The sequence below is a fragment of the Magnolia sinica genome, chromosome 1 (assembly GCF_029962835.1).
Source record: "Magnolia sinica isolate HGM2019 chromosome 1, MsV1, whole genome shotgun sequence".
In the NCBI taxonomy this organism is placed as follows: Eukaryota; Viridiplantae; Streptophyta; class Magnoliopsida; order Magnoliales; family Magnoliaceae; genus Magnolia; species Magnolia sinica.
This window is the reverse complement of record NC_080573.1, coordinates 114,296,183-114,368,271: the sequence shown is the minus strand read 5'-3', so window position 1 is coordinate 114,368,271 and position 72,089 is coordinate 114,296,183. Positions and strand designations below refer to the sequence as shown.

The window sequence follows — 72,089 nt, the reverse complement described above, 5'->3', positions numbered from 1 at the left end:
CGCCTCTACGCAGTCTTAGGGTATGCTTGAGATCACTACAAAGGGCTTGTCACCTTATCAGTGTAGGCCGACAGCTCGAATACAGTGTCCCATACCACCATATTCAACTCACGAGTCTGGGTTGCTCACCGGTCACTACGGGGAGGCTCGTCACCCCAGTGTAGGCCGACAGCTCGATCACGGTGTCCCATACCACCATACCCGGCTCATGAGTCTTAGCGGATCGAGGTACCAAGGTTTAAAGGGTTTTCACTGGTGAGTTTGGTACCTTAGATTTAAGCAGTAGTGTCCATATATGGTGAACATACATCAGGTCAATCGGGTTACTTGACGACCTCGACTAGTACGAGCGCATGTTGAATTGACCGACATGAAGTGCGTAAGCACTCTGTGTGGCCTAACCACTGCCAACAACCAAGGTACGACTCGGGTTCATCGAACACGCCCTATGTGGCGAGACAACCTCAGCCACCTATTCAATGCCTGTTACCGATTGCCTGGACTATTCCATAGTCCCAGACACATTCAATTATAACAGATAATTATACAACAAAACAGTAATGGATCAACAATTCCAATCATACAAGCATGTGAGCATTTGATGGATTTCAACTAAAACATGAATTCACACAAATGCAGTGTCTAAGTAAAGCAGACAAAGAATACAAATTATATGGAGAAAATCATACACATCGTTAAGATAGTTGAAAATCTCTTCTCAATGCCCATATAAAGTACAATATATCACACACTTGTTCATTCAGACCTTTCTACAAACACTTAGACTACATATTCCAACATACATAACGTATGTTGGTGATACCACGTATTAGGGCAAATCCTTTCATCAAGGAGTTGTTACACATGCAACTAGCATAATCACACGACAATTAATCATGGCAAACGTAATTTCAAATTCCATACATATACGGTCTTTTCTACAAATACATGGAATACACTAAACTCCACATAATTCATACATATCTGAAACGCGAAACAAACACCACATTTGGCATGTGAAATAACACCCACATCAGTAATAAACCATTAACCAGCATTGAAAGCCTTGAAAACCATAACCTATACATTTATAGTCCGCACCTTTCACCGGTAGACTCGTAACGAACTCAGTTTTAAAGCTAAGTCTTTGTCTACGGCAGATTGGCAACCTATACCATAAATTAGGTTAGCTATTTCATAACTTACACTATCTGAAACCCTAAAACAGATTAGGGTTAAGTTTTCTTACCCAAGTACATTGTCGAAAATACTGGATTTGTGATATAGAGGGGGTGGCTAAGTACGTGGAGTAACGGGATCGAATCCCAGGAAGAACTTCCAACTCTCACTCTCACTTTCTCTATTTTCCCTTCTCTTTTCTCTTCTCTCTCTCCTAGGATTTTTCTCAAATTCGTATAGGGTGAGAGAGAGAGGGTTTAAGGTCCTTCTATAGGCCCAGGTTTGATGAAAATGGCCCCAGGGCCAAGGTATACTTAGGTTATATCCAAATACGGACTGTTCCGGTCCAACGGAGCACTTCTGGTGGCCCCTTTTCCACGTACGGTCGGACTTAAGCTCTCTAACCATAGATCTAGGTCATGCTGAGTTTTCGTTCCGATCGGGTTTGTAGATCAGCCGTAGTGGACTAGTTTCAATTTAACGGTCACGGTCACTCGATCAGGGTCACAAGTACACCGACATGTGTAGGACATTTCTCCTGATCCAAGGGTGTATTTGGGTTAGATTCTGACGCTCTGAATCCTTATATTTGGCCTGCAAGCGACACGACTCAGATTACTTAAATTCAGATTTTATTTCTAAATATTTTCACGTTTCTCACACTCTTCGCTCCAGGCTCAAGTTGTGCATTTCGAGACACAGTTAGGACTTGATTTCCAAAGGGGTTGTCAAGTCCAGTAATGTGGTCATATCCGTATAGTTTCAGGGTAATCGGACTTTCGACGTGCGATCCAGGTCCGATACGAAGTTTCAGGATGCTCTCGAGAGCAACCAGGTTTTGAGATGGATTCTAAATTTCAGGGTAACGTAGCGTCAATGATTCTGCACGTTTTGGGTCTCGCAGATCATATTTAAAGTGATTAGTGCTAATTTCACAAGTACTCTAGTTCAGCACTTGCTAACTTTAACCTAATTTCTAAAGGTTTTGGTCCTGGGTAATTTCTACCTGAGGTGGTACTCGGGTCTTTGTACGGATTTTTTCGAGACGTTACACATCTCTAAGATGCTAAAGCCGCTGCACTGCACTGAGGCAGAACAAGTTGAGCTAGCCACCTATATGTTCGAGAAGGAGGCTAGGTTATAGTGGGACAACATCATACGAACAGCTCCCGCAGGACACGTGTGGACCTGGGATGCATTTGAGACATGCTTCCATGGGAAGTACTTCCCCCTCACTTACCGTGATGAAGAGGGTGAGTTCTTTCTCCTCCAACAGGGAGGGATGACCGTCTCAGAATATGAGAACAAATTCACGGAGCTAGCCAGATACGCTCCTTTGACACTAACGAATGAGCCGATGAAAATGCGGAGTTTTTCAGATGGGTTGCGGCCCGATATCCACACTAAGATGTGTTGCGCTAGCATTCCCAATTACGCCGAGCTAGTCAATGTGTCTCTACGGGCCGAACAAGATGGAGACAAAGTTTCTCAGACACGTATACCAATGGGCCCGAGGCCTCAGCCCAAATCACAGCACCGGCCAGTCCTAGGTAAGAGGCCATATGTAGACTTACCTCCCAGGCTCGTGGCTCCGCAGACCCAGCAAAGGCGAGTGAAATGTTGGTGTTCATATTGCGACAAAGGCGGACACACTGACTCCTTTTGTTTCACCAAGATGAAAGATAACGGTGTCACGCCACCTTAAAAGATCGACCATCAGCCATCATGTGGTATAACGACTCCACCCCTACGATCTGCACAACTAGCATAGCCCTATTACTGACCGCCTGTACCTCAGAATAAGCCACCTCAACGACCTATGACAGTGCAACCAAATCATCCTTAACAAGCCCCTGTGCATGCACTTGCAGCTGAAACACCTGAGTCAGCAACTGCAGCGCCTTTGGCCTTTGAAGTCACTGCCCAAATTCAAGGTACACCTGTATTCCTATTGGTAGACATTGGGTCTATTAAACCAATTCATATGAAAGAATAGGCCTAACAATGGATTACTATAAAAAATTATTAAAAAAAAAAACTACAACTTTGAGGTCATACCTTTTCATATTAAAGTTTAGTATTTGGTTTCTATTTAGGAATTATTTGTAATTATACTAGGAATCATCCTGTGATTAAATTTTAAATTATACATATATATATTTTTTAATTATCTTTGTGCAATTAAATTAGGACCCTTGAGTAGGATTGAGTTTCATAGTTTAATACTCTGTAAGCTCATGTTAGTGGCAGACTATAGTAAAATATTATAAGTTTCTTATTCCCTTGAGAACTCAAGGTTCACACCGCGTCGAGAGGATGTCCCCCTTCTTTCCTTTCTGCGGCCTTATGTCGCTAACATTCCAAACTTCTAAAATATTTTAGAACTCTCGACTCTTCCTTCCCTTCCGAAGTTAATGAAACCGAAGTGCAATTTACCCATAACCCCTTAACCGTATGATCGAAATGGTGACCTACACATATAGTTTTAGGAGATTGAAAACCCTTCTAGTATAGTCTTTTGACTATGAGCCCCATGGAAGAACTTATTATCCACCAAGTTAGGCATAGGTTAAACAAGAGCTCTTGTTGAACAAGACCCGACTGACAACCGTATAAACATGAGGCTTGAACTTCCTAATGAATTATAATACTCCTCAACTAATTAGGATTATTAGGTTTCGAAATTTCAGAACCATATCCCTACGAGGCATTCACGGCTTAACTCAATTCTCAATCCTGGGTGATTACCAAAGGACTCACTATTTTGACCGAGTAGAAGACCAGGATCCATCAGGATTAGGAAGGGATACAACGGGTTGTCCACCCTGATCAGGCGGGTAATCGACGTATCAAGTTTGAGCCTACCACAACTGTCTTTCCATATTATATGAATTATAAAGAGTAGATTATACCACCCTTAGGTAAACTTTATCATCAAACACTTAGCACAATAATAATGATTTGGACATTTATTTCCAAACCTTAAAGGTAGAAACTTTTAAGGGGGGTAGATCAATATGAGCTAGGTTGATGTAGTTATTATATACCCTAACACGTGTACAAACCTGAAACCAACAAGACTAAGCAAAGAGAAATAATAAAACCTTTACGTATTACCCTTAAGCAATTTCGGGGATGAAATTGTTCTTTAAGGGGGGTAGATTGTAACATCCCAGAAAAATCCGTACAAAGACCCAAGTACCACCTCAGGCAGAAATCACTAAGGACCAAATCTTTTAGAAATTAGACGAAGATTAATTAAGTGCTTAACTAAATCACCTATCGAATTAGCTTGGACAACTTTCAATATGAACTGCAAGACCCAAAATCAGTAGGATCGCTGGCGTTACGTTACCCTGAAACCTAGGATCAATCTCTAAATCTGGTTGCTCTCAGGAGCACGCCGAAACTCTGTATCGGACCTGGACTGCACGTCGAAAGTCTGATTAACGCAAAACCATACGCTTATGACCGCCTTGTTGGACTTGACAACCACCTCAGAAATCAAGTCCTAATTGTATCCAGAAAAATGCACAACTTGAGCCCGGAGCGAAGTGTGTGAGAAACGCGAATCTCTTTAGGAAATGAACTACGACTTAAGTGAATTGAGTTGTTTCACTTGTAGGACAAATCTAAGGATTTAAACCATCAGAATCTGACCCAATTACACCTTCGGATCAGGAAAAATTTCCAACACATGTCAGTGTACTTGTGGCCCTGATTAGATACCGGTGACCGTTGAACTGAAACTGGTCCTCCGCGGTCGATCTGTTAATCCGATCGGACCGAAAACTTAACTCAACCTAGATCCAATGTCTGGGAGCTTAAGTCCGACCACACGTAGAAAAGGGGCCTCCAGAAGTGCTCCGTTGGACTGAAAGTCTGTCTTTGGTTATAACCCAAGTATACAATGGCCTTGGGGCCATTCCCATCACTTATGGACCTATATAAGGGCCTTAAACCCTCTCTCTCTCTCTCATTCCATACGAATTTGGAAAACCCTAAGAGAGAGAAGAGAGAAAAGAGAAGGAAAGAGAGAGAAAGTGAGAGATAGAGAGTCTGCGTTACTTCCTGGGATTCAATCCCATCACTCCACGTGCTTAACCACCACACCTGTATCACTTTTCTGGCGATTCCAACTCCGCACTTGGGTAAGAAAAGCTAACCCTAATCTGTTTGAGGGTTTTCAATAGTGTAAGTGATGAAATAGCTAACCGATTTCATGTTATAGGTTGTCGTTGTGCCGTAAACAAAGGCTTAGTGTTTAAACTGAGTTCGTTACGAGTCTACCAGCGAAAGGTGTGGACTATAAATGTTTAGGTTATGGTTTTTAAGGCTTTAAATGTCAGTTAATGATTTATGATTGAATTGATTGCTTAGGTACGATGTCTTTCGTATATTACATACATATGTAAAACTATGTTGTTTTCAATGCATTCCAAGTATTTGTTGAAATGTTTGAATGAATGTGGAATTATGATGTGTGCATGCCATGACTATCGATTGCAAATACATAATTGTCGTATACGTGGCATCTCCTTTGTGAAAGGATTTGCTATAATATTGGTTTTAACTAAGTTATTACCTGTATATAATATGTGCAGTCTAAGTGTTTGATAAAATGCCTCAATGAGGAAATACTTGTTGAAATGCATGTAATAAGGGTGTTGAGATAGGATTCTCAATTCCTTTAACTATGGCTATAGTTTCCTTTATGTAACCTATATTGCTACAACGTGCTGTATTGTTGAAATGCCTATGTATGTTAACATGTACCTTATGTGTTTGTTGAAATGCTCATATGAGATTTGTATTTGATTTCAGTTGCCACATGCTGTTTTGGCTTACTATATGTGAATGTTATTGTTTGGAATGTGAGTGGGATTACGACATAGTCCAGGCAATCGATAATAATTTCTGTTGGAGTAGCTGAGCTAGTCTCACTACAAGTGATACCTTCGGCAAATCCGAGTCGTACGATGATTGTCAACAGTGGTTAGCGTTTCGTGTCGATTAATTCAGCGTACGCTTATACCAATCGAACTTGCCAAGTAACCCGATTTGCCTAATGTATGTTCACCATGTATAGACGCTACTGCTTGAATCTAAGGTACCAAACTCACCAGTGAAAACCCCTTTAATCTTGGTACCTCGATCCGCTAAGACTCATGAGCCGGGTATGATGGTATGGGACACTGTGGTCTAGCTGTTGGCCTACGCTGTGGTGACAAGCCTCCCCGTAGTGACCAGTGAGCAACCCAAACTCGTGAGCTGAATACGGTGGTATGGGACACTGTATTCGAGCTGTCGGCCTACCCTTGCGCAGCCTGGCTGTGGTCCCCAGTCGAGTTGGTGACGAGCCTTCGAAAATAAACTGTCAGTTGGTAGGGTGTGGGTGGTAGTGACTTCGAGTGTACTCTCAGACTGCGTTGAGGTGACGAGTCTTTCCGTAGTAACCAGAGTACAAACTAGGCCTACACTGATCGGGTGACGAGCCCTTTGTAGTGACCTAGAACTGCAACATCGTATGAGATTTGCTAGGACTGACAACCCTAAAATGGATCATTGTTTGGGAATTGATATAAGGGAGGTACCTTAGCTTCTCAATCCTGCTGTATGAAAAGGACTAATAAGAACTTGGTAATCACGCTCATGCACCGCATTACGTGTGCGTTTGGCGTAGCAGGTCAAGCACTGAGGAAGTGTTTCATGCGTGATCGTGAGATGAAGTCGCTGCAGGAGCGCAGGCGAGGGCATGCATCATTATTTCATATCATTCTTGCATTAACAAGAGTACTTAGGACCTGATTGTTGTATTACGTTATCATTACTGCTTTACTGAATTGACAACATGTTAACCTTTACTTTATTGTTCCATTGAGTTGATCACTCACTCCCACGTTACGGGACGGTGTTTTAAACACCCACCAGACCCTGTTTTAGTTTCAGATGATGGCGATGCGTATGAGGCGGAGCCGGACTTTTATGATGATGAGGAGGGTTTCTCCTATATGCAACTATCAGGCGGGTCTATGTAGACCATGTTCTGATCGACGAGGTTACAGGGATGCTGATTAGATGCCATTACACTTGTTATTTTGCACCTTTGGAATACCCATGTATCTTCATTTTCTTTATTTTTGGAGTATATATGTATACATTTAACCTAAAACCATGTTCATACTCTAGAGACTTACAACAGTTTATATATTTTATATATTTATCACAGTCTTCCGCTTGTGAAAGTTAACTGTCTCTGGAGTATGATATACTGTTTTGGTATAATCTTACTCATATTTAATGGACCAATATGAACAACATTCAATCATCATTATCTATGTTGCATAAGTGATACGTTGGAACTCAGGAGCTGAGCTTCTGCTCGACCCCTGATTTTCAGGGCGTTACAGCCTACTACACATCAAGTGGGCTGCATCAAGGGTCGCACCAATGGGCCAACATACCACATCAAATGGGCCACATCAATGGGTCAATACATCAAGTGGGCCGCATCAATGGGCCTCTTATCATCACATCGGGTCTCGCCATCTACGCCTTAAATAACACACATCACGTGGGGGCCACATGGATGGACGGTGTGAATATACAACATATATATCACGGTGGGTCCCACTATGATGTGGGTCTCCCGGGAAGGTGGAGGGTTTGCAGATCACGATGAGAGCTAGGATTACATCAAAAATCATTTCAATAGTTGCAGGTGCAACATGTGTATCACCGTACACAATCACTCTAGGGGGTACCTGGCTCACTAATGGTAATAAGCATTGTCCAAATATTGTCCAGCACCATCCAAATGTTGTCCAACTAAATCAGCACCGTCCAGATATTGTCCAGCACATCAGCACCGTCCAAATATTGTCCAGCACCGTCCAGCATAATCTGGACGGTGTGGATGAAATAAATAAGCCATGGTGGGGTGCCATCAGATGGATGGTTGGATAAAACACATGCTCCAAGGTGGGTCCCACATAAGGCCCACCATACAATATTATATATATTATTATATTAATATATTATTATATATATTTATTTAAACTGGTATTCCACAGTCCAGTGTCCTGGATGGACAGCCTGGATGAAATACATGTCATGGTGGTCCCGTGATCTAAACGGTGTGAATTTCGCACATGCCATCACGGTAGATCTAAACGCTGGACAGTGCAGATACAATAGATATATCAGGGTGGCCCCACAGAATTGTTGGCGTCAATAGTAGCACCCTGCTGCATGGGATACTCCAGCCAATTTGCTTGCATAACAGATGGACGGTGTGGATGAAATCCACACGACATGTGGGTCCCGTCCACATGGACGGCAGGATGAAACGCAAACCTCAAGATCCGACCCAGAGAAATGGACGGACGGTCTGGATGTATCACATACATCATGTGGATCTACAGAACTGCTGACCTTGTCAGCAACTGATACAAGGTGGGGTCCACATAGATGGACGGTCTGGATCATCAGACCCCACCTGCTCTCGCCAACACCTCAGCTATACGCTGGTGTGAGGGTAGCTGGCCCACCGTCCGGATGATGGACGGTCTGGATCATATCCCATGGGATGGTGGGCCACGTGGATGGAATCCACAGATGGGTGAACATATATAGCAAAGGTGGGTCCCACGTGGGGTCACCATATTATAATATTATAATATATCTTATACTATATTATAATATTATAATATATATTATATTATCTTATAATATAAGATACATGGATGAATGCATCCAGCGTCCATCATCCAGATATGGACGGACGGCTTGGATGAAAATACATATGTGCAAGGTGGGTCCATCCCGCACGTGCCGCACGTGTGGGTGGGCCCCACATGCACCAAAAGGATGGATGGTTTGAATATGATATATGCATCAAAGTGGAGTTCACAGCACCGTCCATCACCTTGGACAGTGCAGATAAAACATTTGGATAGTGCAGATAAAACATATACATCAAGGTGGGTCCCACCACCTGCATTTGTCACACGTGCAGGGTGGACCCAGATAAGGACGGTTGGATATAACGCGTACCTCAGGTCAAACCCATGGAAGTAGCTGACGCAGCACAGCATCTGCTTGCTGCAGGCCCACGTCCAGAGGACAGCTGGAATTTTATAGATACCCCACGGTGGTCCCACGTGCTGTACTCAGCACCTTATCAAGGTGGGCCCCACCTCCCCTGTATGGATGGGGTGGATCATCAAGGTGCGTCCCATATGAATGGGGTCCACCGTTAGATGGATGGTGTGGATATCACACACATCATGATTAAGTACCCACCGTCCAGCAGCTACTGGACGGCTGGGATTTTAAAATACATTAAGGTGGGGTCCAATGCGTGGACGGCGTGGATCAAATGCATATTAAGGTGGGCCATCAAACATGGGGAAGAGTGAGGGAGAGAAAGAGAGAGAGAGAGACGATCGTGAGAGGGGAGGGACGCCGCCACTATGGGCCCTCCCTATACATGCATACATTAAGATGGGTCCCACATATGTGGGCCCTCAAATCACAAAATCAACAAATAAAAGCACCCACCAATGATCCCCTCCTCCTTCTTCCGCCTATGTGGTCTAGAGCTCCAAGGGAACAATTTCGACGGTTGAGATGATGATCCAAGGGTTGGATTGAGTGGTAGGGAGTGGGCCATGCCAAGCTTCTCTCATGGAGCTTGGACGATGGACCCTCATGGGGTTGCTTGGGAGAATGAGAGAGAGGTGTAAGAGAGAGAGAGAGAGAGAGAGAGAGAGAGATGGGTGTGATGGGTGAAAAGGTGAGTGATGGGTGTACTGTGTATAAGAGAGTGTTGACTTTGGGGTTGCTTGAGGATGGGGTTGTACTTGACATGTTAGGTAATGTGTACTTGATTGATGGTATGGGATTTGATGTGATGTTCTCTTGGGTTTTTGCAACGCGCGGTGTTTTTTTCTCAAATTGAACGCGGGTCCACATCTTCTGGTCAGGGTATCGTCTCGGCGCGTGAGACGTGGCATCGGAACCGCGGCTACGGCTCGGTCGCACTGGTACAAGTCTCGGGTCGAGTCGATTCAGATATACGGGACACGACTCAGGATCGCGCGCAAATGTCAATAACAGATCGCAGGTCGCTGAAATTCGACCAGAGGACCGCGAAAGCTTACGAAATGGTACGGTCTAGAATACGAGCCTTATAACTCTCCTAACCTAATAAAATTTCATTATCAAAATTTACAGAACAGACAAGGGAAGAGGAAACATCATCAAGTATATAAGTCAAGGCACAATCAATCTACCAAAGGATGAAGATAGCGCTCTCTAATCTCAACCTCGCCCTCTCAAGACGCATCATCAACATTATGGTGACTCTACTGAACCTTGGATCCTGGATCAGAAATGATCGAAGATGGAAAACTATGCAGCCTTATAATCTTAACGGTAGGGAGCTATATCAGAAAATCTCTAAGTTATTCGAACTCGGGGATCTAACCATTCTAAGTTCTCCAACAATCATAGTGTAGGATAGCTATCAGCGGATATGTGATGTTATCTTCAAGTATTCCCAAGTTATGCTCTGATACTAACTTCTGTCACGCCCCAAACTCGAAAACCGGGCTCACAAAATTTTCGATCGCCGAATTAAGTGCTGACAGCCTCCGTAGTACCCCATTCTCGGTTCCCAGCATACATACTCCATATTCCAGTCCTGGGATCCTACAAGGAGGATTTTTCAATATACATTTATCTTGTAATGAGCATAATCACAAGATTACCCAAATCATAAAGGCAACATCATCATCATATATCCACTAATATAATCGTTTTGAGTACAATGCTGAAAGGGAAATACATATATCGAAAAAAAATCAAAGCTCCAGAGGTCCGCTACATGCTCCAAGCTCAACGCTGCTACAACCTAACACCACCTGTACGCATCTATCGTGCATAAGCTTATAGAAAGCTTAGTGGGTAGTGAAAGTGTGTGCACAAGGTAAGTGCCAAGTAAGCAACATTAGAGTAATCAGAGTAAGCGGAAATACTGATAAACTCATAATCATACAATATCAGAAACACTAGCAAGATCATAAATTATACGAAATCAGAGTAATACGAAAACATGCTGATAGGCCCATAAATACCATCAGTCTTATCCAGGCTATGCGACGCAGAAATATAATAAAAACAATATGATACACTGATGAAGCAATGTAGATCAACTATGCAATACGGAGACAGCAAACCAAATATCAGATGTCGATGATACAATGCAATATACAAATCCTAATGAGTCAACGAATACCATCAGTCGTATCTAGGCTGTATAAATGCAGAAATATAGTAACCCAAAATGTCATATGCTACGGATGTAATGCGATATGCGGTGCGAATGGCATGACCATGTTGGAGTGTGAAGTCGGGATGAGAGTACGTAGTATCGTGGGCTATGGGGTCCATCACAAGGGACTTCTATCTAAACCAGTCCCATACTTAAATTTGGATAGTCAGATTCAATGTGGTAAACTCCTGACCTCAGGTTAGCCGCGTGCCCCAACCGAAATCCTAGCCATTGCGAAGGTACATGTAACAAATAGTTGCGCACCACCAGCCCGATTGGATAGTGAATGAATGAATGAATGAGTATGCAACTCCTACTCAATAAGCCTACATAATAGTACGGTTCATCTCTGAGAAATCATCGAGGTCTATTACACTCCAAACTAGATTGCCGCCCCATCGCTCGCAACAAAGTGAGTGGAAGAGACCTCACTATCCCCTTGCCAATATTGGGCCCAACTCGTCGATAGCGGACCTATTCCTTGAGCTGGTCAGACTCAGTCTAGCATTGCCCCCTCCTCTCAGGCAGGTAAGGCCGTACCCCCTTTCAACCGACCACGACATAGTGAGAGACGCGGCCTAACGGTATGCGGCCCTCATGCGCTCATGCATCTACTCGGTCTAGACGTTGGAGCAACCTCTGGAACCAAGAGGGTTTAGAGACTTTTACCCAAGGATATCTATAGCACCCCATGTAGAACAGATTTTCGGTGTCCCATCTGGCCATCCATGAAATACTTGTGGAGGCTATAACCCTGATGTTGCCAGGGTATACAGTAATCACAACACAACGCAAGATGCATGATTCATACAATCCAGTCATGCATCAATCATGTGCATACCATGTACTCATGTGAGACAATCTCCACCTATCAGAGAGTCTCATAACAACATGCTCAATGGCATATGCAATGGTCAACCACATCTCATAACAAACATGCAGATGATGCCTATGAGCATGTATCGTGATGTTATGCTGTCACATACTCATAATCGGTATCAATAACCGGCACTGCCAATCGGCATCAACAATCAGCCTCAATAATGTGGACATTTAACCAACTTTGCCCCCAAGGAGTAGCCCACGTAGAGCCTAACATATAGTGGACCCATGACCTCACACAAGGGCCCAATACGCACAATGATGGGCCTCAAATACGGGCCGCATATACATCACATTGGGCCTCAAACACGGGTCGCATATATATCATATAGGTCTCGACAATCGGCCTCAGCCCTTGATACTTGGCCTCAACAATCGGAATTGGCCTCGATACTCGGCCTCAAAAATCAGAATCGACTTATACAATTGGCCTTGACAAGTGGAATTGGCCTATACAATCGGCCTCGACAAATCGGAATCGTCCTCGATACTTGAAATCAGAATCAGCCTCAATAATCGGCCTCGACAATCGGAATCGAAATCGACAATCAGAATTGGCCTCCACAATCAGAATCGGCCTCGACAATCAGAATTGGCAAATCGGTCACGCCAATCAGAATCAGCAATCGGTCATGATAATCGACATCGATCGTTAATCGGTAATCGGCCACGACAATCGGAATCAATCGATAATCAGAATCGGCAAATCGATCACGTCAATCAGAATCGACAATCGGTCATGATAATCAGAATCAATTGATAATCAGAATCGGTAAATCAGTCATGTCAATCAGAATCGACAATCAGTCGTGATAATCGGCCTCCATCGCTAATCGGCAATTGGCCGCGACAATCGGAATCTATCAATAATCAGAATCGACAAATCGGTCACGTCAATCAAAATCGACAAATTGGTCACGTCAATCGACCTCGATCGCTAATCGGTAATCGGCTACGACAATCGGAATCGATCAATAATCAGAATCAACAAATTGGTCACGTCAATCAGAATCGGCAATCAGTCATGAAATCGGCCTCGATCGCTAATCGGCAATCGGTCAAACAAGGCCTAAGGGATGGTCACAATGTAGACGTTAAACCATCATTGCCTATCAATGTGGCCAAAAACCAACATTGCTCCCAAGAAGTGGCCCACGTAACATCATTTCATACATTATAGTGAAATCACACCTTACATCAGTCCACACATTCATCGCGTTGGGCTTTATACATCACATTAGGCCTTATCACATGGGTCTAATACACAATACTATGGGCTGCTCACATGGGCCTACTATACATCACTCTAGGCCGTATCACGTGGGCCTAATACACAACACTATGAGCCGCTCATATGGGCCTACTACACAACACTATGGGCCACTCATATGAGCCTACTACACAACACTATGAGCCGCATCACATGGGCCTACTACACAACACTATGGGCCACTCACATGGGCCTACTACACATCAAGTGAGCCGCATCAAGGGTCGCACCAATGGGCCAACATACATCAAATGGGCCACATCAATGGGCCAATACATCAAGTGGGCCGCATCAATGGGCCTCATATCATCACATCGGGCCTCGCCATCTGGGCCTTTAATAACGCACATCACGTGGGGGCCACATGGATGGACGGTGTGAATATACAACATATATATCACGGTGGGTCCCACTATGATGTGGGTCTCCCGGGAAAGTGGAGGGTTTGCAGATCACGATGAGAGCTAGGATTACATCTAAAATCATTTCAATAGTTGCAAGTGCAACATGTGTATCACCGTACACAATCACTCTACGGGGGTACCTGGCTCACTATGGTAATCAGCATTGTCCAAATATTATCCAGCACCATCCAAATATTTTCCAACTAAATCAGCATCGTCCAGATATTGTCCAGCACATCAGCACCGTCCAAATATTGTCCAGCACCGTCCAGCATAATCTGGACGGTGGGGATGAAATAAATAAGCCATGGTGGGGTGCCATCAGATGGATGGTTGGATAAAACACATGGTCCAAGGTGGGTCCCACATAGGGCCCACCATACAATATTATATATATTATTATATATATTTATTTAAACTGGTATTCCACAGTCCAGCGTCCTGGATGGACGGCCTGGACGAAATACATGTCATGGTGGTCCCGTGATCTAAACGGTGTGAATTTCACACATGCCATCACGGTAGATCTCACCGTCCAGCGTTCTAGACGGTGCAGATACAACAGATATATCAAGGTGGCCCCACAGAATTGTTGGCGTCAATAGCAGCACCCTGCTGCGTGGGATACTCCAGCCAATTTGCTGGCATAACAGACGGACGGTGTGGATGAAATCCACACGACATGTGGGTCCCGTCCACATGACATGGCAGGATGAAACGCGTACCTCAAGATCCGACCCAGAGAAATGGACGGATGGTTTGGATGTATCACATACATCATGCGAATCTACGGAGCTGCTGACCTTGTCAACAACTGATACGAGGTAGGGTCCACATAGATGGACGGTCTGGATCATCAGACCCCACCTGCTCTCGCCAACACCTCAGCTATACGCTGGTGTGAGGGTAGCTGGCCCACCGTCCGGATGATGGACGGTCTGGATCATATCCCATGGGATGGTGGGCCACGTGGATGGAATCCACGGATGGGTGAACATATATAGCAAAGGTGGGTCCTACGTGGGGCCACCATATTTTAATATTATAATATATCTTATACTATATTATAATATTATAATATATATTATATTATCTTATAATATAAGATACATGGATGAATGCATCCAGCGTCCATCGTCCAGATATGGATGGACAACTTGGATGAAAATACATATGTGCAAGGTGGGTCCATCCCACATGTGCAGCATGTGTGGGTGGGCCCCACATGCGCCAAAAGGATGGATGGTTTGAATATAATATATGCATCAAAGTGGAGTTCACAGCACCGTCCACCACCTTGGACAATGCAGATAAAACATATACATCAAGGTGGGTCCCACCACCTGCACGTATCACACGTGCAGGGTGGACCCAGATAAGGACGGTTGGATTAACGCGTACCTCAGGTCAATCCCATGGAACTAGCAGCACAGCAGCTGCTTGCTGCAGGCCCACCGTCCAGAGGACGGCTGGAATTTTATAGATACCCCACGGCAGTCCCATGTGTTGTACTTAGCACATTATCAAGGTGGGCCCCACGTCCCCTGCATGGATGGGGTGGATCATCAAGGGGCGTCCCATATGAATGGGGTCCACCGTTAGATGGATGGTGTGGATATCACACACATCATGATAGGCACCCACCGTCCAGCAGCTGTTGGATGGCTGGGATTTTAAAATACATTAAGGTGGGGTCCAATGCGTGGATGGCGTGGATCAAATGCATATTAAGGTGGGCCATCAAACATGGGGAAGAGAGAGGGAGAGAAAGAGAGAGAGAGAGAGAGACGATCGTGAGAGGGGAGGGACCCCGCCCCTATAGGCCCTCCCTATACACGCATACATTAAGATGAGTCCCACATATGTGGGCTCTCAAATCACAAAATCAACAAATAAAAGCACCCACATGATCTCCTCCTCCTTCTTCCGCCTATATAGTCTAGACCTCCATGGGGACAATTTCGACAGTTGAGATGATGATCCAAGGGTTGGATTGGGTGGTAGGTAGTGGGCCATGTCAAGCTTCTCTCATGGAGCTTGGACGATGGACCCTCATGGGGTTGCTTGGGAGAATGAGAGAGAGGTGTGAGAGAGAGATAGAGATGGGTGTGATGGGTAAAAAGGTGAGTGATGGGTGTACTTTGTATAAGAGAGTGTTGACTTTGGGGTTGCTTGGGGATGGGGTTGTACTTGACATGTTAGGTAATGTGTACTTGATTGATGGGATTTATGGGATTTGATGTGATGTTCTCTTGGATTTTTGCAATGCGCGGTATTTTTTTCTCGAACTGAACGCGGGTCCACATCTTCTGGTCAGGGTATCGTCTCGGCGCGCGAAATGAGGCATCGGAACCACGGCGACGGCGCGATCGCACTGGTATAAGTCTCGGGTCGAGTCGACTTAAATATACGAGACACGACTCAGGATTGTGCGTAAATGTCGATAACAGATCGTGAGTTGCTGAAATTCGACCGGAGGACTGTGGAAGCTTACGGAACGGTACAATCTAGGATACAGGCCTTATATATTTGGTATCTATACTATCGAGTAATCGAACAAGTCTTTTTTACAATTGTATGATAATTAAAACCTAATGATGATTTCCGATATCATGTGAAAAGTATACCTACAAAACACATAAGCAGTATTATAAGTACATCTAAACCAAACATGACATATAACAGTAAGTTAAGTAAGTCACGTATAAGTACAATGATAAACTTACATAATCAAATTTCTACATCTCCTTTTGGAAGCAATCTCCTATAATAATAGTCAAAAATTAGGATTAATATCTTTTAAGATGTCACGCCTAGCTCTATAAACACACATTCCAGCACTGTATTCCTGTAAAAGCTCAACGTTGCCCACAAAAAGTTGCTATCACAAATAAATCAAATTACTATAAGTTATATTGATATCCAATATAAATTAAACGTGCATATTAAGGAAAAAAATATTACCCATAACAATGTCATTACAAACATGCATTTCTGATGATACACTTAAGGATGTTGTAGACATTTATCAGTCAAAAATTTCATATACAGGTCGATTCCTTGTGTAAGTCTCGAATTATCAGTAAACATATATAATATAAATTAAAGTACATAAAATACTTTTGTGCCAAATTTTTACCCGATCATCGACCCGTGCATTCTCCCATAAACATTTTAGTCAAGTATGAGCACCGTTAACATAAACCGCCTTAACAAATTCACATTCCTCGAGGCTAAGCCTTCTTAACGAGTCAATAAATTTAGACTCACCATATTAAGAGGGTTGGACCTACACCACAGCCCTTGTTAACGTGGGATGCACACCCTACATAAGCATCACATATAGTGGTTACATCACAATAAATAAGAGTTGGACATGAAAACAATTGTAAATTTAAATACCTTCAGTCACTCTACATCGGCTTATCGAAAGTTCACTTTATTGTGCTCTCAAATATTCTTCTTTTCATACTGCAAAATTTTTTCTGATAACATCTTCAAGCAGGAGTATTCTTCTCGTGCGGGTCTCTTTCGAGACCTTCTTCTTCCTCTTCGCACTACTCTCCACCTCCGCCTCAATTTCCTTGACCATCTTCCCCGTCTACATCATCTCCTTCACTACCTCTATCTTCTCAACCTCTTTCATTTCCTCATTCGTCCTCTATTTTCTCTCATTTACAAATTTTCGAACTTGTTCAATAACAACAATTTTTTTCTAATCCACGATGAGGATGAGTTCCCTGCTAATCTTAAATTTCGACAATATATTTGTAATGTTAGAAACACTTAAATACAACATGAACAAATCAAGTTTGAGGTTATATTTCAACCTACTTCAACATTCGTAAAAAAAATTAAAAATTAAAAATTAAAAAAAAAAATTAAAAATTAATATATGCTTGAATTTCATAACCTTAGTTGCCTTCCATTTCAAATTTATAGAATTCGAATCAAACTGCGTCTAATGGCCTAACCCTTCGGGGTGCATATGCTATGAAAAAACCTCATATGCTCAAATATATATGTTGAATGAGGGAAATAATAAATATTAAATTAAGGCACACTATAGTGAAATAATACTTTATAGAATTCATAAGAAAAATACTACCTACAGGGTATACGGGCATCTACGAAAGTCGTAGGAGTTCGAAAAGTGATTCTTAATCACAATATTCCTTTTTCCTTACAAGATCTCGTACCCCAAAGTCCTCCAAGAGTGATTATCAAATTCATCAAAATTACTTACTAAATTTATATACTATTATATGCATCCATTCTTTTTTGGCAATCCAACAATTAAGTTCTTTACGCACATCAACATCGCCACCTTTACGGCGACCGCGTTATTAGTACTCCGTCAAAGAGAAAGAAATGCGTTCAACAAATCTTCCTTCGTAATATGAGACCAATCTTTGAATAATTGATTCCTAAGACTCTTTCATTTTTACGATCTTCAATCGGTCTCCAAAAATTCATATGATTTTTTATACTTAAAAGTTATAATTAAGGTGAAGTTTATCTCCCTGAATTGGAGAATGGTGCTACCGAAGTTAAAGTGGAGATTATCAGGTGCATTTGCATCAAGAAGTGGATCAATTGTCCATTTGCCTTCCATTCTCCTTCATCAAAATCAAGTAAATAACCAAATTGAGTTCTTCTAAACATTTTTCTCCTGACAGGCAATTGTTGATTTCTTACTTCAGAGTAGCTAGAAATTCTACTGAGCACTTGGTGGTGACCTTTATATTGGAGTACTCTAAGCAAAGACCAGGCTTTCTCGCATTGAAAAATGATTCTATAATGTGTGAAAGACAAAGAATTAGATATGATTAACAAATAATTAGATTTAAGTGTAATCATACCAATTCATCTAGAGAAACTGTCTGTAATTTATTAAATGTGATATGAATTGTGGATCATCGAAATGAATTGTGGATCACCTATCCAAAGTTTATATTAGCGATCCTCATTGCCTGGACTTTATAGCTAAAAAACCCTTTAAACATGAGACCACCACAATTTTCATCATGCATCCACCATATATACAAATACCACATCTTCCTCCCTTTCACAAGCTCCAACCATTCAAAGGACAAAAAAATAATAAATAAAACATAAGTACACCACCATTCTCTCCTCCCTTTCACTGACTCCAACCATTCAAACAACAAAATAAAAAATGAAACAAAAACAAATAGAAAGAAAACCTTCACACCCTTTTATAAAAACAACATACAACAAAACATACCTTTAGGCGCCATCGTTGCCTGAGAATATATATATATATATATATATATCTCTTTTTACCTGAACTTTGTCGAAACTTGGTCAAAGTTACGCATCAGATTTTGGTTAGACTTATAAAAAATCATTTCCAAAAACTTCGCCAAAGCTTGCCAAAGTTTTTCGTCGTCGCTGGTGAGTCAGATGTCCACTGTACAACTATCACGAAGATGCTTGGTGTGGTCTCCTCTAAAAAATAAAGAAGAAAGAAAAAGAAGAAAAGACTAAATGACCTTTCTCGCACAAGGGACCCACCTATTGAACCCCACATGAGACCCTACGTGGGGACCATTGGATAGTCTCGTATCATATTCAAGTCATCCACATGAAAGGGGTTTTAATTTCAAGCCATCAAACAAAGTTTGAGGGTAGAACTTGTCACAAATGGATTACAGCGTTAGAAACAGTCCAAAATTAACGCACAATGCTCATGTAATTGTGGGCCACAAATAGCTCCAAAAAAAAAATAATTTAATGACCCTACTTTGGGTTCAAGATTGTCAGATTAAAGTCAACAAATCAAATTGATAAATGGGTAGCCCTAATCGTTGATTTAGTAGGGCCCAAACCCCATTCTCAAAATACCCTCTCTCAACTTTCGCGATACACTACCATCTTATAAGGGAATGGCTGATAAAGGGGCATTTTTATCCTTTAAAAAGATAAAAATTACCAAGGGCGCCAAAAAATATATGAATTAAAATATGGTGCCAGGGCCTTTATTATGTAATAATTAAGGATTATTTTAATTAATTTCCTATAAAACTTAGGTGTTTTTTTCGTAGGGTAAAACAGGTTCGTACGCTATCGTTGTCCATCGCTTTCTCACGCGTGTTTCCTCATGGTTCAATGAATGAGAACGAATGAAATGATTGACAATGACAGATGGAGACCCATTAAACTCTAGATTGAAAGAATCATAAACCTTCAATGGGTGTCCATTAAATAGTTAATTAAGATATATAAAAAAAATTCAACGGCCATCCCTATTTAGAGGTTATTTGGGAGCGCGTGGTCAATGGTAATTGGTATGAATTGGTGATAGTTGGTGTATTTTAGAGTGCCTATTAGATATGACCTAGAATCTAATTTACATCAAATAAACTAAAAAAAATTGTTTTTCTTTAAATCACACTAAAATCATTTCATTTTATTCACATGAATTTCAATCATTGATGATTTGCAAATCGCAGTCTTTTTTCTTACTTTCTCTCTTATATATTTCAAATATAAGCTGCCTAATACATTTGCATAAATTCCCGTGAATTCCAATTACATGTTACCAAACACAACTTAGTGGATCTAGTACACATTGATTCCATGATAATTGACAATCCATGTAAAATACATGCTCCCACACAACACTCGATGAAAACAAGCCAAAGATTCCACACCTACGATCTCCCGGTCTAGCTAAATTTTTTGTTCGCTAGAAAACCTATCAACGGTTTGGATTACTAAACCGTGGGATTACAAAACGAAAAATCCAGTTTACAGTTAGGGAGTTTCACTAGAATACATCTTAAGGTATTGCAATAAGATAATTCGGCTTTAGCCTTTGAATCTGTATTATACTTAAATGATCCAGACCGTTTAATTAAATTGTGGGTCTTGCCTTGATGGAAGGTGTTAAAGAAAAAATAAATAAATAACTCTCATGTTGGAATTCACTAAAATCTTTTTAAAATTGACCATTTTCCCTTGAATATAGATGGTCCATTTAACGCTTAAAAAGCCAATGGGTTAAATATTTTTATGTGAAAATTATTTTCGGTATTGACCATCCAACATTGGGCCCATCATATAAACGGTTCAGGTCATTGAAAAGGACCTGGATCTAATATCATGGCACGCCTACTAAGTGGACCACTTTTATCTTTGGGCAGTAACATCTACATAGTGTGGCCCACCTGATGCATGACTTGGATATTTCATTTGTCTGATATGCTAGTGTGATGTCGAATCCACGCCATTGAATTATTGGACCCTTACCACAGGCCAGTGAACCTTGCTTTTCCAAACGTCCATTTAGTAGACTCATTTTCAATGGTATCATATGGCATTTTTTTTTTTTCTTTTGGTGTGTTGAATATTGATGGAAATGAAGAAAAGGCAAGTCTTCCACGATCCATGTAGACCGTTGAATGTGACAATTGCATGAGTCACACCCACGGCTCATGCACGTGGACCACCATTTTAATGAGATAACATGTGTCACCAGCTTGTCTGCTGGCTATGTTAATACACCTGGCCTCCATGCTCCAAATCATGGCATGTCCTTATCATGATCATGGCCCACCTCTTTTTTATAAACTGAGATTATCGACTATGAGCTTTGCTATAGGCAGACGCGTGTGCAATACTGTTGGAATCTTTCAAAAGGGAGAAATAAAAAGTTATGAAATCATTGTTTTGAAAATTTTTTTATAGGATCAATTCCATGTATATGTTAACAAATGTCAACTGAATAAAATAAATGGGAAGAGATAATAGAGTTTTCTTTCTCTTTGTCAACATCACTAAAGAGTGATAGTTCTCTCTCTTCTCATCACTAGGAAGAGGTTGGAGGGAAGGATTAAGTTCTCTTCATGAAATAAAAACAAATATAGGATGGATTTACTTATAAAGAAATCCATAGAAGTTTGATTTTATATATATATATAGAGAGAGAGAGAGAGAGAGAGAGAGAGAGAGAATGGGTCTCCTGCTCATCATCTCCTGCTCATCATCTAGGGGAGACCTTATCTACCATCTTAAGGTACGTCGACTGAAGTGGGCCTCTCCATAATGTTTAAATGAAATCCACCTCAATCACTAGGTGGGTCACCCTATTTTAACCGTAGGGCCTAAATATCAACCTGATTCATGTTTCATGTAGGCCATTTTAGAAGGAAATAATTTGTTGGAGGGACACCCGCCAAAGTATATATATACATCATGGTGGGGTCCATTTGATTATTGATTGGCTTTTTAGCCATATGCTTAATTTTCGATTACTCTCGTAATGGCTGGAGTGGATGTTTCAAATACATGATATTGGGTCCACCTGATAAACTACCACTTACCGCGCGTCATTCAGCAATTGCAGACTTCGCAACTACTTCGGTGATGAAAAGGTGTCTTATCCACATGATGCATGTGTCTTATCCACATGCCGTTCATCTATTTTTTTTAGCTCATGTTAGGGTATGATCTCATAAATGAGGCAGATCCAAATATTAGGTGGACCACTTCAAAAAAGTGATTGAACGCCCACTATTAGAAACGTTTTGGAGGCCACAAAAGCCTTGGATCAACCTTATATTTGTGTTTTCCCTTCATCCAGGCCTGTGTGACCTTATCGGCAAGTTGGATGGCAAATAAATATTATAGTGGATCCTAGTTAGTTTTTAATGGTGGGTGTTCAATCACCACTTTTTTTGTGGTGTGGTCCACCTGAGATCCGGATATGGCCCATTTTTGGGCTCGTGCCAAAAAATGGTCTGGAAAAATGAACGGGCAGTTTAGATAAAACATATACATCATGGTGGGCCACTTAGATTTTCCAGCACAGACGTACTGGCAGCATCAACATGCATAGTCAGTTACATAGATGACATTTACCGAATGGGCTGTATAGCTCAGGTGGGCCCTACCATTATATATATCAAAAATCCTTTCCAACTATCAAGTGATTCAAACAAATTTAAGTACAAGGCTGAAAAACCAGCTATTCAGGTAGACCACATGATTAGAAACCGTGTACAAGGCCATGCCCTCCCTTCAAACTATTTCCGTTAGTGTGGCCCACCTAAATCACGGATGGATCTAATTTTTTGGACCGAGGTCAAAAATTTTGTGCGCAAGCTAAAGGTGTGGATGGATTTCACATAAGCCTGGTAAAAAAAATCAACGATATAACTGATTCCTTTGAGGTGGCCCACCTAAATCATAAATGAGGCTAATGGTCAGAATAGAGTATCAAAAACATCACAGTGTGTGTGTAAAGAGAGAGATGCTCACCAATGCACCTGCACACACGTGTCTTGTGCAAAAAAATCTGAACGGTCCATGTGATGCAGCACCACATGAAACTCCCCAGGACCAACTTTTAACCTGATCAAAAACTTTGGTGGGCCATGGCAAACAGAAACATCCCTTGATTTGCCTATATCTTTGTTATGGCCCACCACAGTTTTGAATCAAGGCAAAAGTTGGTCCTAAGGGTTTCAATGGATGTTGTATCAGATGAATCGTTCAGATTGTGTGCCCATGACACGTGTGCTGCTCACCTAAGAAGGTGCACAAGTGAGCAGAATTTTATATATATATACCATTGAATCTTTCATCAAGCTACAAAATATTGTTACGATGAAAATAAGTGATCCAAATATTAAAATCTATTAAATAACCATTTGAAAACATGTTTAGAAGCCCAATAACACCTGTGTATCAATTACTAATGTAGCATTAAAAGGTGCATCAAACCATCAAGATCTCTAAAGTCTATTTTACAATCCCATATCCAAGGTCAAGTTCAAACTAGCACCTGATCAACTTTAAGCAATCCAAGCATGATGGATACTCTTGATTAAGACACTTGATAGATTCATCTAATACAGACATTTAATCAGGCTTAGAACTAGATCTCGATGGACAGATGAATATCCATACTCTCATGTATAAAGGGCAATGATAACCTAATATCCAACGTTGGAGATTAACTCATTCCAATTTGTCATTTCAGTTCATATCAAACAGGATAATCATAATCAAATCACGAATCGCCTAAATTTATTAAGATAGTCATAAAATATTTAAGCTACGGAAAAGAATATAAAACATCAACTCTCCAATAAACCATCTGAGCTGTTATATCAATTCCTTCTTTTCAAGGAATGAGGGAGATTTCTAATGAAATCACTATAACTCATTAAATCACCTAAGTTTCTAATCGAAATTAATTAATAAAGCACATAGAAAAGGTGGGTCGAATGAGGCCAATCATGACCTAATTCCAATCAACAAAAAACTCAAATTGTCTTGAAAGGGGCACACATAATACTAATAAATAAAACTGTGTGTATACGCCACACACGCATCAGCATGACACATAGGTGTGAGATCTGATCCGTCCATTGGTTGGTACTACCTTCTATAAGTTTTCCCAAAAATAAAATCTGATCGAGTATGCCGACCTAATATTGGCCCACCTTACCATTGGATCAACCTGAATTCTTGGGTAGTGTATCAATATATTGGTGCAGTTCTGATTAGTGCTGTCAATGGGCCAGGCTCAGGCCTGCCAAAATTAAAATTTTGAATACGCCCGGCCCGTTGACAGCCCTAGTTCTGATGGATGGCTTGGATCTCGGACATATCATGCCATGCTGGAACATGTGTGTTGTGTACATGAGCCTTACTTTTACATACATCTGGGCTTTAGCAAGCCCATAAAATAGAGCCATCTCTCCAACGGGTGCATAATCAGAATAGCTCATCTGTCCATGGTACACGTGGAAGAATATGGTAGAGCCATCTCTCCACGGTGTAAATGTAAGGGTTACGTATCAATCCGAGCCATCCATCTAATTTTCAGTGCCTTGGATTAGGGAAAAATAAAAAGGTCCAAAAAGAAAATCCATTAGATAATTCTAGTTAATTGATCATTGGGTCTCAGAGGGATGGCAGAGTGGGAAATTGAAGCAAAGTGATGAATGGGATTGTCTGATAACTGAGATCATTGAAATATAGACTAACCATGATAACTATCACTGGATGGACGGCTCTGATTGTCTAATATCTAGGATTGTCGACGTCTCTCAATTATCAGGAAAAGAGGCATGAGCCTCCTAACGAAATGGAAGCGGATTGCTCTGTGGGGCCCACCATGATGTATGTGTCTTATCCATGCCGTCCATCTGTTTTACAAGCTCATTTTAGGGCACGAGCCCAAAATTGAAGCATATCCAAAGCTCAACCGGACCACACCACATGAAACAGTGGGGATAATGATGTCCCCCGTTGAAACCTTCGTAGGGCCCACAGTGATGTTTATTTGTTATCCAACCTGTTCATAAGGTCACACAAACATAGATGAAGGGAAAACACAAATACCAGCTTGATACAAAACTTCTTTGGCTCCCAAAAAGTTTCTTTAACAGTGGCCGTTCAATTCACAGTTTCCTGTCCACTTGAGCTTTTGGATATAGGCCTTCAATCCACACTATTTATTGTGGTGTGGTCCACTTGAGCTTTGCATATAGGCCTTCAATTATTGAAATAAAAACTTACCAATTTTCAAAAAAGACATGGTCAATCATCAGCACTGATCACCTTACCAACCTTATCCATGTCAATGTCAGTCAGCATCATAGAACTAAATATATCATATATTAGCATACTTTAGTTAAAAATATTATTAGTTGGATAAATTATGAATATGCCCTCGGGTAAGAATCAGGTAAAGATCCCATTTCTGAACCCAATTTTGTCGGGTCAGATATGTCAAGTAATCGACTGAACAGGTATTCATTGCCAACCTAGTTTGACAATGTGTAATGGAAATAAAACTGCACCAATTAGGAGTGAGTGAGCTCAATTTAAAGGCCATAAAAGTGATGGGACAGAGCAAAAGGATGTGGATGGAGGTCCTAAGAAAGATTCATTAACCCATGGCTTAACTCATTACATGATCCTTGATAGAGTGGAGCAGCATAACAAGATTCATGCAAATGATCCCAATTAGTTGAGATGAGGCTTAGATGATGATGATGATATATAAGGCAATGATTGTTACACATAATGGCAAACCATCTCTTTTAATCAAAGCTCTCATTGGACACATGAACAACATGTAAGGTAAAACAATTAACTCCAATATAATTTCTACCTCAAAACCCATCCGTGAAAAATCGGACGAGCCCCACACTCTCAATTGTCCCAAGTGACCAGTAAAACATATGATCATTTTTCATCTTTCATCTATGTAGATATATTTGCCCTCAAATGAGATGGTCGAGGGACATCGACTAATCGCTCTATACTTTGCAACTGATCATAAGGCGCTATCTGCAATACAAACCCGAAAATTTTAGTTAGAGATTTGGTCCCAGCCATCTCCGTAAGTAAACCAAACATCTAGTAAGACAGGATTGGTACTTCCTATCCACCATCTACAAACTACAAGCACCCTACATGCACAAATGTGGCGCACGTGACAGAGATCTGGGCCATTCATCAGTTGGGCAATACAGTGAATGTCCCTATAATCAGGCAAGCCCACAATTCAGGTGAACCGCATATGTGCAAATGGTATGTGTGACATCCTCAAATGTAAATTGAGCTTTCCTTATTATTGCACATATGCATTCACTCAATTTACATTTTGCATAGGAACAGTTTTATCTGCAGTACCCCCAAAGAGTTAAGAGTTCTTTTATGCTTCAATCCAAAATCCAGAATATGAGAAAATAAAGCCATAAGATATTAAGTTACCTGACTAAACCCATCAGGCCATGTAATGGAAACCGCATAGTTTCCCATCGGCCGAATATCTTCAGGCTCAATGTCTTCAGGAACATCAGAATATTGAAGTTTTTGCTCCCCCGTCCACTCATCCTGTTTCGACCAGCAAGTCATTGACACACTTCAATGAATTAAGGTGCAAACATGGATGTGATTAATCTTTAACAGAAATGTCAATACATGATCCTATGAATGTGGAACTAAGAGCTTTGCTGAGTCCACATGCACCCTCTACAACGTGCCTCTACATCTTGTGGGACATTCAAGCCGTGCCTCAGGTGGGCCCCACATTGTAGACAGCCTGGCCCGAAAAGTCAAGTTATCATACCCAAAATACAGAAGGGATACTACGTGGATATGGCCTGGATACTAAGTTTACACAAACTGAAGTATCAGGCACACACCATGATAGGTGACATGCCTATTTTGAAATATCATTACATCATAGATATCAGGCCAGTTGACCCATCAGATGGGCCGCATATGTACTGAAGCAACAGAGAGTTTAGAAAAGATTGGTGCATATCAGTTCACATATGAAGCCCACTCAATCAGTTGATTCGCATGATCTGATCACCAAGTCATCATACACTACATCCCACCTAATGCACCACACCCATTACCCACATGTGGCTGCATGTAGAGGTGTGTGTCGGCTTACCCAAGCTCATGGCGCTAAATACTTCTAAATTACCACAGGAAAGACTGCTTGGCTTGCTATCATAGCAGAAAATAAAATGGCTCATGTAAAGTTATTCACGAAAAAGAAAAAATAAATAAAATATTTAATCCACATACAACACTTTGAGCAGAACGATCATTTCGTCTCACTGTTGCAGGATGCAATAGGAACTCTTCATCTGAATCTGGCACCTTCACCCTGATTGCTCTAATAGATTTATCGTATGTTACTGCTGTTGACACTGAAATGGCATACAGTTTTTATCAACATCAGGACGGTAAAAATAAACAAATGCACACAATATTTCTCTCTATGTTGGTAGGCAACAGAAAAAATTATAAGAAAACAGATTTAGTTACATTAGAGTTAAAATCCCTTTGGGTACAAATGCCACTCCTGGAATGGGGTAAAAGACCCAAATATTGGAACAAAAAAAACACATTTCATTGCTCATATTATTCCAGAAGATTGCACCTGCTATTGGTGCAGTGTCAAAAAAGAGAATCAACAGATCAAAAATAACTAGTTTGTGAGTTCCTTTTGAGCTTCGACTTTTTCTATGATTAGGGTTGTCAACGGATCAGGTCGAGGTTGGGTTGTAAGGTACCCATACCCAGGATAACCGGGATTGATCATTCCAGGTCCTTTTGGGTCCGAGTCTCATTCTTGAAGACCTGGACTGGGATCCGATCGGGTTTCAGGGACTGGGATCCGATCGGGTTTCAGTACCCATCAGGTCTTTGAATCTAGGTTTTGAGTTGGATTCAGGAAAAATGAGAGCATTTACACGGTTGGGGCCACCCAACCCTAACCCAATTGGACCCGATTTTTAACCAGGTTCAGAAATCAAGACCCAAACCTGATCCAATTTCTTACTGGGTCCAAAAAGGGACCAAAGGCCCATTAAAATTGGGTCGGGTCCATCGGGTACCCGCACCTATTGATAGCCCTGCCTTTGATGTTACAGTTGAAGTATAAAGCTTATAACTTTTTTTTTAGAAGCTGACAACTTTTTTTTTTTAATTCTCTATTTTTGTAACACATCCCATTTTGACACCAAGAAATGGAGTGGTTTCTAGAAAAGAGGCAAAATAATTTGCAGGAATTCATATGTAATAAGATTCTATTCCTTAACAAAACTATCTTTCATACCAACAATTTGGTGGGCCATGCATAAGGTCTTTGTGAATGACCATGAAGGTCAGAATGACAAAATGAAGTGATCCAAATTCATCGTGGCTATGACAAAATGAAGTGATCCAAATTCATCGTGGCTATCCAAAAGAATTTCAATGTTTGAATCAAGTAGTAGTTCGATTTGCAACTCGTGGGTTAAAATCCAAACTTAAATTTAAAAAGAAAAAAGAAAGAAAAGAGAGAGAAAAGCCGGGTTCAAATAAAATGTTGTAGTTTTAGTCTATCTTAACCTGTAATATGTTGCTACCTAGCCTTTCAAAAAAGAGTACTACATTGCTGCCACTTATTGGATTTCTATTAAAGATGGAACGCATTCTCATGTAGCTGTTCGTAAAGTAACAAAATGAAACTGACTTGGAAGACAGATTACCTTGTTGGCGAATTTTGGCACATTGTTGGACAACACAAACGCCAAGGTCTTGAAAAGTCCTTGAAACTTCACCTTGAGGATCAGCCACCACTTCAGGCATTCCACTATCTCCAGAAGCTGACAGCTGCCAAGGTGAAACTTAACAAATTTTAATAATTAGATTTTATACATATGTATTGTTCCATAGGCATGCATTCTGTTTAAATCATTCTCAGTTGAGAATAACCATTATATCTACCATAAGTGAATCCTACGTTGTTCTAAAACAAGTATGGAATCCACCTTTACCCAATCTACAATTGTTTCTCTCACCTTTCCACTTTATTTTATTTGATGATATCATTGGAGGTCAATATTGCATGTCACCATGATCAGGAAATCTCACATGCTGGCCATAACAAACCATAGAGAGGCATATTTATAAGAAAAATCCATAAAAATAATCGAAATGATTACATTTTGGGTTGTAGACCAAAATTTTTCCAGCCAATTTGTGTTTGGAAATTGAACATTGGAGGTCATCACTGTGGTTCTTCAGGCAAGTCCATTTGGAGGAACCGTTACAGATTTAAGTCTTCAAAGTCTCTTTTGTCAATATAACACAAGTGGAGAGCTTGTAAAAGCAAAAGTTAGGATGCCTTGTGGGGGGTTATGCATCCTCCCCAATGCATTCCCCAATCCTATCATGGAAGGGTGGCAGAATAACATTTCTTCTTGGACTACCATCGAACTTGCTGGACCACTGCATCTTTCTTTTTATGAAACGAGATTAGGCTCTTAGCTTTAGTGTAGTTAAAGGAAAGCTAGACTCATGCCTCAGGATTTGGGCCATATGTGCCTCGCTCCTAGTTGAGGTGACAACCCTAGGCACGCGCCTAATGTATAGGCGAAAATCTCTCCATCCTAGGCATTCACCTAGGTGCAACCTTACACGCACATGCACGCGCATGCGCGCACGCTTGCACACATACACACATAATCCCCAATGGCACTCTCAAACAAGGGGTATTTTGGACATTTGAACACTACTCGAAGGTGGAATATGTTAGGGGGGCTGATAAACCATGTTTAAACCCTATGCCCCTTTTATTTTGGATCCAAGCTAGGGTTTATGAAAAATGCCTCTTCTTCCAAAATTTCTTAGTGTCATAAACTCATGAAATCTTCTACATCTTGCTTTCTTTCCATCAGTGTTGTATTGGATGCTTCAATGGATGGCTTGAATAGTTTGATGAATAGATGGTTTGGGGCATAACTTACTTAATTGCCTTAGCTTTTACTTTTGGTATTCTATCATTTTTTTAATGGTTACGAAATAGGATTTGATTCACTTGAATGGTCATACACTCATAATTATGGTTTGGTTCATGAATTGATTCCTTTCAATGGTTTTGTAGGAATGATTAATTGATTCATCAAAATGTTTGAGTGGTTAGGGTGGATGTGAGTATTTGGCCTAAAACTGTTTAAAAAATCAATGCATCCTACATGCATCATATAATGATATAAAAAACACTAAAAATTGAATCCATGGTCTCAAAGTGCGAGTCTAGCCATCGTTCAGTGCCTCAGAACTTCCAGTAGCCCTTGAAAGGTTTTAACCACACTGCTTAGCTTCAAGGAGAAACATTTCCTTTTCCAATGTTTTTCGAGATACACAGCCATCTCACTAGCCAAGAATGCGGATTGGAGAACTTCACTGTGGACTTCATTCCATTTGTTCTAATTGTCTTTAACGAAGACTTGGTCGCGCATAAAAAAGTTAAAATCATGGATCCTTAACAAATACATCAAGCACAAACCTTTATTGTCCCTGACATAAATAATGGCTATATGAAAAACCCTGAAAACTGATTTGACTTGGAAATGGTTGAGCCGGAAAGGGCAAGTATTAATGTAGTCTCATAAAAGGAGAAAATGGAGGGGGAAAATGGAATTTTGGGAAAGTTAGACTCTAGGTCATTAAATACACAAAAATCTTACTTTAAAGGACTCTGGTTCTTACAGAACGGCATTGTCTGGATATCCTAAAAGAAAAGGTCAGGCAGGATGACTTCCTCCATATAAGCATCAATAATGTTTTAGGTATGACCTGAACCATTGTGATGTTTGTCAATGACAAAAACGAGGAAAGATGGGAACCACGTTATGTGTTTACCAAATTCCTTGCTGCCCATAACGCACAACGGACCATCCGCTCTGGCAAAATCTCAGACTTGATGCCATTTGGCATACATCCAAATGCAACCCAAACCAAGTAGAGCAAGGGACCACTAAAACCTAACACTAATCTTAACCCATTACCACCCTGGCCCCAAGTTGGTGCATGGCCACACACACCACACACATATGCCCACACACTCATAGATATATATATATATGAGATGGTTTCAAGTCCAACAGGTTGGACCATAATTTAGGATCCACACAGCAAGTAACTTTCAACCTATCTTGTTCATGTGATATCCAACCCTTCCAATAGATGCAAAAGTCAGCCACATCTGCTTATTAGATGGACCACACCATAAAAAGCAAAGTTTAACCATTAATAAATGACAAATACAAGTGTGGTCCACTCGGTGAGTGTATGTGGCTGATTTTTGCACAAGGTAATCCCAATGATTGGGCCAACTTATTGGACAGGTTGCATGTGCTAGAGTTGTGTGCACTGAAAAGCCAATGTGATGATCTTAACCATTGATGATCTCGTCCATAGATCATGATGGCCACAGGCCCTGTATGGACATGTTATTGCTGTCATAATTAACATAGAGGTCTATCTTAAACATATGTGAACATAAGATAAAAGAGAAGGTTTCTCATGTTGGCCTCGAGAACTTGAGTTTGGGCACAATGACCATTGGCCAATGGAGAGTTGTGTCCCATGGATCATAGTACCTTGTTGGTCCATGACCACCTAGCAGGTTTTAGGACAAAAGTTGTGGTTTTATGTGATCATCCTATGTGAGGGCGCTGATGACGAATTGGGATGGAAAGTCTTCACCATCGAGCTTAATGAGAAGTCGGTGACTTTGCCCTACCCTACATAGGAATGTAAGCGTTGATGGATATGGGATCACATAATCAGACCCATTGGATACTTGCATTGGAGGCTTACTTCAAGTCTCTGGATTGAGAGACCCATCATGCTTGGTTTAGATCGACCTGTATATTTACTAACTTTGACTAATCCTTAGGCCTGAGGAAATATGGGGAGTTCAAGTTCCTAGTGTAATGTACTTTAGCTCGCCTCACAAAATCAATTGCAATGACCCATATGTAAGTGTGTGTGAATAAATTAGGATACAGTTAAAGTCCAAATGATCAAACAAGGTGTCCACTAGTTGCTAAGGAACATTCTAATCGCTTATACTTGGTTGATTGCACCATCCATATAGTGGCTTTTAGCTGGGCTTGGCACTCAAAAGGTTTTAAATGTTTTAGCAAATGTTGTTCAACCAATTGATCTTCTATTTAAACCATTAAAAAAGGTTTTAATCGCACTTGATGGTAATTTCAATGGTTGAGATCTTATGGTCCACCACTTGATTCGTATGGGTATTGAATCAAGGGTGAATGGTCATGATTAGTGGATGGATTAAGTCACTTTGGGTAGACAGGTAGCCAAGATCACATACTTTAGATGTAACAAGGCATACCAAGGTTTTTAGGGTGGTGAAGCACCATAAGCGATCTCTCCGTGTAACCCTAACTCCTTATAATAGATCCTATGTAAGAGGAGGGGAGAGGGGAGAGAGAGAGAGAGAGAGAGAGAGAGGCCTTGGACGTCCAACCCCCTCGGGCTTCACCAATTAAAGAGAGAGAAGGAGAGAAAAGAGAGAAGAAGAGGAGAAGAAAGAATATACCTTCTCTCTCCTCCTTTACGTCCAAAAGTCCACACGTGGGGGATCCACCATTGGACGACTCTCTACACTTTGCGAGCCCTGCTCTAGGGTTATGTGTTGGCTCTCAATCTTCTTCTCATCTAGTATAGATCTGAGAAAGACCTTTTATATTGAAAGTGTGGCATCAAAAGCATACACGGCGATAGAGATCAACAAGTAATCCTAACCATAGGATTTTTGCTTCCATTATAGAAAATAATATCTAGATAGGGATTAAGATCTTGATTTTTGAAAAATTTTAAACTCCCTTGTTTCGAAAATTCCTAATAGGATGTCGTCAAGGTATTTAATAACAATAACAGTGGCCATAACGGCCAACAATACGAGCCATAACGGATGTTAAGGGCCTGTAATAGTTAAAATATTTTTTTAAAGGAAGAAATGAATCAGCCCTGTATCGAACCGTTACGAGCCTATATCGACCCATTACGGCCCCATATTGGCCTGTTATCGCTCATTTTTTTAGAATGATCGTTACAGCCCCATATCGTTTAACATGTGCCATCATTAATATTAAGTAACAACCATTACATAATAATTTTTAATACCATGGATGTTACACATACACGAAAGGTTGGGAGTTATTTGTTGGGTGGACCATAAACTATGGTCAAACTGGTTTGGACTTGAACCTCTCTATATAAACCATGTCCAATTATCCAAGATCTTCGTAAGATGGTAACATATTTGCAAGCTAACTTCGGACTTCAAGCAGGTCACCCTAATCTCCTTGTAGGCCGTTTCGGCCATAATTAGGCATTTGTTGATATATTAAGTAACAAAGCCTTAGCGCCAAAGCTTATCTCCATAGAAAAATGAAATCCAAATTCTTCCATGAGTTCTTCGAACAAATTCACATAGAGTGCAACATGGCCTTGTACTAGGCTTTTGCACTAAACCTAACAGGTGATAACAGACGTGCTTCTTGTCCATCCAAGCCATACACTTCTTCCCACAAAAGTACAATGTCCAATTGTAGATCACCTATCATATGGAGAGCTAGTAGCAATTGTCCAATCAATGCATCCTCAAGGCATTTGCCTCCCAAGTATAATTCTATTGCACGAGCCAAATGAAGTTTGAACTATTTAATTTCTATTAAACCATCATACAGGTGCCAAATAAGATGAAGAATGTTTCTTTTTCACTTTGGTTAAATAAGATGCACAAAAGTACAATGTCCAATTGTAGATCACCTATCATATGGAGAGCTAGTAGCAATTGTCCAATCAATGCATCCTCAAGGCATTTGCCTCCCAAGTATAATTCTATTGCACGAGCCAAATGAAGTTCGAACTATTTAATTTCTATGAAACCATCATACAGGTGCCAAATAAGATGAAGAATGTTTCTTTTTCACTTTGGTTAAATAAGATGCACCTAACGTGATACAACAGAAGTTGACGGAAATGCCTATTGAATATTTTGAGTCAGTGACGATCACAAAGGTTTAACTACCAGGCTACATATGAGATGAGTTGTGGTTGCTAGGGATGGTCATTAGAGCACCAGTGTCTCAGTGGATGGTCCCAAACACAACTGTATTAAAAGCAAGAGAAAATGCATGACAAATTAACAGTAAAAACGCGATTGGAGAGCTATTGGAGAGAGAGAGAGAGAGAGAGAGAGAGAGAGAGAGAGAGAGAGATTATATATGCACTCAACTAGAATACAGAGCAAGAATAATAGACTGGATAAATATATGATTAGACAACTAGATTTTTGTGGAATAGCTAACACAAGGAAGAAGGGAATGCTTGAGCATGAAGCAACACAGGGTAGCTGTACTAGCACAAGGCCTAGATATACAAAGGACCAATGAACAATAAACAAAATTTAGGTTCTGAAGAAGTATAAAAATAATTAGAGTAAAAGCAACTAAATAAGTACTGAAAGAAATGGATAAATGATGGTCAAGAGAAAAAGGTAAACATAGCAATGCTTCATTGCATTTTGGATAGGAAAGATTCACACATACAGTTGGTCGGATGGGAAGATCAAAGAGATGTGGGATCCCAAACTGTTGGACAACCTGCATATATATGAAATCAAATCATGAGAAACCAAAATCATTACGGGATTACTGGAAGCTATAAAAATATTGAGTGTGTGCGAAGCTACATGCCTGATGACCTGAACCTCTGCCAAATGGGTAGTAGCGCTTCCCATCGGCATCAAAGTGGCACATGTTTTCAACTACTGCAACACATGGAACCTACAGAACTCAAAAGAAAATGTACAAATCAACGGAAAATAAAACTTAGCAGCGATGCAATGATGAACTTGTATCTGCAAAATTGCAATTAGGATGTGGCCATTGAATTCTGAGAATGTAAAAAGAAGAACCAATTTAAAAGAGTGAAAAATTATCGGCAAAACTAGTGTAGGAATTAGAGGGTTGTGACAGATTACAATGAGAACACTCTCCTGATGCACCCGGTCCATACAAGTGGACCTAATCATGAATGAGAGAAGCAGAAAAACTTCCAAATTGAAGATCCTAGCCACCCAAAAATATGGCCATTTTCAAGGCCCTTGCATTACTTCTATCTCACCATCCAGTTGTAGACCACCGATCAAGTGTTAGGATATTCTGGTCTAGGGATTTTTTTTTTTTTTCGGGGCATCCCCATCCATGGCAGGGCCCATCAGAACAACGGTCTGGTTCACTGAACCTCCATACCCATTTATATGGACTGGACACAACGGAACACAAAAACTCATGATGCATGAGGAGCCTATAATTCCTCTAACTGGAAATGCCAATTCCGCATGATGAACTAATAATATTTTTCTGATTCAGTTGAACCAACGGGTACTAAAGTCTCCTAACACATGCAAAGAAACTCTTCCAAAAAGAGGATTTGGATGATGTTAAAAGCACACCTTAAGCTTTGAAAACATACGAACTCCTTTTGCAACATCAATAAATGCCAGCTTCTGTGGGGTGGTGACAATCACAGCTGCAGTTAATGGGACTACCTGGGAAATTGAACTCATCCAAGTCAAGGTGTATGAAGATAATTCTTGAAGCATCAATAACTGAATGGGAATGATCCGAGTGTTATTTAACTATAAAAGAAAATGATGGCATGAAAAGCAACACCTGGCATAGAGTAAGCTGAATATCACCAGTTCCCGGAGGCATATCAATAACAAGGTAGTCTAGCTCTCCCCTGTAAGTGTTGATCATCAGCATCACACAATTTGCAGATTAAGGTGCCCAAACAGAAAATAATCATGATGTCAATACTGAATATTAACAAAGGCCTAAACGGAAAATAGGTGGTAACTCTAATTGTCTATGGATTCATTGTTCACGGCTGAAAAATGGTAGTGAAACAAAGCCCTCTCCTAAAATAAACAATGATTTTATGTTGTTTTGTAATTCCAAAAATGAAAAAGTTGAACTGACTATATAGCAAAACTAGGCAGCTCCTATTCCTAGGAATATTATAAAAGAATTGAATCAAATATGAAGGAATCCATGATGTCCACCTACGCATATGGAAGGAATGCAACTGTGAATTCCCTAAACCTCGGACACAGATATGAATATGGTTGTCCCATCTGGAGAATGGAATTCATTACATTTTTATGGTTTGGCAGGAATGATTCTACATCATGTTATTAATTTTAGTTTTATAAATTATGTATGAAATTTTAATGTTTACAGCTTGCTAACCTTAATGAAACTATTAATGTCGACGAAATCTTTATAATAAGATTCTATAAGGCTTTCCATCTTTATATTTCTGACAAATTGGGCTGTCAATGGACCAGGCTTGGGCTCGGGCCGGGCAAAATTAAAACTTTGTATAGGCCCAGCCCAAACAGTTCAAAATCCAGGCCAAAGCCAACTCTAGGTCCAGCCCATTGACAGCCAATCTAATCTATTGGGCTACACAATCATGAAGGAACAAAATATGTGGAGTATGCAATATAAATAAACGTGATATATTACAAAAATGCCCTTGAAAACCCTAAAAGGGCTGGGCTGAGCCAGGAGTGGCTTTTAGACACAGCCCAAACCCAGCCCAATTAATAGCTAGGCATGAATTTTCAGCTCATGCCCAGCCTCAAGCCTAAGGCACCAACCCAACACAGCCAGGATACATAGATGTGACGAGCCATCCTGGTGCATTGACATCCCTAATGCCAGGCATATACAAAAACGTGTGTAAGGAGAACAAAATGTATTACGAATAACCTATTATTTCATACTTTCTCAAGGCACTAACTGTTGTAAAGATGAGTCTATGCACATGAACAGGGTCCATTAAGATGTACAGCACATGCATGCATGGCTGACTAGTAATCTATTTTGTGCTATACGAAGCTTGTTTAATTCTTTTGTAGGCAATTCTTACACAGATCTATGCCAGATCTTAAACTAAATAACAGTGTTTCATTTTGGATTTTGGATGGGTTCTTTCGAAATAGATCCTGTACTCAGATAGGGTATTGTGTTCAGAATTTTTAAAATTGAGACTTTATTTTATGTGGTTTTAGCTTAGAAATCAGAAACTCTACCCACCTATATTGATACTAGCACTCGTGCCCAAGCCATTCAATAATAGTAATGGTGGCAGTAACGACCATTGTAATTACCATTATGATACAGGCCATAACAGCCATTGCAGCCCTGTAACGGCTGCTACAGCCTTCTTTTTAAGCTGAATTGGCCCTATAATTATGGGCCATTACCACCCTGTAACGTGTAATGGTTCCCACCATCACCGTTATGTAATGGTCACTACGTAGCCATTTTTTAACATCTTTGCTCATGCCCCACCCTTTCAACTTTTAGTAAAACAGTAGTACAAAGTTGTACAATTATAGTTTTTTTTTTTTTTTTTTTTTTTTTTTTTTTTTTTAAAGTAGAAAGAAAAAGGTGTTGATATCAATTAGGATGGGTGTAGATATCAGTTCCTGATTGAAAAATATGCACAAAAGGATGCTTGTAGAAAGAGATGCTAGTCTATAATCAAAGAAAGGCATGCTAGTAATGGTGGGTGCAGTGCTTAGTGACAAAAATGGTGATTTTGTAGATACTTCAGGGGCATTAGCAGTGTGCACCGGAACTTAGGAAGACCTAAATGTTAGACATATATGATTGCCACACGTGGTTGGGCCATACGGCTGGATGGCTGTGGTGGAGGGGTTTGTTCCCTCACCTGTTTATATTATGTCTGTATTACAGTTTGTATAATATTTTTTCCTGTTTTACCCCTTTGCCCATGTTGGGTGGTTGTCTATGTAGGGTTCTTCTTATACATTGTTCTCTTTCTTGGTTGATATACATTGTTGTTTTCTTTGAGGGTTTGTGAGAAGGGTAAACCTCACCAATCCGCAGTTATGTTATGTGTGGTGATTTCTCTTGGTTTTCTCCAAAACCTATCATGGTATCAAAGTGGACGATCTAAGAAGATCAGATCCAGTGTTCTTCGCAGTTTGATCCTTATCTGTTGGTAAGTGTTTTTTGGATTTTGTGGTTCCCTTCTAGTGTTCTTAGGTGCCATGCGTTCGTACAAATTTGGTCTGGAAAAAAATTGTGACCGTATGGTTATGTCAATTTCTACCGCACAGTGTTCGAGGCAAGATCGAGTATTGGTTGCAATCTTCTAATATTGATATGTTAAAAAATAAAAATAAATAAAATAAAAATCTAATGTTCTGTTGTACAGATCTAGTCGTACCTGCGCTGAAAAAAAAAATCGAGTGGATCGTTGGAAATATTATGTTGCACGATCTGTTGGTTGGTGATTCCGTGTTATGATCTTGCATCTTGGTGTGTGTTTTTTGTGATTATGGAGAAATAAAATTTTCACAGTGATGCTCTCCAGTGTACCTTTGATGGTATTAATTATGGGCTTTGGTCTATTCACTTCCAAGCGTTTCTGAAGAGTCGTGATCTTTGGGAGTTGATAGATGGGTCTGTTCAACCCCCAAAATCGGTATATGTTGAGAAACTAGCTGATTGGGAGATGAAGAATGGTCGAATAATGACCTGGATTTCGAATTCGGTTAAGAAATTTATTACTATTGGGTCAACTCCACATCGCACGGCCAATGATATGTGGGATCATTTACGGGTGATATACCAACAGAGCAATGAAGCATGTCTCTATCATTTAGAACGAGATTTAGTGCACCTTTCCCAAGGTGATAAAAGTATTCAGGTGTTGTACAATGATATTGTGGCCATCTGGACTAAGATGATAATAATGGATCTGGAGTTTCCTAATGATTTTCAAATTTATCAGGATTTGCCAGAGCGAATATGTGTTCGAGAGTTTCTAATGAGAATGCGCCCAAAGTATGAGCATTGCCGAGCTGTTCTCTTAAACCGTAGTCATCTTTCATCCATGAATGTTGTGATTAATGATTTGTTGGCAGAAGAACAACGGCTTAAGGTTCTTTTCTCGATTCCTCGGTCTCCTAGTTCCTCTAATACAGCTCTAGTGGCTTCATCAAGTACTCATGATACTTGCACTATGATGTGCTTTGGCTCCAAGAAGGTGGGACATCTGGTCTCACAGTGCAAGGAGTGGTGTTCTTACTGTTGCTAAACTAATCATGGCATTTCAGAATGTAAAGCAAAGGATTTTGTTATTCTTTCCCAAGGTTGAGGACGTGGTGATCGTGGCCGTGGACGCAGTCGTAGTCGTGACTTTGTTGTTGCCCCTACTCCTCCTGAGCCTGCAACTGCTTCCAGTGACGTTGCTAGCTCTGTCTCTGCCTCTCCTTTGACCCCTGAGATGGTTCAGCAGATCATACAAGCCATTTTTGTTGTGGGCCTATCAGGTGTATCCTTGTCATCTCCTTGGTATATTAATTCCAGTGTGGCTAATCATATGACCAGTAGTTCTTCTCACCTTTGTGATGTTAGTCCTTATACTGGTTATCAAGTCATTTCTACCGTTGATGATACATTACTACCCATTAAGTTGGTCGGTACTTTACGGTTGTCCCGTACTGCTAATCAGTCCTTTAATTTGAATTGTGTTTCATGTTCCCAAGTTGTCTTCCAATTTAATTTCTCTGAGTCAGCTTACTGAAAATAATTGTTTGGTTCTTTTCCTTGGTAATTTTTGTGTTGTAAGGGATCTAGCGATGGAGAAAGTAGTTGGGAGAGGTAGGAGGAATGGTTGCCTCTTCATGCTGGAGCTCCCTTCTGATATCACCTCAGCCTCTTGTTTTTTGTCCTATATGCCTTGGATATTTCTCATGCTAATAAATTGTGATGACTTTGGCATTGTAGCCTTGGTCATCCACATTCTGATAGGCTTTACCATTTATTTTCCTCTAGTTTATTAGATAAATTGAACATTAATAAATCTACTTTGAATTTGCGTTGTTCTTCATGTTATTCATCAAAGAGTAAAGTTGCTTCGAATTTATTTCATGCATTCCAAGTCACAAATTTTTTACATTTACCAGCAGTTTTCCTCGATGGTGGATACTTAGTTTGGCAAGAAAATTAAAGTGTTACATTCTAATTCAGAGGGGAATGCATTTCTTTAGAATTTTCTGCATGATCATGGGGTTATTCATCAAAAGAACTATTTTAAAACCCCTGAGCAAAATGGGATGGTTGAATGGAAGAACCGCCACATTGTGGAGACTAGGAATACATTGATGTCTGATATGTCGGTTCCCCATGCATTCTGGGTTGAGGCTATGTTGCATTCGGTATATCTTATTAATCATATGTTGAAGCCCCTTCTTATAGTATCTCCCCTTATTTTGTCTTATTTGGATCCTTAACCTAATTATTCATCATTTCGTGTGTTTGTGGGTTTTTGTTATGTTCACCTTCCTATTCGGGAACGTAACAAACTAAAAACAGTGAAAACAGAGAGAAGCCAAAAGGTTTTCTGTATTTGAGACAACCCTAAGGGGTTAAATATATAGAGATTACAGTCATCTATACAAGGAAATAATAAAATCGGAATCCTCTACCTATGGAAATGAACTATACAAGGTATACTAGCTATACAAGGTATACAAGGTATATGGCCTGTCTAACATCCCCCCTCAAACTAATGCTGGTCATCGACAAGTAATAGTTTGCTAACTAGAAATGAGTGACGTGCAGAAGTGAGAAACTTGGTGAGAATGTCTGCAATCTGATTATGGGATGCAACATGTGGAAGAGAAATGAGCCCAGACTGAAACTTCTCGCAAATAAAGTGACAGTCAACTTCAATATGCTTCGTCCGTTCATGAAAAACCGGGTTAGAGGCAATCTGAATGGCACTGAGATTATCGACATGGAGTGGAGTAGGATTATGTAGAGGAATGCCCAAGTCGGAAAGAAGTCCACGTAACCAGACAAGATCACTACAAGCAGCGGACATCGCCTGATACTCAACTTCCGTGCTCGATTTGGAAATAATGGCTTGCTTCTTACATTTCCAAGAGATGAGAGAAATGTCGAGAAAAACACAGTAGTCAGTGGTAGATCTTCGTGGGAGAGTGCAACTAGCCCAATCAGCATCCTAATAAGCACGAAGGTCCAGAGTCGCCGTGGAGGAGAAGAACAATGATCGATCTAGAGTTCCACGTAGGTACTGTAGGATGCGCAACATCGCAGTCATATGAAAAATTCGAAGAGCAGAAACAAACTAACTAACGACTTGGACAGCGTAGGCAATATCAGGGCGAGTCATTGTTAAGTAAACCAGACTCCCAACCAAACAGCGGTATAAGGCGGGCTGCGCAAGGAGATCACCATCATCACGGCCATATTGAACGTTAAGTTCTAAGGGAGTCTGAACTGTCTTCTGATCCGTCAATGATGCCAAGACGAGAAGATCCTTGGTATATTTACGCTAGCTGACCAGGATCCCACGTTGAGAACGTGAAAATTCAAGCTCAAGAAAGTATGTGATATGGCCGAGGTCTTTTATCTTGAAGGATGATTGCAGAACTTCCTTTAAAGCCAAAATGTCAATAGCATCGCTACCAATCAGGAGGAGGTCGTCAACATAGACGAGAACAATGACAATTCCGCAAGCAGTGGTGCGCAAAAATAAGGATGGATCATGACCACTTTGAGTAAAGCCAGCACCCGTAACAACATCGTGAAAGCGTTGGAACCATGCCCGAGGTGCCTGTTTGAGACCATACAGGGCTTTCTTTAGGCGACATACCTTATTGTCAAGGATTAAAGAGCCAGGAGGAGGTTTCAGATATACTGTTTCTTAGAGGTCTCCATGAAGAAAAGCATTTTTCGCATCCATTTGAGCGAGTGGCCAAGAGCGAAAGGATGATATTGCCAGAAGAGTACGAACAAATTTCATCTTGAACACGGGAGCGAATGTCTCATCATAATCATTTCCGTATTCCTATTTGTATCCCTGAGTGACAAGCCAAGCCTTGTATCGATCTAAAGATCCATCAGACTTGAGCTTGACAAAATAAATCCATTTGCTACCAATTATTTGTTGGTCAATGGGTCGAGTGATAATGTCTGACGTATGATTATCATCCAATGCTGCAAGTTCTTCTGCCATAGCCTTCTTCTAACAATCATGACTGGCTGCCTGAGTGTATGAAGTAGGAATAGATATAGTATCCAAAGTAGCATTCATGGCAAACATAGAGCATATCAAGCGATCAAGTTAGGGGTGGTCGGACGCAGCAGGAATGGCCGGACTGGCTATGTGACGCTGCATGAGCGGTCGGATCTGTCAGGAGGTGGTGTCGGTGACGAAGGGGGTGCCGGATTTAAATCAGAAGGGCTCTGATACCATGAAAACAGTGAAAACAGAGAGAAGCCAAAAGGTTTTCTGTATTTAAGACAACCCTAAGGGGTTGAATATATAGAGATTACAGTCATCTATATAAGGAAAATAATAAAATCGAAATCCTCTACCTATGGAAATGAACTATACAGGGTATACTAGCTATACAAGGTATATGGCCTATCTAACACAAACTATCCTCCAAGTCCACTCGGCGTATGTATTTGGGCTTTGGTGATACCCGAAAGGGATTTCATTGTTATGATGCTAGTTGTAAACGGGTACGTATTTCTCGAAATGTAGTTTTTCTGGAGCCTGTACATTTTTATTCCCCACCACTACTGCTCCACCTAGTTTTTCTTCCTCTGGGCTAACTGACTTTCTAGATATTTAGATTGCTTCTTTTGTTCCTTGTCCCTTGCAGATTCATCAACGCCAGCCAAAGAACCACATCCGCTTCCTCCAGCTACTCCACCTGTTACAAATCCTAATCCTCCCCCCGTTACTGATCCAGTTTCCCCTCTGGTACGTCACTCTACTTGGCCCTATAAATCTCTAGATCATTTGATTTACTGTCTTCCATGTTTAATTATGTTTTTGTCCCTACCTCATATTCACAAGTCGCTTCTCAGAGTTGTTGGCAGGATGTTATGACAAAGAAGCTTAAAGCATTGGCTGAGAACCATACATGGGACCCTCTTCCACGTCCTCTAGGACAGAAGGTTATTGACGGCGAATGGGTGTATTCCATGAAGTTGAAATCTGATGGATCTCTTGCTCGGTACAAAGTACAGCTGGTTGCTCAAGGGTACTAATAGGAATATGGGAAAAATTTTGAGGAGACATTTGCCCCAGTGGTGAAAATGAAGACCGCTCGTACTATTCTCGTTGTTTCCTCGTTCGTACTTGGCCAATTTTTCAGATGGATGTGAAAAATGCTTTTCTTCATAGTGACCTACATGAGACGTTGTATATGGCGCAACCACCTAGATCTAGTGATGGTTTTGGATATATGGTATGTCATCTGAGGAAAGCATTGTATGGCCTCAAGCAGGCTTCATGTTCCTAGTTCCAATGTTTTCATGATGTGGTTGTTGGTGCTGGCTTCTCTCAGAGTGGACACAACCCATCTTTGTTTACTTGCACCACTTCCCATGGCATTGTCATCCTTCTGGTTTATATGGATGACTTGTTGTTGACTGGTAGTGACTCTTATGAGATTACTAAGTTACAGATGATTCTATGCTTTTCATTTCATATGAAGGATTTGAGCCCTCTCACTTATTTTCTGGGACTTGAAATCTCTCGATCTAAGCATGGGATTCTTGGTGGCTAGAATAAGTATACCACATATCTCATTGCTCTTAAACAGTTGACTGATCAAAAGTTTGTTCAGACTCCAATGTAGCTAAATGTTCAATATGGTCGTGACGATGGTAACCTTCTGGAGCAGCCCACACTTTACCGTCGCTTGGTAGGCAGTAAGGTATTCCATAATGGTAACGGTGGTTGTAATGGCCACCACCATTACTTTGACGATACGGGGTGTAACGGTTGTTACAGGGGCCTTAACGAATATTAGTCCTTTTTTTAATTGAAAAAAAAAAAAAAAAAAACTTGTATCGACCTCGTAATGGACTATTACGGGGTCGTTCTGGGCTTTCAAGGGGGCATAACAGGCCATTACGAGGGTTGTAACGGCCTTTACAGGGCATTTTTTTCCATAACAGCCGATACTGCCTTTATGACCCTGTAACGTGTAATGGTTGCCACTATTACCTTTACATAAAAGCCTTTACGGCACACCATGGTGGGCAATTTGGTGTACTTAATAATGACTCATCCCGATATTGCATATGTTGTCCAGGTTGTCAATCAGTTTGTTTATGCCCCGAGGACTCTTCCTATGACTGTCGTGCTTCGGATTATTCAGTACTTGCGTAGGACAATGGACCGGTCTCTATTTTTCTCTTCCAATACTCCTTTGGAGCTTCAAGCATATTCCGATGCAGACTGGGCTGGTTATAATGTCACCCGCCATTCTAATAATGAATATTGTGCATTTTTTTGAGCCTCTCTCATCTCTTGGAAGTGCAAGAAACAACCCACGATCTCCAAGTCCAGCAAAAAAGTTGAATATCGTGCAATGTCTGCTACAAGCAATGAGATTGTGTGGATTCGGGGCCTTCTATCAAATCTTGATCTTCATCTTACAGCTCCGACTCCAATTTATGTGGATAACATAAATGCAGTTTAAATTGCTTCCAAACCTGTCTTTCATGAGAGGATGAAGCACATGGAGGTTGATTGACACTTTATCCGAGAGAAGTATCAGTCACTGTCAGGCAACATTTCTCTTCCCCATGGTCAAATGATTGCTAGCAAATGACAGTAATTGTCGATATTTTTACCAAGACGTTGCCTTTTGCACGACATTCCTTCCTTGTTGGCAAACTCTTGTTGGTTGATAACCCACATCAATTTGAGGGGGGTGTTAGGCATATGTGATTGCCACATGTGGAGGGGTATGTCCCCTCACCTATTTATATTATGTATGTATTATATTTTTCCTCTTTTACCCCTTGGCCCATGTTAGGTGGCTATGTCTATATAAGGTTATTATTGTACATTGTTCTCTTTCTTGGTTGATATATATTGTTGCTTTCTTTGAGGGTTTGTGAGAAGGGAAAATCTCACCAATCTAGAGTTCTGTTATGTGTGGTGATTTCTCTTGGTTTTCTCCGAAACTACCACTAAAACATGTCGATATTAAACAGGGGATTCGCTACAGTAGAACACAAGGTTGTGATGAAGCTAATGAGATTATATGAATCATATCGATCATTGTATGGAGGTTTTGACGCCGCAACAGCATCTTCTGATCACTTGATCAGTTACCACTCAATGTTCAAAGGATGTTATTGTCATATTCTTTGACTGGTTTCCTAGAAACTACGTCAAAGGGGCTACAATCATCATACCATTATCATATCTCTATTTTCAATAAAAGAAGAACAAAAGAAAATTGATAAATGTATATTGTGTGCAATAGAAAAGTAGTATGATCCTCGACCCAACAATATAAATATATAATATCTCATTGGACTATGTATATCTACAAATGGAGCCCGGATTTTGGTGCTCCAGATTCCTAGCATGATGGGACCCACCATCTATGGACTATGCCCCAAAAGTCTCCTCACCGGAACAAAAGTGACCATTCAAATGGTTACTTACAATCAATGTTCCCTGGACACTTCTATTTTTTGGGATGTTGCCATGTTGACACTTGGGACACTCACTCCTGGGCATGTCCATGATACTTCAAAATCTGTATAGGCAAAGCATCCCAATGATGTTTGCAAGAAGGGCACCATGTTGGACACTTTAAGTGAGGTGCCCAAACATATTCTCCACAAAGCTTTCCTTTCCTTTTTCACTTTTTTTTTTTCTTTTTGTGAATCTTTTGTCAAGTCAAACATCTCTCACTCCTAATCCTCAAACTTGGCTCCATTCTCTTGTTGTTGAAGAAACTACTCATTTAGGTACTTCCTCTCACTCTCTAGATTTTAGTTTATTCTTCATTATAGGTACCATGACACATGACAAAAAAGCACAAGCTTTGGTGTTCTTTTTGCATTTTTGTTCATATGTTGGAGTTCTCTAATTTTTTCAAGGGATGGAGTGGATGTTTACACAAACTATCATTTCTTGAGATGATTATTTGTGATTCACAATGTTTCATTACTCAATTATTTGTTACTTTGGATTACTAGTAATTGTTTCTAATCAAAACAATGTGAGTATTCTTTTCTAATTTCCTTTCTTTTTAATGTATTCATAGTTCTATTTTATTTGTTAACTTAATTTATTTAACTAAAAAACTATTTATGCGTACAGTGTCAGCGTGCCTAGATTTTTGGTGGTTGCAGTGCTGAACACTTTAGCTGCCTGCAAAAGAGCTAAGAGGATAAAATTTGTGTTAGACAGGCTCACATACCTTGTATAGTTTGTTTCCATAGGTAGAGGATTCTGATTTTATTATTTTCCCTATATAGATGACTGTAATCTCTATATATTCAACCCCTTTGGGTTGTCTCAAATACAGAAAACCTTTCAGCTCCTCTCTGTTTTCAATTTGAATAGTCCACCTTCTTCAAGAAGGCTAAAGAGTGGATGGCCAGGATTTTCAGATAAATGGTATGGATACTTGAACCCACATGTAAAAACTATGGGTCCAAAGAGGACAGGCATATCGAAGTTTTGCCCTGATTTCCAAGTCTGGCACAAGTCCTTAAACAATAAGTTATTGTGCTGCATAGACTGGAAACAAGGTAATGCCAGAAAGTGCTTGACTAATAATAGCACATCACATGCAAAAAATTAAAAAATTAAAAATAATAATAATAATAAATACAAATACAAATACAAAAGAAGAAGAAGCTAAAAGCAGTGTACATGTAGCAACTTAAAAATATATGAATATGATCTCTTCATGGAAACCATTGAGTCTAACAAAATTTATATTCAACACGGTCTAAACAAAAGACACTATGTGACTGCTGAGCTTTGTTAAACCCACACATGAGTGCAATAAAGCTCATGTACACACCACACATGTGCCAGGATGGCATGATAGGTCTGAGACCCAATCCATCCATTAGAACGGCACCACAACATTGATGCCCTAGTCCAAGAATCAGGTTGATCAATTGATCAGGTGGGTGACGGTTCGCAAAACAAAAGTATGGCTCTGAAACACTTGGCCAAAGTTTTATAACCCATCCACCTGTTCCCAGCATTGGGGCCCACATGCTGAGTGGACCAGATAACATGTGAGTCGGACCAACTAATGGATAGATTGGATCCCGCCTATGTGCAATGCTGGCACGTGTAGCCTGTACATGAGCTTTGTTGCACGTGTGAGCTTAGCAAAGCACTGTGATTCCCCAAACTCTTCTGTATCTATTTAGTTGAATAAACTTATTTTGAACTCCTAAAGATCAAAACTAAGCAAAACATAAATCACAGAAACATGCACATCTTAAATCACCATCATCATCTAAGCCTTATCCAATTTAATTGGGGTCAGCAAATGTGTATATCTTATATGTTTTTATCAATTTTTCTCTTCTTCTTCTTTTTTCTCAAATACAACTGTAAGCACATCATACCACTCAGTAGTAGTGAGTAGTTGATCGATGACCCCAGAAACCATTGGTCCACGCATGATAGCACGCCCTTGTCCAGCAAATCCAAAAGATACCAGCTTGACACCCAAGTACTCAGTTGGAAGTATTGTTCTCTTCTCTGGATTCTATAAAGCAGCTGCTTCAAGGTCACTATTATAAAAATCATTAAAGAAGTGCATTTAATGGAGATTGGAGAATGCAATGGCTACTAGCAAGGGCAGGATTTTGGATCCTCTATCCACATGAAAGATCCAAGTTATTCATCAGGTGGGGCTCACCCTGTATGGGTATTGACACAAAATAGGCCAGCCCAGTCATTAGGTAGCCCATGTATATGAGAAAAATGTACAGCGAAAAGATGAATAATGGTCCAGATTCAATGGAAACATGTGTCCTACCCGAGGACCAGACTGGCCTGATTTTCAGGCCAGAGGACTGATATAGTGGAGCCCCCCTGTGAATGTCAGAACATAAATGCCACATTGGCATGTGTGGGGAGGACACGGATTAGGTAGTGAGGCCCTCACCACCCTCAGCAGTGGTGTGGTGACAAGGCGAGATTTGATTGGTGGGGCCGTACACTGTCAGAGATGGGCCGAGTACGTTCTCAGCTGAAAAACCTTTAAAAGGCATGGGCCTATCTCTGACAGCGTACAGACCCACCAATCAAATCATGCCACATCACCACACCACCGCTGAGGGCGGTGAGGGCCTCACTACCTAATATGTGTCCATATGGGGAGGTAGAATTCAGAAACCTTCTCGTGCGAGTAAACATAACAGGCCTCCATTTAGTGTTAATTGGTCAATGAAATATTACCATTTCCAATAGCCGATTTTCAGGGGAAACCATTTTCGGTAAACTCGGACCATAAACATCAGCATCAAATATTCCAACTCTAGCTCCCATACCAGCTAATGTGTATGCAAGGTTTACAGCTATGGTAGATTTTCCCACACCTCCCTGCAGAGCTTAGAATAAGAGCAACTGCAATGAATATAGGAAACAAGATCACTAACAACTAGTGCAAATTTTTTTACTCAATGACAAAAAGTTAAATCTTAAATAACAGTCAAGGAAGAGCTTTACATTTGGGGGAAAAAAATCCTACCAGCCATGTCAAGATGAAAGTGAGCAAGATTCACTTCAGATGACTGATCTATTTTCTACAACAAGATTCCTCATTTTTATGAAAAAAAAAAAAAAACATGAAGATCTTAAAACATGTAAACTTCTCAGGATGCAAGTGGAAGTGTTTCGTCCAGCATAGGCTGAAAGATACCTTTTATCCTTTTCTTTTTTTCTTGTACACTACCTCAAAAGACAGGATGAAAGACCATATGATCTGACCATTGGCACTAGAAAACACACCTATCATAACGAATTTTGCTCTCATACTTCTAGTCTAGATAGAATCCAACGAGCATCAAGGATTCATGGAACAAAATCCATTCTTTTAACACCATGTTTTATTAGGTCCCGGCTATTTCATTAGCCCCTCCGCAAATGTGGGAGAACAAAATGCTTCGCCTGCATTCTTCCAATTGGATTTTGTCAGTAATAAACAAAAACATCCATGGTTCGGAAATATTTGTTAGATGAGCAATAATGTTGCTTTAAGGCTGCATTCAGACACTTTGTTGAATTGAAATACATGCCTTCGGTTTAATGGAGAGGAAATGGCCAAATTGTAGTTACCAAGGGACCAGAATCCAAATTGCAATTACCTTAGTTAAAAGTTCGACTTGAAAGGAACCTAGTTGCAATTTGAAGTAACTTCCTCATTATAGAAAATTAAGAAACCTCATTAGGATTTGGTCATTTCATCTAACAAATTCTCCCATTTCATTTCTCTTTCACATCAAGATGCAGACTAAGTCACCTTAACTATTTATCTTCCAGAAAATGAATTGTAAGAGGAAAAAAAAACTTATCCTTCTCTAAGAGTTCTGCCACAACCTCATTTGAATCTCCCCACCTGAGTTAGTTTATATGTTTCAAGGTGTTATTGAGTGAGTCCCTCTGCGAACTTTCTCCTTGGGGTGAAAAAAAACCAAGTCCTATCACTACTATTGTCTCATGCACTACAGGACATGCCATACATCTTATTAAATCATGATTGTAACAGTTTTCAACACAATTAGTACATAACTGCTGTGTACAAAATAAATGAAAACCATTCTATCTGCTTTTGTATCATTGTTATTTGTGTTGCCAGAAAATTATCAGTCAGAAATCTTCTTTTACCATGTTGCATTCCAATAACTCTTTCTGAATTCTATTACCTAGGGATGGCAATGGGCCAGGCCCAGCACGACAATTAAGACGAAAGGCCCAAGCCCAGCCCGAGCCAACTAGCATAACAGGCCTGAGCCTGAACCCAAGAAAATATGTTGGGCCTGCCCCCAGCCGCCCCGAATAATGACAAAATCCCTGTTTCCCACTTGAATGTTCCCAATCTATACGTTGATGAAGTGGGCCGCACATGCACAAAAAATAGGCATTGCATTGGACAAAACAGACAGTCTATATTCATGATGGATGGTTTGCCTAACCAAGGATTGGAATAGCATATTTGTAGTACACATAAAGTCAGGTTGAACCAGGCTGGGTCAGGCTAAAATGACTTGAGCCCAAGCCCGATTCAAAATTTTATTGGACCATGCATGCAAGGTCCAAGCCCGGCCCAAAGCTGTGTTGGGCTCGTTGGTTGGGCAGGCTACCTAGCCCATTGCCACCCTAATTCTATATGAATAGAAACCACAAATAGTCTATGATATTAGTAAATACCTGAGTGTAAGGGGCTTATTTTAGCATGAAATAAATGCCACATAATGAACATAAGAACGATAAGGCTGTAGAAACTCTACCTTGCAACTTGAAACTGCTACAATATTCGAAATTGTTTGTAACCCCTTGGGAAGATCCCCTGCAAAAACAGGTCTTGCAGGTTGTGCTGACATTGTCACATTGACTTTTCTAACCCAAGGAAGTGCTGCCACCACCTCATTTGCTTGTTGCTCAAACTAGCAAGTGAAAGCTTTTTGCTTAGATTTGTAAAAGAAATTACAGACAGCGATAACATATGAATTCGACTAAGCAACAAAATTTCAAAAACATTCTAATCAATCAGAGAGTTTACAGGCAGAAATCATGATTATGGGTGTATAAAGTCAAAATAAAACTAGCAAATACATTGTGTCCCACATCAAAAAGCTTCCGTTCCTTTTTTTTTCTTTTTCCTTTTATTTTCAGTTACAACCATAATATTACAGTTCTTGTTCCAAAAGCTGAATTATCTAACGACGTTCAAAATATTTACGCCACTTGTAAAGAAAAATAACAAACAAATGTAACAGATTTTGTGTTTATTTATGGTATTAAAAATGGAACTTGTGGTAAAAGTAATCACTATAGACTCATCCACATGATGAATTTTCAGCAAACAGAAGATGATACATGCGTAAAAGGTTGTCACTCTTGCTTCAGTTGGAAACTCCCATCTGCATGATGAATTTTCAGCAAACTGAAGATGCATACATGTGTAAAAGGTCATCAGTCATCACTCTCACTACTTTGGGGGGGGGAGAGCATCATAAGAAATATACGCTGTATATGGACTACTAGCGAGTGTGAAGCCCAGTTTACACAACATTTTGGTTTGTTGAACAGGATAAAAGCCTGCCAATTTGCTGGATATGAATGCTGCATAGGATGTTATTCTAACTAGAGGGTATGACATGTGAAACGCATGTGGAGCGAGGAGGGAATAGGGAAAGAAAAGGGAGAGAGAAAAAAATGAGAAAGAGGCAGAGGGAAAGCTTTGGGGGGGACGGTGGCTGACCGATCCTCACTTTTTCCCTTGATGTGGCCCACTCATGTCCTAATCCACCTAATTTTTTGGTTGAGGTCCTAACATGAGCCAACACAACAGATGTATGAAGTGGATGTCACAGTCATCAGGGTGGGGCTCACAGAGCCTTTGTCACATGGTCTCCTACTTAACATTTCGTGCAAGCCATAGACAAATAAGAGGTGAGGTCAGTTAAGGCTACCCATATTAAAGGAAGTGAAAGGAAGCGGGTGCAATCTACGCCATCCCTCATGTGGTAAAAATTAAAATCTCAACCATTCCCTGTCAAGCCGCTACATTTTTATGACAAATTTACCCTCTCTAAACAAAACATTGTGAAAGCTAATTGCGAGGGGGAAAATGTCCAAAGCTATTGGCCTTATATATAGTAAAGATGATGTTGTATCAATTAGGAATTAGGATGTAGCACATTGGTACAGATCTGCATACTGATTGAAAACTAGTACATACTATACATGATATTCCGGTATGTATTGGTTGCACATTTCCATTATGTTTTTAGGTTCTTGTATGATTTACATCATTCTTCACTAGCTTTAAAATTAGACAATAGCTTTCTGGAGTGGTAGCTCTTTCCGCCTAAAAGTAGCATGGCTCTATGAGAGCTTATGAGGCACCTTTTAGTTTTTGAATAGCCTTCCACTCATTGTCATCACAAAGTGCATATGAATATTTACACATATAGAGAGAAACACGCTTTGTTTTTTTTGGGTATAGAGAGAGAGCAAGATAGAGGTATTGCATGTCATTGGCTTCGCTTTGTGTTCCTATATGCATACCCATAAGGCAGTGTGTGCTTCTGCAAGACCATGTAAGAAATTGAAGCAGCAAAGATGGAATCATTAAAGCATCACACATGAGCATAGCATTAGTTGGAAATGCACAATTCCGAGGACAATAAGCATTTATGTCCTTGTCTTCAAATAGAAATCCCATGAATTTTCATTTAAAACTTGGGAGTTGGAAATGTATTGGTTTTTTTTTTTCAGGAAATACTGCAACATGCACATGCCACCAAGGCAGCAACGCATTCATGCAAGAAGCTTATGTGATGACCCATGATGCCATGTCGAAGATGGCACGTAGGTCAAATGTAGTACGTTGGCAACATAGTATTTTGCATTGATTCAAGGACTTCTATGGAAAAATGGCTCAGAATCAAAGAAACTTCCTTTTCGGGATACTAACCAATACAATCAGTAATTTTAAGAATAAGCACTTGGTTGTTCCAAGAATTCTTAGTTTTTATAATTAGTTAAAAAATTTTAAATGAAAGAAAAAATTCTACCAGCTGAAACATAGAGCATATTGTGGTATTTCATTTACCATGTCCTTAATTGGACATGCCGGTGTGGTGAGCTCCAACCGAAATGAAACCTGAAATTAGCAAACAGAGAGATCTCCAATAAGATCGAAATCATCCAGATGCTTATGATGGAAAGCTTTACCCAAAGTGCTTACTTACCTCTCCCATAGCTTCATCAATGTGCAGATCCTTCACAAACCCACATGATACAATATCAGTCCCAAAGTCTGGATCAATTATTTGGGACAAGGCTTTCAATACATCTTTCTCGCCCGTGTCTGGTGATGTTGTAGAAGTTCCAGCTACAAAAATGAAACAGGGTGAAATTTTATGGCACTTAAGAAAGACTATACCAATGAATTAGGAAAACTAACATAAGAAAATTTAACTACGTGAAAAGGCTAAACAAAAAGAACTTTCAGAAATGTATACTGGTTGGGGTCGAGGACGATAGGATCAAAGCAGATATGTATCAATATAACCCAATTCAGCTACAAATTATAGATTGTTGTCATTCCAAAATTACAATTGGACAATAAGTTACAAAAACAATAAGCAGCACAGAAGATTAATTTATCCAGCAGCAGCAAACTGATAAGATAATTGGAATAGTCCAACCACAGTCAACTACTAAACAGAGGCAGGTGAATGTCAGTTAATTATCTTATAATTGAATGATACATGTGCCAATGCTTACATACTAAGGCAATGCAACTGTCTCCCTGCACTAGTGGACGTGGCTCGTGTGCAAATGGGGTGACACGAGGCTTGATGCTATGTCTGGCAAGAATGCCGAATGGTGAGATGGTGTAATGATCATGGTTCAAGTCTCAAAGAAAACACCACTGTCTGAGGGGGATGGGTATTATCACCCAAAGATGGATAACTGTTGTTTCCTTCCCTTTCCTAAACCAGTAATGGCTATATAAGACAAGGCTTGTTGCCAATTGGGTTAAGTACAAGGGTGCAAAAACATCAAAGAGGCCATTGTACACCTGATTCTTAGAATAAAAGGAATTAAATGTGAAGAGAATGCAAAGGAACTAAAGGCACACAGTCTGGACGGATCCCAAAATATATCAAAGAACATGGAGCCTTGTAGTGGTGAATGTTCCCTCAATCAGCATGGAGCCTTCTGTCTGTTCACCCATCCTAATGCCGTCAACGCTTTCTCCTCTGCTTGTAGGGGTGAATGTCTCCATTATTTCCGCCATTGACAAAGAATTTTCGGCTAACTATCCCTGCTTATCAATGTCAAAATTCCCTATAGAAGATCTTCTGTCTGTGAATTGGATGATCGAAGCCATCCTGCTCGAAAATCCACTATTTTCCAAGAAATTTAAGTTCTTGGAATGGGGGATTTATCTACTATAATTCCCTATCTACAATGGATTTGTTGGTGGAATGAATTTCAAGTGAGAATCCAACTAAAAGAACAGAGTTTGCAGCTGGGACAGAGAAATGGCAGTGGCAACAGAAATGGAGATGATAGTGACCTGTGGCAGTGGAAGGAGTGGGGTAGAGGAGGGATGGAGGAAGAGATCGAGGGACAGAAAAGAAACAGAAGAAAATGGAAAAAAAAAAAAAAAAGAAGGTGCCTTCAGTTCTATTTTAAAAATACAAAGCAGGGGCACATACCATCCAAAAAAAATGAAGGTGAATGCTAACTTGCCTCTGAAGGTAGAGACATTAGCATTCCCCAAATAACAATGCAACTCCTGGATGGGTTTGAGAAGATTCTCCAAAAGTTTATGTGGTTGAGGCTCAAAGATGAAAAGCATTTGAACTTTGAACCTTATCAGTTAGAACTTAGAACAAGAACTGCCAGCGTCTAACGGAAGGAGGGTTTGGGTTCTAAAGCCTTCAAGATTAGAATTCAACGTGCAGTTTCAGCAATCTACAACATGAGAGAAATCAATCATTTGGGTTGATTGGTCAGAAGTACCTTAGAATAGGAACAATTCATTGTGGGGCTGGAGGGCGGTCTTAATGCTTACATTAAAGTTATACCTATCATCAAGCATCAAGTATAAAAATGGGGAATCACTCAACTCTTGTTTGGCCCACCATTGCTTGGCTCAAGGTAGACTCTATAATTGTTATGGTGAACAGGCAATATTTGATCTGGATTGAATAGAGAGTAGAGACATGCTTCAAATGGAAAAAGTTTGGAATTCGCCAGCCCAACTCATAGAGATCTCATGGAAATCTGAGAACCATTGCAAGCACGAGGCTTGAGGTAAACAAACCCATTGTTTGATGTAGTAATCGCCACAGATAATTCATGTCATGCTTTCCTCCAATTCCGCATTGAATTTGTTCTGGCAGCAGCAAAAACAAGTTTCTTGGGAAAGTACCATTGGTTCTCTAGTTTTATCCTCAAGCATGCATGTTGAACTCAATAAGCAGTCCAACTTAAGCTTAAAACAAAAGGATGAACTTCTAGGGAGAGGCATGACATATAAGGTGAAACCGGTCTCGTGCCCTGCGCCAGCAGGTGAGACTCACTTTTCCGACATCCTTGAAGAAGTCAATCAGCATGATCAATATTGAGGATCAACCATTAAAACCCAACTCCAAATTATTCAAGAAAACACTGCACCTTTGAAGATTTGGGGAACCATATCTCGAGGTTGTAATCTGCCATTGCAGTTGGGTGTGACATCCAAGAACCTGGACTGAGATCAATGCCAATGGGGCGTTCGGCCAGGAGCATGCTAGTGTCAAGGGTGTTTTAGCGATTGGAATAGTATCCCTTTTGCTTATCTTCTCTGGAAAAACTGAGAATGCAGCCTATCTACTGTTACTGTATCAAGGTTTTGGCCATTGCAGAGCTTGGTCAATAGGAATCAAAATCAGTCACATAGTTGTAGACTCCTCGTATGCTGGAATTTGATCAAGAACCCTGTGTTGATGCAATGGCAAGAAAGACATCATCCAGCTAATTCAAGGGCAAGTCCCTCTCATCGAAGCTTGAGAGTTCTTCCACACTTGGCAGGGATCAAAGAGAGCTGCTGATAATGTATCTAAAATGAGTAGAATTAATAGTATAGATCTTTCGTTTCCTTGTAATTTCCCTCCAGAAATTTGCATCATCCTTGAGGATGGCCGATCATGGAAAGTATTTTTGCAGATTTTGATCCCCTTTTTCTCTTAGTTGTTTGTTGGGGTCCGACATGATAACCTGAGACGATTCGGAGAATTCTCCTCTGATTTCTTGTATATTTCTTTACCACCCCAATGTTAGACAGGCTGAAACATACCTTGTATAGCTAGCATACCTTATATAGTTGGTTTTCCATAGGTAGATGATTCTGATTTTATTTCCTTCCTTGTATAGATGCTGTAATCTCTATATATTCAACCCCTTTGAGTTGTCTCAAATACACAAAAGCTTTCAGCTCCTCTCGGTTTACATGGTATCAGAGCATCAATGATCCAAATCCGGCACCACCTGTCAGATCCGACCACCCCTGCGTCATCCGGCCACCCCTGCTGCGTCGTCCGATCATCCCTCTGCTCGTCCAGCGCCATCTGCTGCTCGTCCGACCGTCCCCTGTTGAAGATTCGACCACCCCTGCGTCGTCCGACCGTCCCCTGTTGAAGATCCGACCACCCCTGCGCATCCGACCGCCCCCTGTTGAAGATCCGACCACCCCTGCGTCGTCCGACCGTCCCCTGTTGAAGATCCGACCACCCCCTGCCCGTCCGACCACCTCTGCTCGTCCAGCATCGCCCCTCTAATCGTCCAGGGTCGCCCGGTCACTCGTTCTCTTCGAGTTCCAGCAACCTCTGCTCGTCCAGATCTGTTGCTCCTCTGCTCATCCAGATCTGTTGCTCCTCTGCACATCCAGATCTGTTGCTCATCTACTCATCCAGATCTGTTGCTCCTCTGCTCATCCAGATCTGTTGCTCCTCTGCTCATCCAGATCTGTTCCAGCAACCTTTGCTCATCCAGATCTGTTACTCGTCCAGATCTGTTGCTCCCATCCAGACCTATTGCTGTTGCTGTTTCTATTCCGCCAAGATCCTATTCCGCCAAGATCCAGATACTGCTACCCGTTGGATATCTCCTGCTATACGGTACACCTAAAACATTCTTCTGCTGCAACTCTTTGCGTGCTTTATATTAATTCCGATCAATGGATAAGAACTCATCACGTACAGAGGCCCCAAGGTGTAGTTTTGATGGTACCAACTATTCACTATGGGCCATCCATTTTCAGAACTTCCTGAAGGGTCGTGGTTTGTGGGGACTAATTGATGGATCTGTTACTATTCTCACTTCCACGGATGCCGATAAATTGGCTGATTGGAAAATGAACAATGGACGGATTATTGCCTGGATTCTCGATTCGGTCGATCGATCCATTGCTGTTGGCCTCACACCTCATCGCACGGCTAAGGCAATGTGGGACCATCTTCAGACAATTTATCAACAAAGTAATGTGGCCCAGTCATATCGTCTGGAACAGGATTTCGTTAATCTTACTCAGGGTGATGACAGTATTCAATCATTTTATTCTAAAATTGTCACAATTTGGACTGAGATGGCCTTGATGGATCCAATATTTCCTAATGACTTTAGGATTTTCCAAACTATGCGCGAGAGTGCGCAAATTCGCCAATTTCTTATGAAACTGCGTCCGGAATTCGAGCATTATCGAGCTGCTCTCTTGAACGGTAGCCCTACTCCTTCATTGAATTCAGTTATTAATGATCTATTGGCTGAGGAACAACGACTGAAAGTCCTATCACTTCCTTCCTCGACTCCGGGATCATCTGATATGGTGCTTGCTGTGTCCACCACTACACCAACACGTGGCTCCTCTTCTTTAACCTGTCGCGGTTGCAACAAGGTAGGTCATATTGTCGCTCAATGCAAAGAATGGTGCGCTTATTGTCGACGAACTGGTCATGGTATTCAAGAATGCCGTACACGTGCATATGCATCTTCTTCCGTCCGTGGACGTGGTGGTCGTGGTCGTGGCCGTGGTCGTGCTCTTTCTGCTACTGCTACCACTATTTCTTCTGAGCCGACTGTTACTGATTCTACATCTACTGTTTCTGCTGAAAGTTTTTCATCTCCATTGACTCCTGCGATGCTCCAGCAAATCGTTCAGGCCCTTTCTGCGGCCGGTATGTCAGGTATATCCCCATCTTCTACATGGTTCTTCGATTCGGGTGCTTCCAATCATATGACCGGTGCTGTATCCCATCTTCGTGACATTCGTCCCTACACCGGCAATCAGGCTATTTCTACTGCGGATGGCACTAGACTACCTATTTAGTCTGTTGGATCATTGACTTTCTCTCCTTCTGCTCATCGCCAGTTCACCCTTCGTGATGTATTTCACGTCCCTAACCTCTCCTCCAATTTAATTTCAGTTGGTCAACTCACATCAAATAACTGCTTAGTCATATTTCTTCCCAACTGTTGTTTTGTGCAGGATCTGGCGACAGGGAAGGTACTTCGGAGGGGTAGGCGGCATGGTCGTCTATACGTGCTGGATTTTAATCCATCTGTCACTCCGGCTCGTTGTTTCTTTTCTCCTTCTTCATCAGATATTTCTTCGGCAAATAAATTGTGGAAACTATGGCACTTTCGCCTGGGTCATCCACATTCCAATCGGTTATTTCAGTTAATTTCGTCTGGCATGTTAGGGAATATTTCTCTTAATAAAAATGATTTGGATTATTCTTGTTCTTCCTGTTGTCTTTCAAAAAGTAAGTGTGTTCCATTTTCCCTAAGTACTACAAAATCATCTTCTATGTTTGAACTTGTGCATACGGATGTCTGGGGTCTTTCACCAATTATGTCTCTCTCTGGGTTACGATACTATGTTATATTCATTGATGATTTCACACGTTACACTTGAATTTACTCTCTGCAATCCAAGTCACAGGTTTTTGAAAAATTCAAGTTATTTCACTCTATGGTGAAGACTCAATTTCGGGTTTTAGTTCAAACTCTCCGCTCTGACTCAGGGGGGGAATATCTCTCAACTGATTTTCGTACATTTCTTCAAGGGCATGGAATTATTCATCAAACCACCTGTTCTGATACTCCACAACAGAACGGGGTGGCTGAAAGAAAAAATCGTCATATTGTTGAAACTGCCAACACCCTGATGACAGCTATGAGTGTTCCTCGTTCTTTCTGGGCTGAAGCAATGTTACATTCCGTCTACTTGATTAACCAGATGCCAACCAAAGTTCTTAACAGTAAATCTCCTTACTCTGTTCTCACTGGCTTACCTCCTGCATATTCCACATTTCGTGTTTTTGGTTGTATCTGTTATGTTCACCTGGCTTCACGTGAACGTAACAAACTATCTCCAAAATCAGTCAAATGTATGTACTTGGGATTTGGGGAAACTCAGAAGGGTTTTCGATGTTATGATCCGGTTTCTCGTCGTGTTCGGGTTTCACGACATGTTGTTTTTCTTGAGCACATTGCTTTTCATTCATCTCTTCCTCCTCCGCACACTCCCAACTCTCCTGGTCTAACTGCCTTTCCAGAAATTCCGTTTGCCTCAAGTACTCTCCCTCGTCCATTGCAGGTTTACTCACGTCGACCACGTACAGATCCACCACCTATTACTCAACCCGAACCTACTGTACCCATTGTTGATCCCGAAATTACCTCGATCCGTCGTTCCACTCGTGAATATCGAGCGCCTGATCGGTTGATATGCTCTATGTCTGCCATGAATGCTACTCTAGATACCGTTTCTATTCCTACTTCATACTCTCAGGCAGCCACTCATGATTGTTGGAAGAAGGCAATGGCAGAAGAACTTACAGCATTGGAAGATAATCATACGTGGGACATTGTCACTCGACCTGCTGACCAACAGCTAATTGGTAGCAAATGGATTTATTCAGTCAAACTCAAGTCTGATGGATCATTGGATCGATATAAGGCTCGACTTGTCGCTCAGGGATACAAACAGGAATACGGAATTAATTATGATGAGACTTTCGCTCCCGTGGCCAAAATGAAAACTGTTCGTACTCTTCTGGCTATATCTTTTGTTCGCTCATGGCCACTCGCTCAGATGGATGTGAAAAATGCCTTTCTTCATGGAGATCTTCAAGAAACCGTGTATTTGAAACCTCCTCCTGGCTCCTTAATCCCTGACAATAAGGTATGTCGCCTAAAGAAAGCCCTGTACGGGCTCAAACAGGCACCTCGGGCATGGTTCCAACACTTTCACGATGTTGTTACAGATGTTGGCTTTACTTAAAGTGGTCATGACCCATACTTATTTTTTGCGCACCACTGCTCACGGAATTTTTGGTCTATGTTGACGACCTCCTACTGACTGGTAGCGATACTGCTGGCATATCGACTTTAAAGGAAGTTCTGCAATCCTCCTTCAAGATGAAAGATCTCGGCCATCTCACATACTTTCTTGGGCTTGAAATTTCACGTTCTAAACGTGGGATCCTGGTCAGCCAGCGTAAATATGCCAAGGATCTTCTCGCTTTAGCATCATTGACAGATCAGAAAACAGTTCAGACTCCCTTGGAACTTAACATTCATTATGGCCGCGACAATAGTGATCTACTTGCATAGCCCGACTTATACCGTCGTTTGGTTGGGAGTCTGGTTTACTTAACTATGACTCGCCCTGATATTGCCTATGCTGTCCAAGTCGTCAGTCAGTTTGTTTCTGCTCCTCGGACTCTTCATATGACTGCGGTGTTACGCATCATACGGTACCTACGTGGAACTCTAGATCGATCACTGTTCTTCTCCTCCACGGCGACTCTGGACCTTCGTGCTTATTCGGATGCTGATTGGGCTGATTGCGCTCTCACACGAAGATCTACCACTGGCTACTGTGTTTTTCTCGGCACTTCTCTCATCTCTTGGAAGTGTAAGAAGCAGGCCACTGTTTCCAAATCAAGCACAGAAGCCGAGTATCGAGCGATGTCTGCTGCGTGTAGTGAGCTTGTTTGGTTACGTGGACTTCTTTCCGACTTGGGCATTCCTGTGCAGAATCCTACTCCACTCCATGTTGATAATCTCAGTGCCATTCAGATTGCCTCTAACCCGGTTTTTCATGAACGGACGAAGCATATTGAAGTTGACTGTCACTTTATCCGTGGGAAATTTCAGTCTGGGCTCATTTCTCTACCACATGTTGCATCCCATGATCAGATTGCAGACATCTTCACCAAGTCCCTAACTTCTGCACGTCACTTATTTCTCGTTGGCAAACTATTACTTGTCGATGACCCGCATTAGTTTGAGGGGGGATGTTAGACAGGCTGAAACATACCTTGTATAGCTAGCATACCTTATATAGTTGGTTTTCCATAGGTAGATGATTCTGATTGTATTTCCTTCCTTGTATAAATGCTGTAATCTCTATATATTCAACCCCTTTGGGTTGTCTCAAATACACAAAAGCTTTCAGCTCCTCTCGGTTTACACCCAAATAGGGTTTAAATAGAGGAATACAATGAGTATACAAGAAAGGTAATGGATATACATGGAAGATAATAAAACTAGAATACATGGAAGGTAATAAAGAGTACACCAATCCAGAAAAAGAATCCATATATAGCTATCACGACAAAACCCAGCTGATAAAACCCTCCGTTATTGTCCACTATTCGGTTCTTCTTATTTGATTAGTTCATTGTGCTTGTGCCTTGAGATTTTCATTCTACACACACAAGGATGCATGGCATACATCTCACAAACATACAAATACATAACACATGCTACATATATATTCAAATGTATATGCAGTTAGCTTTAATTCATATATTGTAGCAATCTGCAGAGAATCAATTAATGCCCACAATTTCAAATGACTGAGTAATCAAACCAAAAAATTGACCAACTTCTCTTCTCCATTAGAAAAGAAATCCATAGCAACAATATACACAATCATATAGTTCTACTTAGCCCAATTTTCTGTGACTTGTGACCCTGATCGTTCATTGGGTGGGCCCACTGCAGATAGTTGAAGGATGAACACAATCTCCTCTATTAACAATCCCAGCCATCCAAGTGGACAGCTTGCCATCTGCATGTTGATTACCATCTATATTTTACTATCCATTCTAAGGCAAACAACTGGATGATTGGATTTTCCAGCGGGCATTCTCTTTGCAATACCATCCATCCACGGTGGGGTCCGCCAAAGCCCTGTCTATCACTAATTAAACTAAATTTTCTGCAAAAATATTTCACTGAATTCCAGAAAGTAATTTGACATTTCAAGATAGAGTGAAATGGTGAAACAGGATTCGTGCAGCCGACCCAATTAGTTGGATAAGGCTTAGATGATGATGATGATAACAATGATGAATTCCGGAAACTCTGTCTCACTGAATTCTGGAAACTGACAATTGGGTTCAGCTTAAAGTAACAAAGAAAGAATGAATTTTGCAATGAATTAAAAATAAAAAATAAAAAAATGCTTTTGCTTTTGAAGTATGAAAAGAATCATGGGTTTTTATTCATTAGCGAAAAAATGTTGGGTTTGGCTTGAAAGTGGAAATTACCTTCAAGAGAAGCAGCTCTCAGGAACATTAAGCTCGAAGGCGGCGGATTATGCGAAAATCGCACATATCTCTCGTGGGTTTGAGGCGCAACGATGAAAGACTTGTTTAGTGAAAGAATTCCTACACCAAAAGGGAGAGAGATTAGAAGGAGAGTGAGTGAGTGAATGAAAGAGAGAGAGAGATAGAGAGAGAGAGAGAGAGAGAGAGAGAGAGAGAGAGAGAGAGAGAGAGAAGGAATAAACTATGAAATTCAATACAGAAAAACAGGAAAATACCTCTTCTGCCATTTGAAGGTGATTTAGAGATAGGAAAGAGGAGATTTGGAGAATTCAGAGACTGAAGAAGCTGCATTTCGGAGAGAGAGAGAGAGAGTTTTGGAGGGGAATGGAGAGATTGAGCTGAGAGAAGTTTTAAACCTCAGATTCTATTATCACACCGTCAGGAATCGTTTCAAGAGAAAATGGTACAGCCATTTCTTCACAGTATACATGGTATGGCCACGTAGCAATCGGGACCGTCCATCTAGTGGGGTCTTCTATGGATGGAAAATGACATTGAAATCTTAATTATTGGATTATTAAATTAACCAATTACCGTACTTTAATTCAACGGTTAGAAACAAAAATAGTTAATGGTTCACATGTATCGAAAAACACTGCATAAAATCGCGATGTATGATAATGAGAAATATCTATTAATTTTTGAACTCGTCCATTCATGATGGGATAAAATCGATGTACGGTCCATATTGGTCCATAACTCTTCCACTATTCTGTGTTGATATCGCTCTACCATGTTCCCGTTCTACCAACTCTACTGTATCTATTTTGAAGCTTCAAAAGCGAGAGCGGATTGCCTGTGGCACGACGTGGCCCAAGCTCTGTGGGTCCCACCTTGATGTTTGTGTCGTATCCAATCCGTCCATCCGTTTTTAAATATCATTGTAGGAAATTATCCCAAAATTCATTCATATATAAACTCAAAGGGACCACACCAAAGAAAATAGTGTGGATTGAACGCTCATAGTTGAAAACTTCCTAGGATCCACCATGATGTTTTATTTGTCATCCAACCTGTTCATAATGTTGGATGGAGGTAAAATAAAAATATAATTTTGATCTAAAACTTCTGTGGCCCCTAAGAAGTTTTCAACAATAGGCGTTCAATCCCCATTGTTTTCTTTTGTATGGTCCACTTGAGGTTTGAGTCTGTATATTTTTTGGTCTCATGCCATAAAATGATCTAGAAAAACGGATGGACGGCGTGGATAAAACAAAAACATCACAGTGAGCCCCACAAAGCTTGGGCCACTTCGAGCCATAGGGCTATCCCTGCGGCGGGTGGCCCACAGGCAATCCTCTCTTCAAGCTACCCGGAGTGGCACGTGCGGGGAGAGGAAGGATCGCGGGCCTAGTTCGGTAGCTCTCGGCACCACCTGGATTGGTGACTCGATCAACTTCCACCGTACACGTGTTCTAATGGGCTACTGCAAGCACGGAGTCCGTGCAGCAAAAAGTTGTGTAAGACTATTTCTGTGTGAATCCAATCCGTCCATTTGCGCCAGATCATGTTAGAACATAAACCCAAGAATCAAGCAGATCCAAAACTTAAGTGGGCCAGACACAAGAGACCGTAGAGATATGAATGTCCACCATTGAAAACTTCTTGGGGCCATCGAAGCTTTGGATGAAGCTGATATTTTTGTTTTCAATTCATCCTAGTGGTTCATTAGGTGAATAGGTTGGATGGCATATAAACATCACGGTGGGCCCGGGAAGGTTTCAATTGTGGGCCACCCCATCTCCTTTTTCCTGTACTGTGGCCCATTTGAGTTTTGGATCAGCCTGATTTTTGGGCGCAGCTGACAGATGGAGTGATGTCATGCAGTGGGTGAGGATTAGCTACTGACAGGTTGAGCAGCCAGACTCGCTACTGAAATGACGTCACTAAGTTCCGTGGGCCCCACTATGATGTATGTTTTGTATCCACACCTTTCATCCATTTGGAGAGATCATTTTAAGGCAATATCCAAAGAATTAGTTAAATCCAGAGCTCCTGTGAACCGTAGCACAGAAAACTGGGGACAGTGACGTACACCATCAAAAACTTCTAAAGGCTAAGAAAGTTTTAGATTAAGATGATATTCGTGTTTTCCCTTATTTCATGTCTTTTTTAACTTTTGAACATGTTTGATTTCAAATAAACATTATGGAGGGCATTAGGATAGTTTCAACAGTGGGAATCACTCTCCCTGCTGTTTCCTGTGGTGGGTCCACTAAAGATTTTTATCTGTTCATTATTTGCTTCATGACTTAAAATGACGTCTCAAAATGGATGGACGGCATAGATATAACACATACATCATAGTGGGGCCCACAGAACTTGGTGACGTCACTTCAGCAGCCGACTCGCTGCTGCATCTAATCCGCGTCCGTCATGCAGTAGTCACGGGCTGCCTGCAGCGGGAGCGGATTAGGTGAGACCCTGGCCTCACCGATGACCGTGCGGCCCTTACAGTGGGCTACCATGGGGCCCACATTGATGTACGTATTCTATATTCACACCATCTATACGTTTTACCCGATCATTTTATGTCATGATACCAAAAGTAAAGAAAATCCAAACCTCAGGTGTACCATACTCTATGAAATAGTGGTGATTATATACTGCCACTAAAAACTTCTTCGCATACCTTGATGTTTCGGTAGTGTTTATTGACCATCTAATCTGTTAAAAAGGTCACATAAGGCTGGATATATATATATATATATATATATATATATATATATATATATATATATATATATATATATATATATATATATATCCAACAGGTACAATCTAATATTATATTATTATGGATTATATTTTATCTATTTTATTATTATTATTATTTTACTACAGGGCATCCAGCGTCCCTGTCCAGGCCTGGACTGATGGCTGGATCTTCTTACTCTTTAGAATCATGACATAAAATAATCTTTTAAAAAGGATAGACGGATATATATATATATATATATATATATATATATATATATATATATATATATATATATATATATATATATATCAAGATGGCCCCACGGCAATCCAGGGTAAGGGCGTATTGGGTGAGGCACATGTGTGCCCACGAGTCAGTATCCATTGATTCCATGGCCCTAACACGTGTGGGGTGTGCCTCAAAAGTCACCAACAGTTTAGCTCATGAATACGCGGTCAAGAGAAAGGACTGGATTCCGTGGTTAACCCTCCAGTTACTGGTTGGTACTGGTCGAAGCCCTGTGGGACCCACCATGATATACGTGTCTTATCCACGCTGTTAATCCATTTCTGCATCTCATGTTAGGGCATCATCCTAAAAATGAGTCAAATCCAAGGCTCAAATGTACTACACCTCAGAAAAAAGTGGAGATTGAATTCCTACCGTTGAAAACTTCTTTTGGGTTACAGAAGTTCTGATCAATTGATTTTTATGTTTTCCCTTCATCCAGATTTACGTGACTCTAAACATAGGTTAGATGGAAAATAAACATCTCAGTGGGCCCTAGGAAGGTTTCAACGGTACAAATCATTATTCCTACTGCTTCCTTAAGTGTGGTTCACTTGAGCTGTGGATCTTCCTTATTTTTGGGCTCACATCCTAAAATAATCTCACAACATGAATGGACGGCGTGGATAAGACACATACATCATGGTGGGCCCTCGGTGTTAGAGGGGTGACTACCGAATCCGAGTCCTAAGAAAAAATATTCAAGTTGTCACTGCCGAATCCGAGTCCTGGGAGAAAAAATACGAAGTATCAGCTTCGGATCGATGCAGAAAGCCTTTGGGTTTTTCTTTCAAGTTTTATTCACTGACCCCTACATTTTTTCCATTTTTAAATATCTCCTTCTCTTCCACTAGGTTTGAAAAAAAAAAAGCCCTTACATAAAATATCTCCTTCTCTTTCACTAGTTAAAGATGTTAAAATACATCTTTGCCCTTATTTGGTATGGATTGAAACATGCATGCTTTTGGAAAGTACATGCAGATAGAACCATTATACTTAATTTGAGTTGATGGCCCATCCATTGTGGGTCCACAATTAAAATAGTTTACTTAGAATTAATGCACTATTTCTTAGTATCATAGCATATCAACTATCACACCTAACTAGTGTTAGGGTTGAAGTGGAAAAATATTTTAAAAAAAAAACTAAATACTTAAATATATGTTTAAGGCGCGTTACAATATCGTTAATTTTAAGGGGATGTTCGTTACATTTATCAAAAGGTACTTCATTTACAAATGAATGATCAACAACAATCATCAAAAGTCAAAACTCTTTTTTATAAATACTTTTTTATAAGTTTTTTTTAAAAAAAATTGAAAAAATCTAACAATCCCTGACTATTTTTCAAAATAAAGAGGTTAGGGTATCTAAGGAAAATATGTGCATAGGAGAATATATCTTATTAAATTGAACATTCACTTAGTGTAAATAAATCAAAGTTATATCAGAATTCTTAGTAACTATATTCTTGAACTAAGTATTCTATATGACACAATCGGACATGTCATACACACACATATATTGCAATTGTCATGTGTTCTAAAATTATAGCAGATTAACAGCCTTGTGCTCTGTCCTGAGTTCATGAGTTCACAAAATTAGCCAAAACTCTCGAACATCAGGAAGCGACCACACTTCCAATACTCATATAGGTAAGTCATTATTGATGCATGTATAATGATAACACCCTTGAAAGGACTCATTAAAAGCAGAGGTGCATCCTCCTTTTAATCATCATAAGTACCCAGCACTATATATAGATCCAAGAATGATATAATAGAAAATGTACAATGCTGCTTCAGATACTTCCTGCAAGATAATTCCATTAAACCTTTAACTTAAGTTGGGTTTCCCTCATCTGATGTCTGTGAAATTGACTTAAGTTTCATTTCTATTAATATTCTACTGACAACATTTATTGTTAGTCCCTTGGTGAATGAGTCTACTAGATTCTCAATAGATCACACATACTATATTGTTATAACATCATCACCAAGTAGTTATTGTACAAAATTATACCTTAGACGGATATGTCTGAATTTTTCATTATAAGTCTTGTTATATACCTTTGATAGTGTCGCTTTACTATCACAGTAAATAGAGACTTGTGGCAAAGGCTTTACCAATAATGGTATTTCTAATAAAAGGTTTCTTAACCATTCTGCATATTTACTAATAGCCGCTAAAGTTATGAATTCAGATTCCATCATAGAGTAAGATATGAAAATTTCCTTCTTGGATTCCCAAGAAATGATAGCTCCTCCAAGTGTAAAAATTCATCAACTGATAGACTTGGATTTATCAAAATCAGTAACCTAACTTGCATCACTATACCCTTCAAGTATACTAAGGTAACTAGAAAAATGTAGAACATAATTAATCATTTTTTTCAAGTATCTGAGTACTCTAGAAACAGTATTCCAATTATATAAACTTGAATTACATGTAAACCTACTTAATTCACCTACTACAAAAGTAATATTAAGTCGAGTAAAAATCATAGTATATATAAGACTATCAATCATCTTAGAATATTCTAACTGAGATACACTATGGCATTCATTTTTAATTAATTTGATATTATAATCAAAAGGAGTAGAAACTGCATTCTTATCATAATGATCAAACTTTTTAAGTATCTTTTCAATATAATATGATTGAGATAGAATTATACCATCATTATTTTTCAATAGATTGATACCTAGAATCACATTAGCTTCACCCATATCTTCCATGTCAAAACTAGATAATAAGAATAAAAAATTAACATATCATCTATGTATAAATATATAATTACTCATTTATTATCAAATAATTTCAAATATACACATTTATCAAATTCATTAATCTTAAAGTCATATGATGTGACTATTTTATCAAACTTTTCATGTCATTGCTTAGGTGCTTGTTTAAGTTCATATAATGACTTGATCAATTTACACATATTTATTTTCTTGTTCTGAAACTATAAAACATTCTGGTTACTCCATATAAACATCTTCATTGATATCATCATTTATAAAAATTGTCTTTACATCTATCTAATGAATTTCTAACTTATAGATGGATGCTAGAGCAACTAAAACTCACATAATTAATATTCTTGCTATTGGAGCATAGGTATTAAAAAAGTTAACACATTCTTTTTGTATAAATTCTCTAACTACTAGTTTAGCTTTAAATATTTCTGTGGTTCCGTCTGATCTTAATTTTCTTTTAAACATCCATTTAAAGCTTATTGATTTTGATTATTGGGGCAAATTCATACGTTTCTATGTTTCATTTTGCAATATAAAATTCATCTCATCGTTTATAGCTTCCTTTCAAAAAGAAGCATCTTGAGATTTAAGGGCATCATCTATTGTTACGGGATCATTTTCTATATTACATACCAATATGGTTTCATCTGTTATATTTTCTTTATCTCCTTTCAATAGCAGAAGATTATCTCCTTTCAATAGCAGAAGATAAAAATTGGGCCCGAAGGATGTACATGTTCTGATCATCTTGGTCCTTATAGGTTTTATGTCCTCGTTAACGAGATTACTGATATTTTAATGTATCTGAGAACTACTACTTAGGATTTTGAGATCTTATCTTTTTCTAGTTATAGAAAAGAATGAGTTTTCATAAAACTCGGCATTTTTATATTCTATTGTGGTGTTTATTGGGATCGCATTATTAGATTCTACAACTATAAACTTATAAGCCTTATTATTATGTGCATATCATATGAAAATATACTCAAGATATCTTAACCCTATCTTGGATTTTTTTAGGCTTAGTAAGCCTAACTAAGGCTCTACAACTTTATACCATAAAGTATGAGATATTTAGAATCATATTCTTCCATAGTTCATATGGAGTCTTATGAATCTTAGAGTCAAATATCCTATTAAAGATATGACCGGAAGTCAATAAGGCCGCTCCCCAAAATCATTAACTTAAATCTACATTATTGAGCATAGAGTTTACTATGTCTATAAGAGACATATTTTTCCATTCTACCATCCCATTTTGTTGGGGTGAATAGGGAGCTATAATTTGGTGAATTACACCATGAGTTTTGCAAAACTCTGAGAATTCTAAGGATAGATATTCTCTTCCCATGTCTGACATTAAGATTTTAATATTTCGATCTAACTGGTTCTCTACTTCTACTTAGAGTTGAGCATTTCAGATCCGATCCGGTGCATCTGACTCGATCAAATCCGATCCGACCCGATTCAAACAGAACCAACAGTCTGGATCGGTCAAGATCAGGTAGCCCCATTCAGATCCGAAATCTTTTTGGGTCGAGTTTAAATAGGACATGTTCCGACCTGATTCGATCCGGAATCTGATCCGATTCGGATCAATCCGATCCAGACCGGATGTATTAAGTAATATGTATTTACTATTTTACCCTTACTTACCTATATATATATATATATATATATATATATATATATATATTACTTTCACCCGGCCTATTTTTACCCTACCCTACTTGCACCCGAAGAGCGCTCGCCGCTGCGCCGAACCCTAATTCCCCAAATCGAGTTCTTGGGTCTCATGCGCTTTCCCTCTCTCCTTCTTGGCTCTAATATTTCTTTGGACAGTTGTCCAGCCACCATTCTCCTTAACTCCAGCCACCCATTTTTCTTTCTAAGGAGCCTTAACCGTGCTCTTGATTTGAATCTCCTTTTAATCTTCACTATCTTGAGCATTGAGCCTTTATTGGGAGATAAAAATCTTCTCCCTGACTTGGCATAGGCCTTGAAATGATCTTCCTTTGCAACTTTTTTAAGCTTCCAAGCAAAATTATTGTCGTCCTCTTGACCAATCTCTTGACTCTTGAGTGATTTCTCATATCTCCCATATAGATATCTTACCATTCGTAGAAAACAAAATTATAAAGTTCTGTGTCACTTGAACACATCTATTTTTTTATATACTAAATTTACTCATGATTCTACACTTTCTACATGAGTTGCTTTGTTTGATATGTTTTCGTTTCATGTGGAAGTTTGTGGTGGCTTTCTTTCATTGCAATTCATTATGAAATGGTTCTTGAACTTACTGGCCACTGTGCTTAAGAATTGCTTCAGGATTAAATATAGTAGAGGGGCAGTTGCTGATAAAGGATTAAAGAAGCCCCTTTACACATCTGCCCGCTTGAAGAAGGGAGAAGTGTTGTATTTAGAAACCCATTCAAACAGGTATGTTTTTTATTGACATAAATGTTGTTTCCTCATGATGAATTGTATTTCGTTATCTTGTGTTAAGAATTAGGCATCCAACTGCATATTTGATGATAATTAGAAATTATTTCAACAAAAATTTAAAAAAATTTGAAAGTGAACCGATCCGAACCTTGCCCAATCCGATCCGACTCGGTTTTCCTGACCGAGTCGGACTCGGATCGGTTCAAGCCAGCATGGGTTCGAGTCGGTTCGAGTCAAATGACCCAGACTCAGTCCTGGATCGGACCGAGTTCGGGTCAGGCTATGTAGAACTCAGACCGAGTCGATTGGACCTAACTCGGTCTGACTTAGTCCAATGCCCAGCTCTACTTTTATCTTATATATCTTGAATTTTTGTAATGTCTCATATTTATTCTTCAACAGGTATACTAGGGTATAACGAGAGAAATCATCTATAAAGGTTATGAAATACATCTTTTTCCCTCTGATTATTAAACCGCTCATTTCACATATGTCACTATAAATTAGGTTTTGGAGTTATGATTCTCTTTCTACCCTAAGAAACAGTTTTATAGTTATTTTGTATTATACACAAATATTATATTTGTCATTAGGTTTTGTATACTTAGGAATTAAATTAAGATTAGATATATTATGCATACTACGATAACTAATATGTGTTAATCTAGTATGCCAAACATCATGTGAATCAAGCATATAAATGGAAGAAGAATTTTCATTTATAAGGTTCAACTTAAACATTTTATTAAATACATAGTCATTTTCTGCATATACTCCATTTTTAGACACAATCAATTTATCGAATTCAAATAAGAGTCTGAATCCAAACCTAGTCAGTAAACTAGTTGATTTAATATTCATCCTAATATCTGGTACATGCAGCACATCGTTCAAAGTAAAGACTTTTTCAGAAGTTACATTAAGTCATACCTTCCTTTTTCCTACAACTTTGGATGTGGAGGCATTCCCCATATATAGTTTTTTATTATCCTCACTATTTCGTAGGAATTGAACATGTTGTAATTTGTACAAACATGTCTGATCGCGTCAAAATCTATTAACCATTCAACACCTCATTTCACCATGTTAACTTCAAATATGACAGTTGTCATATTCATGTCTTCTGTCATATTGACTTGCCGTTTTTTCCTTGCATTTTTTTT

At 40.0% G+C, this 72,089-nt stretch overlaps 1 protein-coding gene across 1 annotated transcript; it reads right to left on the bottom strand.

Moving 5' to 3' along the window:
* Positions 1–26,135: 26,135 nt before the first annotated feature.
* LOC131254824 (fe-S cluster assembly factor HCF101, chloroplastic) lies at positions 26,136–63,082 on the bottom strand. Its single transcript, XM_058255540.1, has 15 exons — positions 62,943–63,082; positions 62,668–62,787; positions 53,299–53,441; positions 53,160–53,210; positions 50,830–50,985; positions 48,779–48,922; positions 47,941–48,083; positions 36,121–36,190; positions 35,901–35,996; positions 35,140–35,229; positions 34,993–35,046; positions 29,110–29,233; positions 27,659–27,783; positions 26,831–26,953; positions 26,136–26,404 (listed from the first exon to the last, which is right to left on the bottom strand). Exons 1-15 carry the CDS (start codon positions 63,016–63,018, stop codon positions 26,318–26,320), a joined length of 1,602 nt encoding a protein of 533 aa, XP_058111523.1. The 5' UTR covers positions 63,019–63,082; the 3' UTR covers positions 26,136–26,317.
* Positions 63,083–72,089: the final 9,007 nt, after the last annotated feature.

What these genes read in the sequence shown, in the direction of transcription:
- LOC131254824 (XM_058255540.1), bottom strand. Translation starts at nt 63,018, where the DNA reads ATGCAGCTTCTTCAGTCTCTGAATTCTCCAAATCTCCTCTTTCCTATC. An exon ending in GTATGTTTTCAAAGCTTAAG is followed by an intron (nt 35,230 to 35,900) that starts GTGTGCTTTTAA and finishes TGAGTTCTGTAG; the next exon opens with GTTCCATGTGTTGCAGTAGT. An exon ending in GCAGAGGTTCAGGTCATCAG is followed by an intron (nt 35,047 to 35,139) that starts GCATGTAGCTTC and finishes ATATATATGCAG; the next exon opens with GTTGTCCAACAGTTTGGGAT.